The sequence below is a fragment of the Micropterus salmoides genome, unplaced genomic scaffold (assembly GCF_014851395.1).
Source record: "Micropterus salmoides isolate LMB-PRFRI ecotype aquatic unplaced genomic scaffold, ASM1485139v1 Ms_hic_scaffold_5, whole genome shotgun sequence".
NCBI classification, from domain to species: domain Eukaryota; kingdom Metazoa; phylum Chordata; class Actinopteri; order Centrarchiformes; family Centrarchidae; genus Micropterus; species Micropterus salmoides.
The window spans coordinates 23572531-23628524 of NW_024044237.1; the positions used below are offsets into that span (position 1 = coordinate 23572531).

General features: G+C 38.4%; 7 protein-coding genes across 11 annotated transcripts; 4 read left to right on the forward strand and 3 right to left on the reverse strand.

The window, feature by feature from the left end:
* Positions 1–958: 958 nt before the first annotated feature.
* Positions 959–10921, reverse strand: si:ch73-335m24.2 (protein eva-1 homolog C). 3 transcript variants are annotated; one of them, XM_038699705.1, is made up of 8 exons: positions 10777–10921; positions 5333–5538; positions 5094–5217; positions 3541–3693; positions 3139–3282; positions 2987–3058; positions 2819–2899; positions 959–1432 (listed from the first exon to the last, which is right to left on the reverse strand). In XM_038699705.1, exons 1-8 carry the CDS (start codon positions 10808–10810, stop codon positions 1047–1049), a joined length of 1200 nt encoding a protein of 399 aa, XP_038555633.1. In that variant the 5' UTR covers positions 10811–10921; the 3' UTR covers positions 959–1046. The 3 variants fall into 3 exon arrangements, with proteins under 3 accessions (XP_038555633.1, XP_038555632.1, XP_038555634.1); XM_038699704.1 differs by lacking the exon at positions 10777–10921 and adding an exon at positions 8228–8384; XM_038699706.1 differs by lacking the exons at positions 2819–2899; positions 10777–10921 and adding an exon at positions 8228–8384.
* Positions 10922–12190: 1269 nt separating this feature from the next.
* clic2 (chloride intracellular channel 2) lies at positions 12191–17736 on the forward strand. Its single transcript, XM_038699708.1, has 6 exons — positions 12191–12493; positions 14208–14317; positions 14882–15007; positions 15121–15221; positions 15862–16043; positions 17075–17736. Exons 1-6 carry the CDS (start codon positions 12440–12442, stop codon positions 17234–17236), a joined length of 735 nt encoding a protein of 244 aa, XP_038555636.1. The 5' UTR covers positions 12191–12439; the 3' UTR covers positions 17237–17736.
* Positions 17737–17869: 133 nt separating this feature from the next.
* Positions 17870–20679, reverse strand: urp1 (urotensin-related peptide 1). Its single transcript, XM_038699709.1, has 5 exons — positions 20315–20679; positions 19874–20002; positions 19750–19790; positions 19243–19348; positions 17870–18116 (listed from the first exon to the last, which is right to left on the reverse strand). Exons 1-5 carry the CDS (start codon positions 20415–20417, stop codon positions 18085–18087), a joined length of 411 nt encoding a protein of 136 aa, XP_038555637.1. The 5' UTR covers positions 20418–20679; the 3' UTR covers positions 17870–18084.
* Positions 20680–25367: 4688 nt separating this feature from the next.
* Positions 25368–28870, forward strand: c1galt1c1 (C1GALT1-specific chaperone 1). The gene is made up of 2 exons (XM_038699552.1): positions 25368–25515; positions 26730–28870. The coding sequence occupies exon 2, from the start codon at positions 26744–26746 to the stop codon at positions 27698–27700; it is 957 nt and encodes a 318-aa protein (XP_038555480.1). The 5' UTR covers positions 25368–25515; positions 26730–26743; the 3' UTR covers positions 27701–28870.
* A 9-nt stretch (positions 28871–28879) lies between these two features.
* mcts1 (MCTS1 re-initiation and release factor) lies at positions 28880–31503 on the reverse strand. The gene is made up of 6 exons (XM_038699553.1): positions 31334–31503; positions 29908–30060; positions 29702–29799; positions 29486–29619; positions 29247–29314; positions 28880–29149 (listed from the first exon to the last, which is right to left on the reverse strand). The coding sequence occupies exons 1-6, from the start codon at positions 31342–31344 to the stop codon at positions 29068–29070; spliced, it is 546 nt and encodes a 181-aa protein (XP_038555481.1). The 5' UTR covers positions 31345–31503; the 3' UTR covers positions 28880–29067.
* Positions 31504–33653: 2150 nt separating this feature from the next.
* On the forward strand, positions 33654–44666 carry cul4b (cullin 4B). Its single transcript, XM_038699728.1, has 20 exons — positions 33654–34598; positions 35855–35970; positions 36096–36199; positions 36348–36417; positions 37324–37397; positions 37484–37646; positions 37837–37926; positions 39463–39545; positions 39632–39699; positions 39878–39996; positions 40112–40304; positions 40411–40515; positions 40603–40713; positions 40815–40900; positions 41946–42053; positions 42156–42269; positions 42365–42470; positions 42592–42764; positions 42850–43002; positions 43475–44666. The coding sequence occupies exons 1-20, from the start codon at positions 34106–34108 to the stop codon at positions 43568–43570; spliced, it is 2625 nt and encodes an 874-aa protein (XP_038555656.1). The 5' UTR covers positions 33654–34105; the 3' UTR covers positions 43571–44666.
* Positions 44667–44906: 240 nt separating this feature from the next.
* Positions 44907–55709, forward strand: lamp2 (lysosomal-associated membrane protein 2). Of its 3 annotated transcripts, none has more exons than XM_038699731.1 (9): positions 44907–45065; positions 47351–47466; positions 47981–48191; positions 48299–48460; positions 48551–48750; positions 48838–48957; positions 49408–49462; positions 49554–49724; positions 54467–55709. In XM_038699731.1, the coding sequence occupies exons 1-9, from the start codon at positions 45020–45022 to the stop codon at positions 54607–54609; spliced, it is 1224 nt and encodes a 407-aa protein (XP_038555659.1). In that variant the 5' UTR covers positions 44907–45019; the 3' UTR covers positions 54610–55709. The 3 variants fall into 3 exon arrangements, with proteins under 3 accessions (XP_038555659.1, XP_038555658.1, XP_038555660.1); XM_038699730.1 differs by lacking the exon at positions 54467–55709 and adding an exon at positions 53398–54272; XM_038699732.1 differs by lacking the exon at positions 54467–55709 and adding an exon at positions 50250–53201 and having other exon boundaries at positions 44908–45065.
* Positions 55710–55994: the final 285 nt, after the last annotated feature.

Here is a 55994-nt window from a genome sequence, read left to right on the forward strand (position 1 = left end):
ATAACAATAATTATCGTTATATAATTTTTTTCAATAACAATATAACAAATGTTCAATAAATATTCAATAATTTTTGATTTTATTCACTTAAATCATACACAAATTAGTACTTAATTTTAAGATGTTTATTTTGTTGAGGAAAAAGGACTGAAAAATGCTTTCACTTAATTTTACTCATGCATATTTGTTGACAAAGCTTTTAAAGCTTTTATCATAATTGTTTTGAATGTTCTACCTCAGGATTGTGAAGTGATGCACTGTTTGGCCTCAAGCTTTTGTTATCTTCTGACCATAAAGAAGAGTTTAAACCACAATTAACCATCAGGTTTCTTCTACTTTCACTCAGGAGCAAAAATCTGCCTTTAAACTCAAAAGAAATAACGGTTTGATACATATCGTAATAATTATCGATATCGAAAGATGTGAAACCTTCGTCCAGCCCTATAATAGTATATAAAGTAGTTCCAATTACCACAACCTTAACAACTAAATCATTAAAATGCACATTAATGCAGCAGAAATGTTAATCCAAAAACATATATATATAATATATTATGTCTTGTGTTATAACAGATACTTTAAGTGCATTTCACTGATAATACTTTACTTAGGTAAACATTTCTATTTGCGACTGCCTTTCCTAAGGTCGTTTAAAAATATTACATTTTTATACTTTTGCACTTCTTCAATGTTTTCAATCTATTGTATTTCTACTGTTGTCTTTGTATCATTCTATTTAGTCTTTCTTTTATTAATAGTCCTATTTTCTGGTTTTATTTGTTTATTTGCCTTTTTATACTTTTTGTAAAGCACTGGCCTTTGTGTATGAAATGTGCTAAACAAATAAACTGTAAAAATGTATTTTTACAGTGTGATATTGCTACTTTTAATTAAATAAATTATCTGAATACTCTTTCCACCACTATTGGTCGTGAATGACAATACATAGAAAAGGAGGAACTGTCAAATTGTTTTAAAAGTAAAATAAATGTCTGTATGTGGACACTCAACAGAAGCTGTAGTTGCACTCATCCAGGTGACTTCTCTCAATTGTTGTAGGTTTTCATTTTGTGAATGGCATAAGGGCTGGAGTCTCGATGTGGCCAAATGTCTCCGTTGGGCAAATCTCTCGTCTGTTCCACCTCGCGTTCGACCATCTCTACTGTCAAAGTAGAAGGACTGAAGATGTCAGTAGTGCGGTAGGATTGTGTGAGTCGACAGAAGGACGACGTGTCTGAGATGTCATCGTCAAAGAGGTCCTCCATGAGCTCCTTGCGCTGTCTGCGAGACGCTTTAAGCTCATCGTTCAGCTCAGAAACCAGATCTTTAACATCCCTCACTAGTGTGGAGCGCAGACCAAACAGGCAGAGCAGGAAAACCAGACCAGCACAGATGCCAGAGACAAAGTAGAGAGCCACTCGCTCTGGGAGACCTGAAAGAATGTGCTCACATAAGATGCAGCAGATTCACAGTTGTCTGTCCAGTTAAACATCTTGGCCTTCTGCACCAAATTATCTCTTTAAGGACCCTACTGGTGTTATTACATGCGTCAACCAATTTTCTTGCTTACACTTTGCATTACTGTTGATAATTTAAAACATTTTTACATTGTTTAATGCGCTTTTACCTTCCCAAGCAGTCCTGTCAATACTACATGATAAAATCTACTTGCAGAGGTTTTAAACTTAATTAAAATACCATAAACTTTGATTCATTCACTGAACTCACCCTGCCTGTATCGGGACAGGCGTCTTTATGGGACAGGCCTTTAATTATTTTACCATGTAAATCTAAATGACTCATTGTTTCCGTGAAATGAACTGAACAATTTAATTATGGAGAATCTAACTGATGTAACGATCTGTAGCATGTCCACATTGACAAAAGTTTAAATATTTATATTGGTGTGCGCTAAGCAGCTTAGCTCAAGCAGGTGACTCGGTGGGTTTCAAGAGGCTTTATACATTCAGAGAACTTTTATAAAAATCAGAACGGGCTTGTATTTGACCCTTGGCTAAGCAACGTCCCGAATACATAGCTGACCAATCACAGCGCAGTATAGGACTCGCTCTAACTGAGGTCTGACACTGTCATGTCTGTGCTCAATTGACTCTAATGTAAAAGGAGTCGTTTATTATCATTAACAGACACGGGGAGAACATGCAAACTCCACACAGAAAGGCTGCGGAAACCGGGGTTTGAACCCGCGACTTTCTTGCTGTGAGGCGACATTGCACCACTGTACCGCCCCCACAAATGCACCATCCCGGGAAATTCAAAAAAAGAAAAGCAAGCTTTCAGCTGTTACCATTCATTGATGATGTAATCTTGACAAAACATTTAAACTGATTTAGACTGATTACCTGATATCTTAAGCAGCTTTCACATGTGCTAGTTCATTTTAATATACTATAATGAACTGGAAAGTGAACGAATGGCTAAAAATTATGATATTCTTTGGAAAATAGTCAGCAGTAGTGCAAAGTATTTATGCAAATTCTGCATCACTACATAGAAAAATGGAGGGGAGCCATTGTTATATTTTTAATATGCTCAGTTTAAGCTAAAGGAGCACAAATAGGCTTGGACGGGCAGCTACGACGTACTTTAAATGCAATGTGATTCAGCATTCAAATGTCTCCCATCAATTTTTCTATGTATTACTTCTGAAGCCCATTCTTCCACTGCGTTAATGTCAATTTTGTGCAACTAAAATGTGCTAAAACACCTGTATGGTCCATTAAATATGATCTAACCACAACGATATTACATTTACATGCAACCCTAGCCTGAGGTCTACAGGCACCAGTGCACATACCCAATATTTTTTCAATGATCTCCAGAGAGTTGGTTAAGAGCACATTTTGAGGCCTGTAGGTGGGGCCAGTGTACCATCCACCTGCAGGTGAAGAGGGGTCTGGGCTCAGACGCCAGTCAAAGACTGCTGCATGCAACAAAACCTGAGAATTTTCAATCTTACTCTCACCGTGTGTGTAGTCTGAGATCATGAAAGGATCTGTTGACCCTCGACCCACATCTTCCAGAAGATACCGAGGCACTGAAGAGAAAATGAGAGATTTTTACATGATGCAGCAAACCATGTCAGTCACAAGTAGTAACTTCCGGTTCGTCACGTACCACAAGTGAAGGACACTCGCAGGTGTTTCCTGGTGCCGGGAAAGCAGGGGTCCCCAAAGGTTTGAATATCAGCCAGTACTGAGCAGTTCGCTCTGCCATGACACCTGCGTGACACCTTCCTCAGAGCCGAAGGTGACAAACACTCTGGAATAAGTTCAATAAGTTTAGTAAAATTAATAACTGCAGTCAGTTTAATATTGTACCATTGTGCTCTGGTATCAACAATACAGTTGTGATTAAACGGTCTCACTGAAGATGTGCCAGTGAACAAATCATTTCTGTGCATAATTCATCTAATTAGTTTAATTAATGTGTGCAAATAGATAAATAGAGCACATCAGTTAATCTCCACTGTGTCTATACAACTGATGTTTGTTGACACTCAAGCGTCCTGTTTCGGACCCATGTCATTATGTGATCCAGGTTCCTGAGGACAGTAGGGACTCCCATGCAGCAGGTGTCCAAACGTGGCCGAGTAGATGGCGAGGACAGTTTCATTTTTACACATCAGCCTCAGACGCTCATTTTCACATACCAGCCTCGTGCTGTGGTGCTCTGAAAAACAGATGAGATGCACACAAACATAATACATAATTACAGAAAGGAGTATTTTGATGAACATCTAGTTTGTTCATGTTGAGCTCATCACTATGAATAACATATTTCATTGTCTTCCTTTAAGACAGTGATTTCATATGTGTCGGCAAATCAAATGACATCACGTGGGTGAATCCGTAATAGTTGAGATCATCTACTTTTTTACTGATTTTGTTTTAAAAAAATATGTCTTTGTGCTGAGCCCTGTGTGCAGAACAAATCTGTCCAAATGTAACTGTGGTCTCTATGCGCTGCATATTTCAAAGAAGAGATATTTATTTGACTATGTTCCAAGACCATGTGCTTTGTGTTTGATGGTTGGAGATGAAGCTGATGGCTTTCATCATAAACTCTTTCAAGCTTTGACAGTGAGAGAAACAGATTATTTAAACAATACTAAGGGTTTAATCCAAGCCATGTTAAAGACATTATTCAACAACAAAAAATATAAAATTACAGTTTGTTAAAATAACACTTGAATATTTATCAATGTTTTCTTTATTGTTTTGTATTTGCTCCCTTCTGTTAACTTACTTCATTAATGTAGTTGCATTATGTTTCTACATTATGTCTATATTAGGACTGACCCTGAATAGTCGAAGATTGATGCTTCGATGGGCGGAGCCTGATTTGACTCTCAATCTCACAGTCGAAGCTTCGCAGCAAAACAAGGATGATGTCATTTTCTATAGTCCTAGTCTATATACTTCCTTCGGGAGTAATTTTGGAATAAAAGAAGTCAAATTTATGTTATGTTGTGTGGTTTGTGTGTATTGTGGTATTCAGTGCATGCTTTCCAAATCAGTCAGTAAAAATAGGGATGATGTTAACTGTGATTGATCTCAATCAGGTTTTAAGTCACTACAAGTTGATTTTCATAGTTAAATGATCAAAAGTCGGCGGCTGCCTGAAAGATAGAAAAAGATGCATTCAATAAAACTATGGCAATTATTGTTCTAAAAAACATAATTGCCAAAGTTTGTGAATAAGTTGTTTTTCCAAAAAACTCCACTCATGGTCCACTCATTAGCCTATTCCAGAGCTTTCAACCATGTCACACTTCCTCCAATAGCAGATGAATTTGCCTCAATTTTCATAAAGAGACATTTGTTGTTGTTGTTGTTGTGTTCTGTTAAACTTATGAGTCAATAAGAACAAGAAGTCCCAAAAGTGCCATGAATGAAATTGTAACAGCCAGTGAACTTGCTTGTCAACAGCTCTCCATGACAGCAAATTGCATCTGTTGATGCGTGAAATGGTTGAAAGCCTGGGGGAAAAGCTAGTAGGATGACCTTGAGGTAAGATTTTTTTTGCCAGATCACTATTTGAGTGTCTACATAATAAGTATAGCACCATACCTGGTCTGCACTTATAGGAGACTAGAAGGTACTTGCTGGTGAGAGGACAGGGGTCCTGCCCAAACACTGGACTGAAGACAGGGATGTGACAGGACTGGTGATCCTGACACTCTGACAGTACTTTCTGCAAGGCAGGGAAAACATGTTGACTACTGCTGTGTGAGACATGAAAGCATTGGTGAGGGTGCTTTTATAAAACATACACTGTTTCACATTCATCTCACTGTAGCTTTATGTACCTCCATCGCAACTGGGGAAGTGCATTCTTTATCCTCCTCCACAGTTATGTTTGTGTTTGCAGAGGGGCATAAATGCTGATTAGGAACACGTCGTCCATAGAAAGCTGACAGAACCGTCACAGACGTCCTGGAGGGACACTCAATGATGAGCATGTCTCCATCACAAGCATGAGCCGTGTGGTTCTTCAGGATGGTGTGAAGATATACTAAAAAAGAACACAAGGTGATGCTAATTTCACTTTTATGGCCCGGATCAGACAGAACGCGTTCTATGCAGCGAGAGGCGCCGTTTTTTAATTGTAGCCTATTCACGTTTTTCCATTGTCCAATCGAATGAATGGAGAGACAGGCCCAATGTTGTGCTGACGGAAGTTTACAGTTGCTTGGATTGTCCGGAGACTGCAACAAACTGGCCCCAACTCATCCTAAAATACGCCTTAAACCGACCATCATTAAGACGAAGCTACTGGACCAACTGGTAGGCTTACCAGCAGTGTCTCCTCATTCTGAGGTATCATGTAGGCTATAGGCTACACACGGATCTCCCTTTCCCTGTCTCCTGCGTGTTAAAGCAGATGTTTTTAGCAACAAAGACACAGACCTGTGAGTTGTGATCAAGCTTCAGCTAATTTGAAAGTTATTAATTAGCGGCAAACCAAAGATTAGCCTAGGCTACAGATCGCTGGCGCCCATCTTTTGATTAGACTTACAGGACAGCTGATTCGGTGGTTGCCCAGCAACATAAAAAAAAGGCATTGCTGTGGGCCTCGCGTTTTTGAACCTGCAAAGCGCTTAAGTTAAGGACTACTAGCCAATCAGAAGCAGAGAAGGGCAGGTCAGTGAGAAGCCGGTCAACAGAGGGCTTCCGTTCAGCTGGAGCAAGAGTTTCATAGTGGTGAGTTATTAATCTATAACAAAAGTATTTTTCATCCACAACGTTTTAACTGAGCTCTGTCTCTACATCACAGTAACAACTTCATGTCCATTGACTGCCTGGAGGGTAGCTAGTGTTTGGAAGGGAGAGGAGAGGTGTGTGCTGCAGCATCCCTTGGCGAGCATTAGCCTATATGATGGGCATTTAGGGAAACGGATCGAAACGGCTGGACTACAAACAAGCTGTTTTCAGGCAGTCTACAGCAGAATTTTCTGTGGTGAGATGGGAACTCACTTTGGGGTAGACTTTGGGCTTTTCCACTTTGCAAACCTAGTACATGCACAAAAAAGGTATATAACTCAAAAAAGGAGAGGTAAAAAGCTAAAAAGCATAATACCGCCTCTTTAATGTCAGTTTCATCTCGTTTACAGTTTTTTTCAATTGCTAAGATGCAATGGTCACAACTGAAGACACTTTTTCAAAACTCTTCACACAGTCTGCAATATCAACATGCATCTTGGCCAAACAGTTAATCTGACCTCCAAAAGTCACTCAAACCACCAAACACTGGCAACAATTCTCATTTAGAAAGCATACAGTCTTACTCATAAAACAATGACCTGCAAAACACTTAAAACAGGGAGCATTACATAAATGAAGAACTTTTATCTTTGAAGCATGAGCAAATAAACTAGGTTTTCATTATACAATAACAATAACATATTTTCACTTTGACGGTACTGTAACAAGTATATGTAACAAGAATGCATCACAAATGCAGCAATATGCTTGAATATCCTAAATTTTTTCTTTTTCTATTTCCACAAGTGATATTGCCTGCCTTCTAAGATTTTCTACTTATTTCATTCTGGTCACTGCAGAAATGCAGTACATTTACCATCAATCTGTTTTGAATGTGTTTTTAACAATTTTGGACACAGTGTGTTAGCATTTGAAAAATGTGCTGCAGATATACAGTGTTCATGAATTTTGGAGAAAGGGGTCATTGAATGCATTTTGTGTGAATGCAATGAAAAATTATTCACAGTTTGGTCCACATACACTTCTGTTGTGCTGACTGTGTGAAGAGTTTTGACAATGTGACTTCAGTTTTGACCAACGCAAGTTAGCAATTGAAAAAAACTTTTTGACTTGTTTTATTTATCTAAGTAATAAAACAAGAGTTTTTAATTTGATTTATTACTATAGTAACAAGGCAATTATTTACCATTGTTAAGAAAGCAGACTGGCTAACTCAGTTATTATTACTACATAATAGAGAATTTAAAAACCCTTCATTGTCCATAATTGGTAAATCAACAGTGTGACTTACTAGATTTATTTTTTAGTCCTCTTTTGTCAACAGGGTGAGTCCCAGTTACTGGGTGTAGCTGTCCAAGACAGTATTTAGACTTTGACCACACATACAAACATACAAGACAACAGAACATGGACAGTGAAGTGAAGTCTCCCCTCCCATGTGTGCTTCCTGTACTTGGTTCCTTGTGTGTGTGTGTGTGTGTGTGTGTGTGTGTGTGTGTGTGTGTGTGTGTGTGTGTGTGTGTGAAGCTTGAGGAAGCAAATGAGAGGCAGTACCAGGCACTCGCTCACAATGACCTATTATTAGACCCCTCAGAGGCTGCAGCCACACACAAAGTGGAAATATCTGCTGAGGTCAGATAGAGACGTACACTGCAATGCTCACAATGGAGGTGTCGAGCCACCTTTGGCTTTGTCTGAACACATCACATCATCCATCACATTTTTTTCTAGGAGTCAAACAACTGAAATATAGTTGATTTAATGCTTTGGGAGTATCTTGTCCTATTCTGTGTGCAGATAAAAGTTCAGGACTGTGATTTTGGTCTTACAGCATGAGTTGCACCAGCTGTTTGAAAAGCAGGATGTGCAGAAAATAGTAGAGGATGCTTAATGTCTCTCTAGCCTCCTTTGCAAATCCTTCACATAAACAGTCAGCATTTTGACTTTCTGCTAAAAAAAAAAAAGCAAAAAGCACTTACGAGAGAAGTCAGGAGCAGAATGTGCGGTGGGTATCCTCAGAGCCAAAAGAAGAGGTAAGAAGAGGCAGAAGAACTCCATGGCACTCTCATTGTGCATATCCTGCTCGACATACCCTGGGACTTTGTTGTAATGAGTTGTTGTGCGATTGACTGACTGGGAGAGAGCCGTCAGTAGGTCAATGATGCCATTGTGTTTATAAGAAACAGCCACCCCCCTTTAGCAATAAACAAAGAGCTGACAACTAAGTGTTGCTTTGACTGAGTTTGAGATGATGTTATGTGTGTGGATACATGTACATTTGTTTTTATATTCCTAGTTTTGTGTAATGCTTACCTGGTAGACAGGTGTACAGGAAAATAAACACTGTCACCATTAAGTTTATTAAAAAAAAGGCAACATTGCAAAAAAAACCTGTCATGTGACTTCTGTTGGCTTTTGTAGGTTGTGGCTTGAACATAAGGACAAAGTTATTTAATTTTTATTTGCTTTATTTCAAATTGTTAGTCTATTTGTTAAGTACGGAGATCAGGAGCCACAGCCAGAAGGCTATTAGCTGAGCTTAGCTCAGCATAAAGAAGAAGGGGGAAACCAAATCTCAAAAGTTATTGAATAATTATAATAATTATATAATAGAGTGCCTAAGTCCTCACTTCCGCTTTATGGGACCCCTTATTTCAAAAAAATATGTATGGCAGTCAATGGCGTGAGACAAGTTATTTTTTAGCCCATGTGAATTACACAAATATCTTTGTCAATTTAAAATATAAATTAAGTTAACATTTAGTTTTGTGTGAAAACTGTTCAATGGACTACAGCTCTACATGTTAACATGGAACTGCTAGCTAACATTCACTAGCTAGGTAACTTAGCTATGTTCAACACAGAAATGTATCTCACCTGATGAGTTTAATCCAACGACTCCTGGTTCTTTCACCACATCATCTTCTAATGTATGTTTTTTGACATTAGCTTCAGTAATGTTAGCTTCAGTCAGTGAGAGATAAAGTTTTGACGACACATACACGACTTTTGGGTTTGTGGTCTTTGTAATTATGTATTTTCACGGTGTTATACTTCAGCAGTTTTACAACAAACAGTGATTACAATTCAAACGGGATCAAAAAAATTGCTGTCTCTTGCCATTGACTACCTTACATATTTTTTCTGAAATAGGGTCCCATGGTGGTCCACCAGAAGGGGAGGGACTTGGGATCTCTGGTAACATGTATCTCATTTGTGTAATCCATACACAAATAGTGTAGAATTTAAAAATGGCAATCTGCTTTTTTCAAGTCACAGTAGGCAAAGCACAGTTGTAACTGTCTGTTGAGGAAAATTACCTTTTTGTAATTTTAGGGGGAGTTATGTGCTGGAGGTATTTCTTAACAAACAGCAGATTGCCAGAGACGCCCTGTGAGCAGAGGTTTCTGTATATGTCTCAGGCACACTGACATCACACCTGGCAACCTGTGGTGACAAATCTCAAGGAAGCCACCGTGCTCAGCTGTTGTTCACTAAGAAATACTAATAGAGAGCAGAATCTGGTGCCTTAGCTAGTGTTGCACACTGTTCTCGTACAAACGTCACATCCTTTGAATTTCCCCAGCAAAACTGTCCCGAGTCCTTGACATAGAAACCAATCCACAGGCTGTCATAGGCAACCAGCTATTTCCCCCTGCTGTTAGTCTTTATGCTAAGCTAGACTAATCTCCTACCAGACACGAGAGTGATATTAGTCTTTTCGTATAAGAAAGAAAGCTAACGAAGCTCTGTGACCAAACACTTTGCTTTTATGATATATATATAAAAGACAGCCATATTGAATCCAACACAGAACTGCAGAGCAGAGGCTCCCTGGCATGTTAATATTTTGCTTACAGAATAAAATCTTTAACATCCTGACCTTGTGTGTGTGTGTGTGTGTGTATGTGTGTGGGTGTGTGTGTGTGTGTGTGTAGGTGTGTTTGTGTGTGTGTGTGTGGGTTGGACTGGGTTGTCAATAGTGAGTCCTGTTTATGGAGATAAAGCACTTTTTTCCAGGAGGTCACTTCCAGCTGCTTTGTGTGTCCACTGGAGATATGTGTATCTCTCTCTATGAGGTAGGTCTTTCCTATCTTTTTGTCTATGAAAGAGGAAGTGAAAGGTCACTGGTGAATTAACGCATTTCCACTGCTGCCAGTTATTTTTTCCAGGAAATCTCTCCTGTTGAATGTCCTATCTGCGTAGCCAGTTTACTGTAAATGCTGTGATTTTAACCTCAGTTTCCCTTTTACAAATGATTTATTTCTCAATCTGGTGTGATGGCTGTTGTCATACCAACCAAACACTGACAGAAAAACACATGTGAAGTCATACACCAGTACTGAGGACATTATCAGTGATTACAGCCACTTGTGATGGTGACTCAAAATGAACATCTGAATGGCACTCCAGTCATTTAGCACACACGAAACACTCCCTCCATGAGTAGTGGAGTGGACGTAACAGTGTGGGCTGATAATTTAAAATGGGAAGCCCATGTCTTAATCAGTAAGAGTGAAACACCCACCTTTTACTCCAGTAAAATTCCATTCACCTCCCATAGGAAGTGTCAACAAGGGGAGTAATTATTCCTTAAAACTGTCCACTCTGACTGTGTTGGAGGACTGGTCGTACCACCATGTGGAAAGGGAGATTAGGTTTCAGTTTGTCTTTTTAGACATTTAAAAGGAAAGAGGAGGATGCTTTTTTTTCAACAACTGTCTCTGCCTGTTAGATTTCCTGTGATGGTCGAGATTTGTTCATCACATTTCCAGGATCTGTTTGGAATTTAAATGAGACTGGTTTGTTTTAAATGGCACACAGCCAGTGAAACACAGTACTCGACCCAGAGCATTTTCTCCTTGTGATTGCGATGATTGCATAAACCCACACATGTTGTTCATCTTATTTTTTAGAGAAGTCTACACCACGGCATGGGGATTTTGTCATAAAATTTCACTTCCCCTATTTACTGCAAGTGATACATATTACAAGAAATGCCAATACTGAACTGAGCCCTCAGTCCTAAACTCTCTGAGGACTTGTGGTCATGAGCTGAAATTTAATCTGTCGCATTCATTAATGTATTTACCAAGACAGCTTTACTTATCATTATTAATTACCACTTAGAAAATGTATTGTATTCAATGGGGAAAATATCAAATGTCTTTAACTGTAAAGCACAAAGGTTTCTTCAATACTCCAAACTTTCTTCACACCTCAATTCATGCAACACACATCAGAAATCAAAAGTAAATCTCCTTCCTTTTTATGCCCAATACGATGAGGGGATTCCCTTCACCATGATGCATTTCTAAAAATACCCCTTTGTTTGAAAGCATGGTGACAACCCCACTTGACCTCTTCTGTTGGTACGATAAAATATAAAACATTATACAATTAGAAACATATATACTATACTCAGTGGTGGCAGGAATATTCAGAGATTTTGCTCTGAATATTTACTTAAGCCAAAGTAGCAATGCCACAATGTAAAAGTACTCTATTACAAGTAGTTGTCCTGCACTTAAACTTTTCCTTTTTTTACTAGGTAAAATATTTACGTATTATCAGTAAAATGTACCTGAAGGATGGCAAATTAAAGTCACCTTAATGCTATATTATTATTTTTTTCTGTTATTAGATTATTATTATTATTATTTATGTTTAAGCAGCATATTAATGTTGACGTTAACTAAAGGGTCAAGGTCAAGATAGAATTTTTTATCATTGTCTCCATATGGAGTACTCAGTATACAGGGAAACAAAGCTGCTTTTGTGATGAAATGAATTGTCTGAATTTGTGTGAGTCACATGGAGTTATCAGTTCCTGTGTATTGCAATATGCAGAGAATTCTATTTTAAGCTCTCCAGAATTTGGCTTAGGGTATATAAGAGTGTGTACCCCGCCCATCTCTCTGGATCCTCCCTCTCCCCTGACTTGTATGTTCAGAGCGATAGCCTCCAAGGAGCCCTCAAACAAACACAACCAGATGTGAAGTGCTACACTTACTTTCTCCTGACATCCACGACCACAAAAACACTTGAAACCAGAGTACCACTTGTTAAGGTTCAGTATTATCAGCTTTCTCTGTGTGGCTTGGTGGATTTTTGGGGTGCAAATAACCTTTAAGGAGAAGAGCAAATACTTGGACTTTAAAAAAAGTGAATTAAACTTTTTTTGGGACGACATGGCACTTCGGCAGAACTCAGACAAGGAGCCAAGCATCGAGTTGTTCATTAAGGTCAGTAATTCCTTTTCAAATTCAATAATTTCTTGCAAGAGAAGTATAGATGAAATAGGCTGCAACATGTGGGGGAATTCACTGTCAAAAGAATGTGCTTTGTATAATCCCACTCCGCATGCAATTTCTCCCAATTTGTTTGAGGAAAACATGTAGGCAAATGAAGGAGTCGCACAAGGATTTGCTGCTCATTTATCAGCATCAGTATGTTACTGTATGAGCAGCATCAATCAGAGGACAACTTACATTTTGGTGGGTGCCATCTACAGATACCGTGTGTTACAGATGCTGAGGTGTTTGTATCCCTGCTGAGGGTCACAGCACATTTTTATCATTGAACTCTGGCCACAGACAGCCAGTCTAGACCTTATCATAGCACACCCATCAGTAGCGGGGAGCATGAAGGGTGACTGGCCCCAAGCCTGAACCAGGCACACCCACTTCACTTACGTACACATTCAGATATAGTCCTCTATATCAATAAGTCACATAAACAACACATTTCTCACCTCACGTTGTTGCCTAATATCCAAACCATAAAATACATCAGAATCTTTGTATTCTGCCAGTGTTATACCTGTAAACAAATGTGTTGATGTTAATGGCACCTGTGCAGAGACACAGTGTCCTCTGATATGTGAAACAAGGTCAAGTAAAGCAAATAAAAAAATAACACAGACAGTAGAATATGTGATAAACAGCACATTAACTCTTATTGTAAATAAAACATTCAACATTCAATAACTTAAAGGAATAGTTTGACATTTTGGAGAATATATGCTCATTTCAGAGATCAATACCACTCTCATTACTGTACAGTAAATATAAAGCTACAGTAGTTGGTAAGCTTAGTTTAGCATAAAGACTGGAAACGAGGGGAAACAGCTAGCCTGGCTCTGCTAAAAGGTTAAAAAAAAATCACCTACCAGCAGCTAACAGCTCACAAATTCACCTATAAAATCTTGTTTGTTAAATCTTTACAAAACTTAGTATATAAAACCACAAGCTGTGTTTTTACTGGAGTCATGTGCAGGACCCTTCCTTTAGTTGGGCACAAGCAAGACTCAATGAAATCACTGCTCCCATCCAAGAAATAGTCTAGCACATAAGCCCCCATAATCTTTTTTAAAGTTAGGTTTTTATATAAATGAAACAAACAAGATCTGTAAGATGTGTTATTTAGTGAGCTTGGAGGTGTCGTAGGCACATTTAGTTACTTGTGGACAAAGTCAGGTTAGCTGTTTCCCCCACCAGTCTTTATGCTAAGCTAAGCTAACCAGCTGCTGGTGGTGGTAGCTACATATTTCCTGTACATACATGAAAGTGGTGTGGATCTTCTCATCTAACTCTCAGCAAGAAAGCCAATAAGCATATTTACTAAAATGTCAAACTAATTCCTTTAACAACAACACATTAGCTAAAAGCTGGTGCTCAGAAATACACTGGGCTTTAAACAGATGTGTGTTGTCGTCTTTGAGCTGGCTGAAGGTGGAGAAGAGCAAATGTTAGTGTCTGTTGTTTTCCTCTACAACACAATGCCTGCTTTTCCCCTCCATGGAAGAAACTGCCTTTCGACATCTCAGACACGCCTTTCACTTCCAAAATTATTTGTTTATCAGCAGAAGCGAGGAGAAGAGATATTGTGATTGCTTCACTAGCTTTTTTTGCAGCTCATGTGGTCATCAAATTAAAATTGTAATACTGTGTTTTTCAGGCTGGACATGATGGTGAAAACGTGGGGAACTGCCCCTTCTGTCAAAGGCTCTTCATGGTTTTGTGGCTGAAAGGAGTCAAGTTTACAGTGACCACTGTTGACATGAGGAAGTAAGCACCCCTCCCCTGGCACAAACACTTCCTGAGCATCTGGCCATGGGGACTTTCACACAGAACTCTATTAAGAAGCAAACGAGAGAGAAATTGAGAAGTTTCTTTCAGTAATCCAAACCATTTCTCCACGTGTTGCTCACTCTAACAGAGGTTGGAGGGAGGGGCCCGTGAAGCCAAAGTGTACAAAGAGCTCTGTGTCGCTTTCAAACACCTTCTTAAATTGAGGCTTTGTTGTGTGAATTTCTCAGGGTCATTACCGGTGAGCAAATAACACATGGAAATTATGAAAGGATCCTGATAATTGAATGATTCAGAACACACACTACGGGCCTCTTAAACAGCCAACCACTCCCAGCGCTGTGTGTTTTTCCGTAACCAGCAGCCAATGTTGAAGTCATTAATCCAGTGTGCCACATTTGATTCTGACAGCCTTGATAACCAACATGCTCTCAGTTTTGACGTGCTTGATAACAGTGTGATTCAATGAACTGAATCCATCTATAACTAATGTCTCCCCCTTCCCTGCCCTCTTCTCTCTCCATCTTTTTACGTCCTTTTCAGGAAGCCAGCTGAGCTCAAAGACCTGGCCCCCGGGACCAACCCTCCTTTCCTCCTCTACAATGGCACCCTCAAAACAGATTTCATCAAAATCGAGGAGTTTCTTGAGCAAACACTGGCCCCTCCTAGGTATTGTTGCACTCCATCATTAAACAAATATTAAGGAAGTGCGTTCATGATGACGGCTTATTTTCATCAAACAAGTTTACTCCCAGGCTTCTCCTTTCTTCTCTCCTCTGCAGGTATCCTCATCTCAGCCCGCTAAACAAAGAGTCCTTTGACGTGGGTGCTGACATTTTTGCAAAGTTCTCTGCTTTCATCAAGAACAGTCCAAATAACACCTGTGAGTTGGGGCTCATAATGGTTTCAATTATTCTCACCTTTAAGGATGTGACATGTTTGGAAATAGTAAAATAGATTCTTAATGTGTTATCACATTACTAATAAAGTACATTAACTTTGTTGTGCTTAAGTAAAGTTTTGAAGCACTACACAGTGACAATAATCCAATAATATAATAAAAACACTTTAAATGGTGCTATTCTGCATAACGAGTACTTTTATTTATTTAATTGATTGATTGATTGATTGATTTTTTTATTTAGAAGGGACCATGTGCAATTAATAACATAAATGTAAACATTTGATGCATTACACCAGAGTTAGCCTTAGGCTAATTTACATCTGCAGTCCCCAATAATAATAAGCTTATCATAGGTATCTACTAACAATGTATGTACTACATGTATGTATGCTATAACACTGGCCGCCCATTCAATTTGTCATAAATGAGAGCAATGGCTCCACCTGTGAATTCTCTAATATTTCCCTTTTGACATGTAGTTGAGTATAAGTATAAAGTAGCATAAATGGAAGCACTCACATCAAGTACAAGTACCTCAAAACTGTACTTAAATACAAAAGCTTACAGTCTACCTGTAGATTACATGCAAAATATCATATATCTGTGTTTCTGACTCCAGTTCAAGAGAAAAACCTGCTGAGGGAGTTCAAGCGCCTAGATATCTACCTGAACTCCCCCCTCCCTGAGGAGATTGACCATAACTCCAGAGAAACCGTCACCGTCTCCAAGAGGAAGTTCCTGGACGGCGACCGTCTCACTTTAGCTGACTGCAACCTGCTGCCCAAACTGCATGTTATCAGGGTGAGACACTGCATCATTTTTGTTTCCATTTTCGGGTAGTCTCTGGTATAGCAGAAGTAGATTTAATCTTAGTATGATGAGTGAAATGCATGTTTGGGTGTGTGAAGGCAGTGGTGGAAAGTAATTGAATACATATACTATAACCATTTTATGCTACTTTTGTTTCAGGGAACTATTGCACCTTTACTGCATTTGATTGACAGATGTCTTTTACATGTTACCTTTCACATTAAAATATGATTATATAAGATAATGAAATACAATGCATTATTAAAGATAAAAATGGTGGATCCTAACCTAACAGTTTGTGGTTTGGGCCCCATGTCATATTTCAGATGATTTGTTAGCAGTTCCCCTCTAATTTCCCATCTAAACCTCTCAGATGGTTTCATTTAAATAATAATTAAATTAAAGAAAACGCAAAAAATATTTTGTGTTTTTCTTCTTTGCTTTTCCATTAAACAAGTTACAACTCTTCAGATTTATCTTGTAACCCATTGGAGGGGCACCTAGGTTGTGAACCACTAGACTGATCTACTTAACTGTAAATAAAAGTACATAAAAACCGACATACCTCCACCCTGAGTAGTTGCAACAGTAAAAATGCTGCTGATGCATCAGGATTAGCAATCTAATGATGTCATGTATAAAGTGTCTCAATCAATTTTCTGCAGAACAAGTAGTTTTGATACTTGATGACTAGCTGATAATACTTTTGTATTTGCTGTATTTTTACAGTTTACTTGAGCTGTACGCAACTGCTTCAAAGAGAAATATTGTTATTGTTTTATTTATATGATAGTTATATTTACTAGTTACTTCACAAATTTTAGAAACCTATAACATATGATGTATTATTCTTAAGTACCATAAACAGTATAACATTCTTTTACCTCACTTGTAACAGAGCATTTTTACATTGTTGTGTTGGTACTTAAGTAAATGATCTGAGCACTTCTTTCACCTAGTGATCTTTATGTAGCCGGTTTCTCAAAATGCTTAAATTTAATCTCCCTTTCCATTTATTTCAGGTTGCTGCCAAAAAGTACTGCAACTTTGAAATCCCCGCCCAGTTCACAGGCGTGTGGCGATACCTTCAAAACGCCTATGAGAGAGAGGAGTTCAAACAGACGTGTCCAGCCGACATTGAAATTGAGAAGGCTTATCTTAGCGTGGCCAACCAGAGGAAATGAACCTGTGATTCTCTGTAATTTAAGTCCTGTTTTCACCCATTGTAACCATGCATGTAAAGATGGTGATCTGTAGAGGGCGCTACAACCTACAATAATAAACTGTGGCAATGAATCACTATTCCACATGAAACACTTTGACCTGTTGTTGCAGTAAGACTAAAGCTAAAAGTTTTATTGGTTGTATGTACTGACTATTTATCCATAGTCACTCACAGACCAATGGTGTGTTTATGCCACACTTAAAAGGCCAAATGTGCAATTGCCTGTTGATGTAATTAAGCAGAGTTTTTGTTTATAGTGTAAATATAGATATTTTTCCATGCTTTGATCAAAACACCCTCATTAAAATATATACAATTGTATAAGTGTGTCAGAAGTCTTCATGAACAGTTCATTTTTATGCAAAACATGAAATACACTTCTGTATCTTATCCTGTACGAATACCTTTTAATATGATTAAATTGTCTCACTGTCACACTATTAAAAAATATCAAATTCATCTGTCAGGTTTTCTTTCATTGTAGTGTGGTTTGTGTGTGTGCTAATAATGCTCCCTTGTAGAAATGAACAAAGAAATAATCCTGAATTTCATCGTCCTTCTTTACAACTCATATAGTACATTAAAAACTTACATCACAACCAAAAGCACATCACAGAAAAGGCATTTCTGATATTTAAGTTTATTTTCAGCCACATAAAATGTTAAAGCTTCAAAAATAGATTTTCTGTTGTTCCATTTTGGATGATGAATATACTGTTTGGGGGGGGAAATGCCGTTGAAGAGTGAAGACGTTTCAAGCCAGGCTGCGAAATGAGATCAAACCAAACGTCCTGCCGCCGCAGGGTTCTAGTTGGTGACACAGTATTTCCAGAAACATGCTGTCAGGACAACAGAGAGAAATATTAAGAACGAAGCTGAAGACAACTCAAGTCAAGTTTGGTTAGTTCTAATCCACATTCTCAAGTCCAAACACATTTTACACATATTACATTTGAAATTTACTTTTAAAATTTACCTAATTGTCAGCCTGTTTCTCCATATTGTTTTCTAGTGGTACTTCTGTATGTTATGCATAACGAAGACTATATTATTAAGAGTAAGTGTTTCCAAATTGAGGGATAGAAAGTGTTAGATGTTGAACAGATTGTAAAATCCTTTAAAGGAAATTTGTGATTTTGGATTTTAGAAATAAAATGTACTTCACCTGAAGTACATAATTATTATTTATTATCTACCCCTGTAACATATCATCAAGTAGCATTTTAGTGTACTGCTTGTACTTTACTTGTACTATATTTGGTAACAATTTACTAAAAAAAAAAACACAATATAATGTGCTTGTAAGCAGATTTAACTGTTTATTAATATGTTTATCAACAACTGTAACTCCTTAAGTGGAGGCTGGTGTATAAACAGATGACAAAATAATGGATGACAATATAGTAAAACACATTTGGAATAAAATATGTCTTCAAAACAATGCATGTTTGAATTCTGTGCTGTTAAGCGTATTGTTTGTAACTTAAGCGTATAAGTCTTTTACCCTTTATATGTGGTGGTGGTACAGCGGATAAGACACATGCCTTTGGTGTGAGAGATCCGGGTTCAAGTCCACTGTGGCACCAATGTGTCCCTAAACAAGACACTTAACCCCTAGTTGCTCCAGAGGTGTGCAACCTCTGACATATATAGCAATTGTAAGTCACTTTGGATAAAAGCGTCAGCTAAATGAATAAATGCAGAACACATTAAACAATTTATTTTATATGAAAAGTAGTTACTATTTCTTTTCACTTCAGTGGAGTTACGTACCAGTCCATTTCTGTATACTTCTACTAGTAGCAGAGTATTATACTGCTCTGCTAACTGTTTAGGTGTGAGTAATCTGTCATGCTTTAAATGGCACAAGCCTTAGTCAAACACTCTTCTGATTAGATCATTGCATTATAATAAAGCACTCGTCAAAGACTGTAACAGCAGGTGCGGCTTGTCGTTGTCACTCACCCCTTTTGTTTGTTTTTGGCAAATTCTGCTCTGATCTGAGAAAACCCTGAGAGCGAAGCTTGTCAGCCGCTGCAAGCTTCAAGACGGCTTCTTTGAGGTCCTCAACCTAAAAACACAACGAAAGCAGATGCAGATAATATGTTGTAAATTCATCTGTGGATTTTAAGGTATTACTTTTAAAGCACTCCATCGTCTGGCTCCAGCATATGTTTGTGAGCTTCTGTGCCCATATGCAACAAAACTACTGCTACTAATCCCACAGATCTAGACTTAAAACTAAAGGAGTTGCATTTATTGTCAGAGCCCCCAAACTCTAAAACAGCCTTCCTGTTAAAACAAATCTTGCTCTCAGTTCTCTGTGACTTCCTTTAAATATCTAGTAAAAGCTAATTTCTGTATTATATGATCTTTCTGTGTCATTTTACCTTTTACTTCTTTGAATTTTTTCAATTTTGAATTCACTTTGAACTTCAAATGGATTTTAATACGGTAGATTATCATCCTTACCATGTTTGCAAACTTATCTTGTTGTGCTGAATCTTTAGTCCCTTAAAAACAGAAAAAAACAAGGTGAAAAAACTATTTTGTTGACAATATATGTGACTGATTTAACATGATACTTGTGTTTTACCTTTATTCCAAGAGTCTCTGCCGCCATTGTGCTGCATCAGTAGAGGATACAAATTATTGACCTCTCTCTGCTCCCCCTCAGCAGCGTTGGCTCCACCTTCCACCTCTGACACTAATTTCTGAATGAAATCTTTTGAGATAAAACAACTTTCTCAAATCATCCTGTCATTATGACCTTAATAACCCTGCTGTATATTAAGTGGAAAGATTCTTCATTTCAAAAAGAGGATATTAAAATATTTCATTTAACTCGAAGAATATGAACAGAGTTTGGTTGAATATGAACAGAGTTTGGTTGAATTACTGTTATGTTGTCTGGCACAGGTTGAATACACTGTGTCCATCATTAAGGTGCAAGGTGCTCTTGACAGAAAGTCAAATTTGCCTATAAAGTAATTAAACAATTTCAGCTAAACTGAAGAAAACGTCCAAAATGTCTCACCTGCCTGTGGCTCCAGGTCGGTTTCAGGGTACAGCGGTAGAGCATGTGTCCGCCTTGCAGAACAAATCACAGCGGCAAGGTAAAACAGAGCTACAGAAATCATGGTGCCTTTATCTTTAGATGGCCAGTTCTGGACTATACCTCTGCTCGGCAAGGAACTTCACTTTTATATCCTCAGAGGCCATCCATCACAATCGGATCAATACATTATCATCACACCCAGTCTCCTTCTTAATGGTTTTGACGCGATGGATCAGGTGCCATAGACACAATTTAGGGGACCCTGTCAATTCAGCCGAAGCCTATCTGTGCTTGTACAGAGAGGCCTAACAAATGTTTACTCTCCAGGAGTAATCAGCGGCTGCCCAGCAAAGCTCCAATGGTTTATGTCTGACACCATTTCTGTGAGATGGGCTGTTCAAATATATCGTCGCTCATGTCTGCGATCACACGAACACAGCTGCTGGAACTATGTCACTGTATACGGGTTTCTACGTCATTTTGTGTTGAATGAAATTTGTGAAGCACTTGATTGCGATTGTCTTCGGGGCCAAAAATGTCAAATTGTTGTGGTAAATATGAAAACATTTTGTTATATGCTTGTGTGAAAACCAAAGTTTATTGGGTCAACTGTAAAGTGGCATGGTGCATCTTCTTTCTTCTGTACTGACAATTGTTAGTTTACTTTTGTAATTCTCCAAATTTTGTGCATTTTGACCAAGATTGGGGGTGGGTTGCGGGGAAGATGTTGGAGGGATTAGTGAAGGGGTAGCAGGTTATGTTAAGATGAAAAAAGGTTCAAATGTGAACTTTAGATTGCTCTGTATCTGTATATTTCATGTTGCATTTGTTATCAATAATAAAAATCTTTTAAAAGGCTGTTGGAAAAGACACATGTGAAAAAGGGTTAGGGTTAGAGTCAAAAAAATTAATGTAAAGGAAAACAAATTCAAGATAACCAAGATAACCAAGAGTCAATTGCCTTGCTAGCAGCTCAGGCTAGATTTAGTAGGCACAGCAGTGCTTTGGGAGAAATGCTAACACGTCCAAGTTTAGCTTGTTAGCATGCATTTGCTAATTAGCAGTAAACAAGGCTAATGTTTGATTGATTTAGCCTATATCTTTATTTTGAACATGCAAATAAAATTTAAAAAATAATCAGAGAAACATAAAATAAAAAACAAATGAACAACGTAAACACAAAGTAAAACTCCATACTTTGCAGTACTTCTCTTCTAAAACCTCTATTTACATGTGCAAAAAGGAGGTAGGAAGAAGTAAAACTTATGTATTCCTACCCCTTTATACCCTTACTACCATATTTAAGGAAATAACTACAAAATAATAAGTCTACAGAGATAATAAATCTATAATCAATGAAAATATATATTCTATTCACATAAAGATATTACACATATACAACAATATTTATACATACCACAAATTATTCAATATAAGCCCAGGTTATTACTAGCACTGTGTTTCTCTGTCTCTCTGGAATATAATTTCTTTGAACATCTTTTTAAAATGGAATATTTTGGACATTGCTTTAATTCATTATTTAGTTTATTCCACAAATTAACACCACTGACAGATAAACAGAAACTTTTCCAAGTAGTTCGAAAACTGGGAGTCTTAATTTGGTAATGTCATTAGTGTGCACGCATTTGGTCATAAACCAAACTATTGACCAAGGTGAAAAGTAAAGTGATCAGCCAAGTTTTTGCAATTAACCCTGAGGGGGAAGTGAATGTCAATCATAGCAATCTAATCAACAGCTGCTTGCTCTTTTGACTGAAAACCACAAATGTCCACCTCATAGTAGCGCTATAGAGAAAAAGTCAGGAGATCACCGAAGTCATTAGGCCACATCATTTGGGCACCATAATATCTGAAACAAATTTTATGGTACAGAATAGCAGGCTTTTAACTTAAGACACAAGTGCAAATGTGCAATGTCCTGTACAGGACATGCACCGAAGACAACTGCCAGACTAGGCAAGGATATACAGAGGTCAAATAATCCTGATGGCTCCAGGACAGATTTTCTCTTTACCTGATGAAGAGCCAGTTCAGTAAGCTTGAACCATTGCACTACTACAATTAAGAAGAACTTTTAAATTGAATATGCAAATAACTGTGCTAAGAGTCCTTTGGGAAACACTGGAGTGTGAACATTAAAGCTTAAAATGTAAAAGGAAACTCAGGAGTAATTGTCTCCAAAAATATCAAAGATCAAAACAAGTTAAGAATTTTCGGCTGCTCGAAAAGGCTTTGTGCCGCAGGGCTTTTTGTCAAACTGAAAGGTCACTAATGTTCTTCAGATGAGTGGCATCAGGTGATTTATACACTTGTCTCCACATCTCTGAAATGGCTGTTGAAAACAACAACATTTGATACATTTGGCTGCAGAGCAGTCAATGACCAGATGTAAAAGCACAGCAGAGTCTAGCTTTAAGATCAAGCAGTGACTTTAAAACTGACATATCAGACACATTACTCATTTGGAAAAGGAAAGAAACAATAACTATCAATGTCATGCTTTAATTATGGTCATGGAAATTTTAAGGTAATTAGTCCTGCATTTAAAATCCCTGTTTAAGTAGATAAGTATCATCAGAAAAAAATGCTTAAAATAACTAAAACTTCGCCTGTTAAATTTCTCAATTGTTAATAATGAATTGTTAAAAACATATAAAGTAAGCAGCTTTTTATTGTTGTAGCTGGTCAAGGTGGAGCTTATCTACTTTACTTTACTCAATCAGGTAGTTTAGACCAGTGGTTTCCATCCTGCGGATCGGGTCCCTCCAAAGTGTCACAAGATTAATCTGAGCTGTACAGTTAAATCCAGTTTGACAAGTACAAGCTATTTCCTTGAACAAATGTTCCTGAAGTACATATTTAAAAGCAAGAAGAAGTTTTATTTATTTTTTTATTTTTTCTTTACCTTTTCTTTTTTACAACACTTTATTGAAGAACATGTACAAAGCAAGTTTTAACTGTTAGCTGCTGCCCAAGTATAATTTTAAACTATTTTTGAAATGTAAAGTTTAGTAGAAATTCTTTGCATAATGCTTAAGTAGATAAAGTATTTTCTCAAAATGAAATTAAAATGAATAAATTGATTAAAGCTAATATAAGAGGTTGAGTGACCAGTGAATTTTGCCATTTTATTTTAAACTATTAATTGTTCATCGACTAACCAATTATTCAACTAATTGTTTCAGTTCTAGTTACATTAGAATTTTCCCCACAATTGCAACAGATGCCCACTTTGAGCAGAGTGCTTGTAATATTATTTACAGAGACCCAACAATTCCCACCATGAGCAAGCACTTGGCAACAAAGGAAAAACTTCTTTTTAAGAGGCAGAAACCTCGAGCAGAACAATTGCTCAGGGTGGGCGGCCATCTGCCTCGACCGGTTGAGGACGAGGGAGAGAGAGATTGAATGGCCTTGATTCATTATCTTGTTATGTCATATTGAAATGTAAACTTTTTTATTTTGCTGCAAACTGCTTTGGCAACATTGTTTAACTGAAACATTCATGCCAATAAAGCACATTGAACTTGAACTTGAACTTGAGAGAAAGAGAGACTACACAGCATACAGAAAATGAATAATGGTACTGTTGATTATAGTACTAATAATTTCGCCGGCTAGCGAACCAGGACAACAATAGCAATGCTACTATGCAAGCAATCCCGGTGTGAGGGGTTTTATGCAGAGAATGTGGGATATATGGATGCTTCGAAACCCAACATTGAAACTGACAAAGAAACAACTCCTAGATCATTGTTCTAACATGGAAGAGTGGCTCCAGCAGATTCCAGGTACAACATCATAAGTCTCTGTCCAGAAGAATGCAGTCCTAGGAACAGCTAAGATACTGCGCAGAACCCTCAAACTCCCAGGCCTGTGGTAGAGGACCCAAGATTGAGGATGACACATACCAACCCAGGAGTGATATATATCTATATATACCCCACAGTTCAAAACAGCCTCAAATATCTCAAAAGCAGATCTTGTCACAACAAAAATACACAATCACCATCCAATCAACAATTTCAAAAAATTGACTGCTAATATTATGGAACCCCAAAGTGATCAACATTACATAAATAGAAACCCCATTTATGAAATAATCAATATGGATATATAAAGTGTAAAATATAATAAATAAATCAAATATTATATGAAATAAAAGTGTTGCTGGGAAAAATGCCATTAAAAAAATGTGGAAAAGGGCATTTTTAATTAAAAATGATAGACTTAAATGAGGTACACAGTAGCTTATTTATCATTTATGTTATCATTTATCATTTTTAAGTAAGCAGGTGTCACATTAGTGTATTTTAACAGCTTAATTAAGTTTTAATGTACTGGTTTTGATAGTGGGCTGTTACTTTATATAGGTAAAAGGGTATATGTTTTTGATTGTATTGTGTCGTTTTATGTTTGTAGGCTACTGTCGGACTTGCTTTCCTGCTGCCTTTCTTGGCCAGGGCTGCCTTGAAAAATAAATTTTATTTCAATGGGTCTTTCCCCCTGGTTAAAAAAATAATACTATCATAAGGTTGTATAATGAAAAGAAATTTTATAGTCCTTCATGCAACACACATAAAACAGATTATTAATTAAAATATGGTAACATGTAAAATAAGTAAAATAAAATAAAACAATGTATATAGTCATTTATATATGCACACCCAGAACATTCTTCATGATAATATAAAATATATTTTATCACAGAAAAAGTATGACATTTTGGAAACAGTGTCCATTTTGAGAGTGTTTGAGTACCAAGCATTCTCCATGTAAACACCATAGACTCATCTTGCCATCTTGACAAATAAATGAACCCCAATTAAAAAGGAATGATAAAGCAACATTACATTAAAGTTTAATACTTTTAAAGGCATCTCGTAATGTATTGATTTGACGTTATTTATTTATATTATCATTAATTTATGTAATAATATAAAACTTGAATGAAAGGAGCTACACGGGACCTCCGCCTCGGAGTCACGTGATCTCAGAAAGCGGAAGTCCGTGAGTGTTAAACACTAGTGTGTGTTGGGGCTGTGCACGTATCTAACCTAGTTGTTTAACTGTCCTAGCCGAGCAAACAGGAAAGGAGAGAGTTGAAATACAAGCGAAAGCAGGAGCACCACCTGGCACGACAACATTAACCTAACTAGGTACAGTAAACTCTCTTTATTTGTTATATTTAACGTTATGTTGCTAAGAAGATTTAGCCGAGTTAGTCGTGTAACGTTAGTGTAACAGAAGCAATAAGATAATGTAACGAATAGCCACAGTATAAATGGGAAGCTAACAGTTAGCTAGCAGTTGGTAGTTACTGTTTGCTTTAACTCCTATAACACACATCAGCATGTTCATGTTCATGTTCATGCTAGCTTTTCAGAATCGCTAAAATGTAAACTTAAGAGGTTCAAACAGACAGATGCTCATAATGTTTAATCGAAACGCTCAACCGTTTAATACTTTTACTCAACTCGGACCTTAACTGCTTTATCATTATTGTTCTTTATCAAGCCAGCAAACATTGTACCGCAGTGATTGTTTAACATCTAGCTCCATGGAAGATGAACTCGTTATGTAATGGATAGCTTTAAATTACATTTGGGCTGCCACTGATGACTAGAAAAACACCTCCAGCCAGTCAGTAATGAGCACACTGCGCAAGGCTGCACAACCAGTCCTTAATTATGTATTTACTCTGTAGTAAACTGGTAGCTGGCGTTAGACCTTGAAAAGAGATTAATATGATCTCTGTTCCTACTTTTTGATAGTTGTCTTGGTGACACTTTTTGTACAATGTGAAGTATGTGAAGTGAATTGTTTTCTGATTTATGTTGCAAGGAGACCATTACAGTGAATCTAAACTGGTCTAAACATGAAGTAAAGGAACCGTTTATGGTGGTTTCAGTATGTCTAAGATAATAAAAAACAATTGGTCTTATTTGGACAAACAGAGCCATCTGTAATGTAGGGTGGTGATATCGCAGTGGATAACACACATGCCTTTGGTGTGAGAGACCCAGGTTTGATTCCACACTGTGACATATCTACCAATGTGTCCCTGAGCAAGACACTTAACCCCTAGTTGTTCCAGAGGCACGCGACCTCTGACATATATAGCAATTGTAAGTCGCTTTGCATAAAAGTGTCAGCTAAATGAGTAAAAATTTAATGTTTCGTCAGAACTTAAATTCATCTGTTTGTTTTTAGTAGAGATTTGACCAACTGCTTAATTTTTCACATTTTGCGCCTTCTAACGTAGAACAGAAACCGGGTAAGGACTACAACTAACAAGGTATTTTGTATATGGATTCTGCAGATTTATTGAATAATGTTGATTATATTTTTATTTGTTTTGTCTCTTGTCCAGTGTCTGCTGCCATAATGTTGTCTGAAGGAGGCTCTTTCATGAAGGGGGTGGTCATGGGAGGTCTCTTCTGCTTGGTGCTGTCGCTCCTGGGTAGTTTCAGCCCTGACACGGAGCCCAGGGCAGAGGACCATCATCATCATCATCACGTCAAGGCCCCGGATAACAATGAGCTGAAGCACCTCTCTGACAGTCAGGTGCAGGAGTTGACTAATCAAGTCCGGGTCTCTTGCGTCATCATGGTCCAGCCCAAGGTCCTTTTATACTGGGCCACTGCCATCGACACCTGGAGCAAACACTGTGACAAGGCCGTGTTTTATACCTCTGAGAGCTCTAAGGCGCTTGAGGCAATAGACCTGAATGAAAAAGATGACTGGGCAAGGTTACGTAAAGCTCTGAAGCATGCTTATGAGAATGCCGGTGACCTGCGCTGGTTCTTTGTGGCACAGCCCACCACGTTTGCCATCATCGAAAACCTCAAATACCTGGTGCTCACAAAGGATCCCAGCGAGCCCTTCTACCTGGGCAACGCTTTGAAGTCAGGCGAGCTTGAGTATGTGGCGTACGATAGTGGCATTGTTCTAAGCTATGAAGCCCTGAGAAGGCTTGTGAATGTGTTCCAGGATGAAGGCAAATGTCCTGAAAGAGGACGTGCCCTGTGGAAGCTGAGCGAGGACAAGCAGCTGGCAGTGTGTCTCAAATATACCGGTGTCTTTGCAGAAAATGGAGAAGATTCACATGGAAAGAGCGTGTTTAACAGTAAGAGCGTAGACGGCCTGATAACAGACAGCATGAGGGACAACCCCACTAATGTATTGGAGGGCTGTTGCTCCAACATGGCAGTCACATTCAACGGGATGTCACCGAATCAAATGCAGGTTATGATGTTTGGAGTTTACAGACTTCGTCCTTTCGGCCACGATTTTCATGACTCGTTAGTATTTTACCCTCCTGAAGGTTCAGACAATGACTAGAGACTCATTACTTCAAGCTGAATGTGGCATTTTAAATGTTTTGCTTCCATGATGGCAAACCTAACTTTGGGGAGATGGTTTTCTTATGCTGTTTGTAAAACTGGATTCTTTGTGGGAATAACACTTTTATGTATATTTGTACCTTTTGCACTTGGCACAATCAGCGCCCCATTCCTTTGTGTTGTAGGTAATCAGAGCCGATGGGTGTGCTCTTCTTTTGAATGAAGATCGCTGGGAAATTAAGACAGACAAGATTCTCTGGAAGTTTTCGTTATTGTAATATTATGTATCTTGTATGTTTGTCTTTTTGTAGTCTTAAACCTGCGTTAGGTGATGCTGTTTTCTGGAAATGTCAAGTTCTTGAAATTATTTAACTGTTCAAAGCTCTCGACCATCTTAACCACATACAACTTTTTTTTCCTGATCTCTGAGAATACATCACCCAACTGATTTAAAGATTGTATAATTATTGAGTCAAACATACAATGTACAGCTCGGCTCCAAATGAAGTGCATCTCCACATATGAAGAATTGGCCTTCACAGCTGAATGGAAAATAATATACCTCAATGTTGTTTTATGGGTATATTAAATAAATAAGTATATTTCTTTTAAAAACTGAGGAAAAAAAAAACTCAAAGAAGAACATAGTCAGTGTAAACTGATTGTAACCTTCATGAAGGTAATTAGTTTTGCAGGGCTGTTATTTTTAGCTAGATGAACTAAAGCTGATGATACACGGGGCAACTTTTTGAGCAATGTTGCTGGCCAATCTTGCTAGTGGCAAGTCCGACTATGTTACGGATAACGGCGGTACAGGGCGGAGTAGTGGGGGAAGGGGATTACGGTAGTATTCTTTATTCATTACCATTGACGACAACGTTGCCCTGCACGATTGCTCTAAAAGTTGCTCTGTGTATCATCAGCTTTAATAAATTGGCAACTGAATGTAAATTCAACACCTTGAATTTCACCAGGTTTCATCTGAGAGCACAGTGTCGAGCTTTTTTCACTGAGGAGCTGAACAACAGGTCTGACAGTTATAAACCTATGCCAACCTGCCACTCCTTTGTTCATTATTTGAATATCGACACACATCCTGTACTGTTGAATAAACTGGTTACTCCGCATCATACTACATGAAAACCAGGTAATAAAGTTTATCAAAATATTAAAGGTGTAAGGCAAGATCTTTCTTTTATTTGTGCATAATGGCAACTGATTCAAAGCCTCCAGCAGGTTAGTCCGTAGGTGTAAACTGTTGATTGGCAGGTCATGCCTTGCTGTCAAGAGCTCCACACTTTCTGGGTGGTGGGGGGGACAGGTGCAGGGGTAGTGCGGGGGAGAGCGTTGCAGGGGTTGATGTCATCACTTATACGTCTTCATGTGCCACAATCCATCATTCAGATAATGAACGTTTTCAATTCCAATTCCCTTGTTGACTTTTTCTCTGTCAAAAGACAAAGACGGATCAGGTATCAAAGAGTGGCAACAGAACAGAAATGTATGTTTCTGTAAAAAGTTGAAGGTGTGGAAAAAAATCTTACATGTTTTCCGCAGACATCTTCATAACACCAACACAAAGTGCATGCTGTTTTCCCTCTGCCATTATGGCCTGTATCAACATGTTAAAGACAAACTCGTAGGCAAGTGATTCAAAATGTGGAAAGAGACTAAAATTTTAATATACTTTTTCATAATATTTAACTCTATGGCATAGGACAGTTTCACTAACATATCGTGTGGAAATCACTTTCCATGTGCAGCACCGTGTATAAAAGGATACAACTACCGTGTCAGCTCCAGCTGGATACAGTTTAGCGCCTGGTGACGTCAGCCCGGGACACATGATGTTTGCTCCGCTGAGGACAAATTTTATGGCCCCTTTGTCTACTTGCTGGTGTGGAAGAATGAAAGGATCTATTTAAAAGAAAAGGGAATTTCTTATCAGTGTGAGGAAATCTAAACGCATCATCAAGCAGTTGGCAATGGGAGATCTTACATTTATGCAACAGTCTGAGGGTTGGATAGAACGGTCCTTCTCTCTGTCTGAAGAAGAGCAGTTCTCCATTCACTGTCAGGATTTCAATGTGTTCATGGCTGTGGGAGGAACAATATACATATAAAAACTGAAGAAGAAAAGCAACTATACTGAAAACAGATTGCATGAGAGAACCTTGCTGAGAAACATGAAATGATAAGTCGTACCATCTCACTATTTTGACAGGGTCCTTTTTTGGCATTATGTGATTGAGCCATGACTCGATGTCGGGAAACTGTTCCAACAGCTGATTTTTTATCCCTTTAATCACAGATGTTTTCAGCTGTATACAGTTCGACACATTTTCCTTCTCATCAAATCTGAAACAGAAAACAGAACATGCTTTTTGTATGGTAACTTAGATCTTTTATTTATTTATTTTTACAACAAAGTAATTCTATTCAGGGCTGAACGATTTGGGAAACATATCTAATTGCGAATATTTTGATCAATATTGCAATTGCGATATGATTAGCGATACTGGGGGTAATGATCAGTTTTACATCTTTCTCACTTTCATTAAACATTAACATATTAAAATGAATTGTTTACCAAACAAAGATGTTTTCTTAAGTCTCTAGAATATGATGTGTAGGCAACGACATCTCCGCAATATTTAATTTAAAAATTATATTTTGACACATCACTTTTTAACAAAAATTGCGCCTCCAAATTGCAATATTGATGAAATTTTGAATAATTGTTTAGTCCTAATTCTATTTTAGTACTTTTAAATTTCATCAAAAGCGCTTTGAGTGGTCGAAAAGACTAGAAAGGCGCTATACAAGTACGCAACACTTACACTCACTCACTTAAATTGACAGGTGAATGAATGGATACACTATGGCCTTAAATATATTAAACTCACAGTACTTATTCCACAATGGAGCACAGTTTTTTTCACAATGTGTTAAATATTGGCAGTAAACATAGTTGGTTTATCCAGAATGTTTTTAAAAAAAAAAAAACAATATCAATAAATACCCACAATTTGCAAATATATTGAAAAGAGAATCAAATTTCAGTCTCAGAGGTGACAGCATGCATTTATTTCCATCAAAAACATAGATACATAAGTATATATAATTATGCACCTTTTACATGTCTTTCGGGCAATCCTATGAATTTTTGCGTAAATATAATCAAAGAAATTTCAATAACGTTACACCCTGAAAAGGAAGATAAACCTTTGTAGACAAAACAAGGTGCCTATTGATATTGGGATAATAAATTCAAATACATGTTTCTAATTTTCAGTGAAGTGAAAACATGCTAAGCTAGTGTGAGATGTGCCTGGATGTTCCCAATTGTCTAAAGATACTGAGATTAGATTTTTGGATTTAAGGCATAAGCGTCTTGTTTGGAAACGTGAATGAATTATCTTCACACACAGCACTGATACATACATATACGGCCACAGGCCTGATTTAAGCTATAGTAACAGAGGATCTCACAAGATATCATAACTCGTGTCTGCTTGTCTCATTCAATGAGCCTACAACAAACTCGGAACACACGATTGCTAATCAGTTAGCGTTAGCCACCTAGCTGTAGTTAGCTACCGTGACAACATGGAAATAGTCAGCAACGTACTTTTTGAACATCCTCGATGGTCACTGTGACAGCGTTCCTCAGTTGTGACAAAGCGTGTACTTACTGTGCTAGATCGGATATAGTAAACCCAGTAAATAACAAAATATAAGTAATCTATCAAGTACTGCACGTCTGTTTCGCAGGGGAGGGCCAGTGGTATAGGCGTTGCGTCATTTTACGACAGTTGTTTACGTTACACTGCAGATAGTCGAATTTGGTTTTGATAAGAGCTTCCGTCCTCTCCTGTGGCTTTGATGTCCGCTTCGAGCTTCAAATAACCTTTTTATATCTATCATTTTGTGTTAACAAATATATAATAAATATAGTATATATTATATATATAGTATGCGTCCTTATGTCACGACTTGAGGGACAGCGAGTGACTCAGCAAACTGTGCATTGCATGTTAAATTTTGTTCATTCTTGTTTGTAGTTTACATTCTATCTGAATTTGTTACTTTTGTTGTTGTAACTTAATTGCTAAACTGAATTATCATGATTGCAGTCATTCATTCTTTGTGTTATATTCAAATGTAAACTTGTGATTTTGCTGCAAACTGCTTTGGCAACATTGTTTAAGTTAAACATGCATGCCAATAAAGCACATCGAACTGAACTAAACTGAATTTATATAGATGTGGAGAGTAAAAGCAACAGTAATGTCAGTAGTAGGAGTACTGGGGGCTGTGACCCCCAAACTGGATTCCAGGTACAACATCTGAAAACTCTGTCCAGAAGAGTGCAGTCCTTTGAACAGCTAAGATACTGCGCAGAACCCTCAAACTCCCAGGACGCTGGTGGAGGACCCCAGCTTGAGGATGACACATACCACCCCAAAACATGTGAGAGGGGGATTTCTTTTTTTTAAAGATATAAATATAGATTGAAGAATTATTGTGAACCAGTTCAGTTGTGATGAAGAAGTTATAAGAAGAAATGCCAACACTAAATCTGAAGGATAACATTTCCCTTTTATTTTTCTGTCTTCCCCCCAGTGCCTGTAGGTTTTTCCTGTTAGGTCATCTTTAGCTGGCCTTAACCAAAAACAACAAATCTATCTGATGTTTAAAGTCCAATGCTACATCATATTGGAATCTATTACTAGCCATGAGTTATACTCTGTAGTATAATCTGTGGAGCCAGTAAGTTCTTGTAAACATTCTTGTAAGACTCAACCTTGTAAGATTCCCAGAGACACCGATATCTGCTAGCCTGACGCCTGAGCTACTGTCTTTACCTCAATTCAACAAGAAGGTGCCCCTCTAAAGTGCAGAATCATGGAGGTCAATGAACTTGAAAGCAAGACAATTTGTTTGTAACTATCTGTATACACTATGACGTACCTCGGAGTGCACATGGACAATAAACTGGACAAAAATATTCAAGCCCTCTTTAGGAAGGGCCAGAGCTGTCTCTTTAACCTCTGCTGGACAATGCTGAGGATGTTTTATGAGTCTGTTGTGGTCAGTGCTATCCTGTTTGCTGTTGCATGCTGGGGAAGCAGGTTGAGGGTAGAGAACGCTAACAGACTCAACACACTGATCTGGAAGGCCAGTAACATTGTGCGTGTGAAGCTGGACTCTCTGTAGGTGGTTTCAGAGAGGAGGATGCTGTCTAAGCTACATGTCATCTTGGACAATGTGTCCCATCCACTCCATGATGTACTGTTCAAACACAAGAGCACTTTCAGTGATAGACCCATCCCTCCTAGATGCACCACAGAGCACCACAGGAAGTCATTCTGTCCTGTGGCCATCAAACTCTTTAACTCTCAGAGTGTCAAACTCTTAATCAGTAACAATATCTGACAAATGTTTCTCTGTAATAAATACTCAATGTGCAATTTTATGTGCTTCAATATCTTGCTTACTCTGTCCTAATATTGTAGTATTTAAGGATATCCATTCCACATCAACTCTACCACTACTCATTATTAATATTAGTATTTAATAGTATTTATCATGTCACTAAACTCTTTATATTTATATGTAAATTTGTATCCATTCAATTTGACCATTTCTGGTAATTCTGTAAAATACTGTACATCACACTTTATATTTTTATATTTGTATATTTCACTATATTTCCTAGTTACCTATAACTTTATATTATTATTCCTATTCTTTAATATCTTGATACGCAAAGTGAGCAACTGTTACAAAGAGTTTCCCCTCGGGGATCAATAAAATATTTCTGACTCTTGAACTTCAGAGTTCTTGGCGTTGGTGTGGCGCCATCTTGTGTCCAGAACAGTTACAGCGCTGCTAGTCGCTATAAAAAAAACACGCTTGTGCAAAAAGTACTTTTGGACAAAGTACTTCCGGTGGGGTCACCGACTAGCATTTATGAGCGAAATTTTCCCCGTGTTTACCAGCGGATGTTTTCCTATCATGTGAGCCTTATTTTTGCCGTAGCTTAATTTCTCTTGTAAATAATCTTCTTTAACGGCCGCCTCACTTCTCTCGCTGAACGGCTGTAACGCTACAACAACGCGGTCAGACCAAGCGAGGCAAAAAGAGGAAGCAATAGCCAACCATCTTTCTTCTTCTGCCAGCAATAACAAGACACAAGAGACACGGATAGATTCAAGTGGAGCTGTGTAGTTTGCAAATTATTTTCTGTTTTATACTGGATAAAGGATTTGTTTTTTGGTGTAACACCTCTCCGTGTTAAGATAGATAAAAGCTACCGGACACTGAGCTCATCCCCCTGGAAGCCTGGAAGTTTCGGATCAGAAGACTGGCTATTAAGTATTAGTATTCCCGTTTTTTCATGTTTCCAACAGGTTTATCTTCCCCTAATCCCCCACCACCGCCAACTCAGGAGGCTAGACCAGCAGCTAACGTTACTGATGTCAAAAACGAGAGCGGCAACATCACATCTACGAAGAAGAGGAAAATAAACGGCTCGGAGAGGGAAGACACTACTGGCACGATCTCTTCTTCGCCTCCCAAGACCCTGAATTCCTCCTCCTCCTCTTCTTCTTCCTCCTCCTCCTGCTCTCCCACTCCGCTGCACATTCAGAAGAAGTTGAGGTTTGAGGATTCAGTGGATTTCATTGGACTGGATGTGAAAATGGCTGAGGAGGCTGCTGCTGCCGCCGCCGCTGTTGCTGCTTCTTGCTCCAATAACAAAAGCAAAGCCGTGTTCCTGTCCGGTGGCGTGGGACACCATGCAAACGGACTGACGAAAACCGCAGGCTCCGGCACCTTCTCCAACAGTAAACCCGGGGCAGCCAAGAAACTAGTCATCAAGAACTTCAAAGGTAGCAGATAACACTCGTGGACAACGTGATCCAAGCTCTCAAAATCATTCACTGACAGTAGTATACAACTTAAACTCAAGTGCTTACCAGTCCCCAAGGCGCTGTGGTTGTCCAGAATTGTAAAATTGTGATATGAGACTAGATCTCGTCTGGGTTTTAGTATTGTCTTGCTCCTAAAGGCTGCATTACAGCTAAAATCATATGAACCTATGTGTGTTAACAATTAAGAAATGTGTCAGACGTGATAAACCATGTCAAATTTCCCAGAATGATACATGTCATCTTGGTTTCACTGCTGTGTCAATATGTTCAGTTCAGTCAGAAGAAATTAATGTATATATGAAAAGAAAGATATTTGTTTAGTCAAACAAGTTAAAAGTCTTATTAGGAATTGCTGACAAGAATAGAAAAAGACTAAGCCTTGGTGATACTTTCATTAGATTTTTTTCTGAAATTTGATAACATTTTTTATTAAAATTTTTAAAACTAGTTATTAAAATTGTTTGACACATACAAATAATTGGCCCTGGTGTATTGCGCAACAGCAGAACTCAGGCCATCGCTTTGAAGAGTTTGATTATTTTAGCCTATCCTTGAATAATATCCAGATTCATATTGTTGTAAAGATTTCATCCGTATTTACATTTTTTGTTGTGTGTGTGGATCAGATAAATTTTAAGTCAAGATCTCGTTTTTTTTTTCAAGAGAGACCTGAAAACAAGAAACATTCATAGTCAAGACAACCAACACACAACAGTTTAAAAATCAAACAAACAAGAAATCAAGAAGCAAATAGATTTAATCAAGAAATAAAGGAGTAAAAAAAAATTAGATCTCTTATTCTCTCTCTAGTATTTAAAAGATGTATAATACCTGCCAAGCGTTAGTGTGAACATATAGAATATCATGTTGAGTAGTTATTTCATTGTGCACCGCAGTTACAAGAGAGAAGAGATATGAATACCATGAGTTGGTTACCTCAATTGTCAGTAATGAACATATTACCGAGCTCTGATGATATCTTCGTATTACAGTAACCAAAATCTCCTGACTAATAACACAGTTCAGGAACCAGATATTAGATTTTTTTCCTCATCACTATCGCTTGGCTGTACTTTTAAATAGAAACAAATACAGTTGTAAAAGTAGCTCTGGTGACAGTGCCTAGCCCCTTGAGGTCTGCTGTTTGCCATTCTGGGCCTGCTAAATGTTACGGTGTTATCAGAACAGTTTGTGTTTTTGTTTTGATCACACAGAAAAACCCAAATTGCCTGAGAACTACACACAGGAGACGTGGCAGAAACTAAAGGAAGCCGTCGAGGCCATACAGAACAGCACTTCAATCAAGTACAATCTAGAGGAGCTCTACCAGGTATCACTACAGACCTGCTGGCCTCTCAGAGGAAGGCTCACTGTATTCATGCCCCTTACGGAAATAGAAACAGCCTTCTCTCCAAATTATTTTTGTGACACCTTGTTTTTTTTTTGTCCCCGCAGGCTGTTGAGAACCTGTGCTCCCATAAGATATCTGCCAAGCTTTACAAACAGCTGAGGGCCGTGTGTGAAGACCACATCAAGGCACAAATTGATCAGTTCAGAGAATATCCTTTTACGCTCTCAGTTCATCTTCAATTTCTGTCACTGGATCTTTCCACTTGTTAATTGTACATAGCCTAGTGTTAATAATGCAGTCATATTGCATTTAAGCTCTTGAATGAAAGTGCACTTTTTCCTTAACCTTGTTCATACGGATGCCCTGGACAGTGTGCTTTTCCTAAAGAAAATTGACAAGTGCTGGCAGGATCACTGCAGACAAATGGTATGTTTTACAACTGGACTAATTAAGTTGGTACTTGTCCTATCCCTCGAACTTATGTTAATATATTCCTTTTTACGTTTAAAGGGGTATTACACTGATTTAGTGTTCTGCAAAGTTGGGGGACTTTTCAGAGACATTTTTAAAAAGGATGCTAACACTCAAAGCAGCAGAGGCTGAGTTATTCTCACTGTTAGTCCCTCGTATGGTTCAAGCAATAGTGTCCCTCATTAGTCCTTCCTGCCTGGTAAATAAAAAGCTTCGCAAATATCGCCAGCTTGGATATTTGACGAGCCAGTTAGATAGGTTGTGCGATGCATTATACATTACATTATACAGTGATACCCCTGTCATGGATAGAAAATGTAATATCACATTGTCAAGTGTCTCTGCTGTTAAAACTTTAGCTGAGAGCAGCTCTACCAGTGTACTATAATAAAAAAGAGAGAGAGTTAGAAATTAATGTAGGAAGTGACATGTGTAAATATCTCAAAAAACTCAAAACAAATACTATTTTTAACAGAAAGTCCGTATTTTGGATTGTAGTTTAACCCATCAGCGTGTCACTGGGGACCTGGGGAGATAATGGCGTTATACGTGAAATCCTATATAAGTCTCAAACTCCTAAACCCCCAGCTCGAAACACAGGCCTGCTGTTAAAAGAATGTAAGCTACAAACTCCTTCCAAGATCAAGGTTGTTTCATCAGGCTTTAGAAAGCTCCTTCACAACCAAAGAACATAATACACAACAGTTTTCACAGCCTGGAAAGGACTGTGCGATGAGTAAACTGATCTCCATGTCTAAAGTTGCCCCTTTTAATTTGAATCAGATGAGCAAATGGTTAAAAAAGAATCACAATGTTGTAAGTGCTTATTTCTAATTGTGAATGTTTGCCATTGTTCCACAGATCATGATTAGGAGTATATTTTTGTTTTTGGACCGCACCTACGTTTTACAAAATTCAATGCTTCCATCAATCTGGTGAGTGATCTCTGACATCAACTGTCATCAGCATGAGGCTGATTTTCTGTTGAAGTGTGTGTTGAACAGGCTGCTCTGGTCTGCAGGGACATGGGTCTGGAGCTGTTCAGGTTCTACATCATCAGTGATCTGAAGGTCCAGAGTAAAACCATTGACGGGATTCTGCTGCTCATTGAGAGGGAGCGAAACGGGGAGGCGATAGATCGCAGTCTACTGAGGAGCCTGCTGAGCATGCTCTCTGACCTGCAGGTAACTGACCGTTTTCATTATTTTAATTATCAATATATAAGTGGAAAATGTAAATCTGTAAGCCTGGATCACCTGACTGTCATCTTGTGCCACAAAAAAAAAAAGATTATCTGCACAGGGGTGTGATAAGTTGTCAGTTTCCTGTTGATAAAGGGCTTTAATGAAGCTGTCTTCTCTCCGTCCCTGACAGATTTATCAAGACTCCTTTGAGCAGCGCTTTTTGGAGGAAACTAATCGACTGTACGCTGCAGAGGGACAGAGGCTGATGCAGGAGAGAGAGGTGATTCATGCGACCCTGTTTGTTGGTTCTGATTTCAGTGAATAACTGGCCAAATATAAACAATCTGATTACACTGTTTATGTCCCGGGTATTCACACATCTAAAACACTGAATGGCAACATCAGGCCTTGATTTTAGACTTTCAGATAAAACCACACACAACAAGAGCTAGGAGAATAAATAGTGCGTTGTGAGCAAAGGTTTTATTTTATCTCCGCATTCTGTTTAAGACAACAAGTACAGCAGCTGTGTTTACTTGCTGACATGTTGGATTGAGACATTTGCACTCTGTATTGTCTCAGCTCAGAGTTTGATGTTTTGCCATAGATTGTCAGAATAAATTAAAGTAAAATGGTTATTTATTTTTGAGGCTTAAGGGATTTACTTAAAAAAAACTTACATGAATAAATTTTAGACTTTACTATATGTACAAGCAAGAAATAACTGTTAAAGTAAATGGCTTATTAAATCTTGATGCTAATATTTAAAACTATTATTGTCAACTCATTTAGAGATTAGTTTAGGGTAGGAAATAAGGCTAGCTGAGGTTAGTATCATCTTTGAAACGTTCTTCAAAAACACCTCATTTACATATAATTCTTGTCCTACAAAGCTGTAATAACCACTTAACCACCACAGTCCTGCTATAAATCCTGCTATAAATCCTACCTTTTATGACAGTTCAGATTTTTAACAGAACTGTTTTAGAGAGATGTTGAATTAATTTATCCACATTTATATCAATGAGTTTAGGCTAAATAACAGAAACAGCACCACAAACTTCTTCTTCTAAAATTACCATACAGTGGAATCAACACATGTTGTATTATACTGCATCAGGTAGGTAGGTAGGTATAGTTAGAGTGAAATTGAGTTTTGTAACTGCCTTCTGCTACATATCAGACAATATACATTAATACAGAATCAATTATGAAAAATGGTAAACAGAAATAACTATCATCACTGGAGCAGTCTGATAGCTTGGGGGGAAAAGCTGCTCTGCAGTCTGGTGGTGTGGCAGCAGAAACTTCTATATCTCTTCCCCGAAGGCAGCAGGGTGGGTACTGTCCTTCAGTATCGTTTGGGCCCTGCGCAGGCACCTCACCTCACCGATATCACTGATGCTCAGGAGACAGGTACCAATGATCCTCTGAGCCGTTTTAATCACCCGCTGCAGAGCCGTCCGGTCCTGGGCCGTGCTCCTCCCATGCCAGTTTGTGATGTTTCCAGTCAGGATGCTTTCTATTGCTCCTCTGTTAAACCTGACAAGAACTTGGCTTGGGAATTTGGCCTTCTTCAGTTTTAGCTACGTATACCTAATAAACTGGCAACTGAGTGTATACTGTTAATCTAATTTGTGACCTTGGGGAGTTTGGTGTTGCTAACCCTGAACCTTAATGTATTGGAGAAAAGCAGTATGTTAAGGCACATATGAAATTTTGTTTTGGGTGTTAGAGGCTGTATCCTTAAAGTAGTTAACACTATATTGTATAAATTTTAAATAACCCTCCCTTTTTTTTTTTTTTTTTTTTGTAGGTACCTGAATATCTCCATCATGTCAACAAACGCTTGGAGGAGGAGGCTGACAGAGTCATCACATATCTAGATCAGAGCACACAGTGAGTGTTGAACTGTAGTATTCAGTTTGCAAGTTAACACTGACAAAGATTCATTTGTAATCTGAGTGTTTGTTTTCCCTGCTCAGAAAACCACTCATTGCTACTGTGGAGAAGCAGTTGCTGGGTGAACATCTCACGGCAACTCTGCAAAAAGGTACACAAAGAGTAAATACTTGATATAAACATATACATCAGTAGCATTACAGCAGTTAAGTGAATGTGTAGGATGTGTATGATTTTAAACTATCTGGCATGTCTGACTACATACTGGGTCTTGAAAGTATAAAAGCAGAGTTCTGACCTTTTGACTTTCTGTTGTTGGAAACTTCCAGGGTTGACTCACCTGCTGGATGAGAACAGAATTCAGGATCTGTCTCTTCTCTATCAGCTGTTCAGTCGAGTGCGAGGTGGTGTTCAGGTCCTCCTGCAACACTGGATAGAGTACATAAAGGTACGACTGCAGTTATAGTTATAAAGGTCTTAATATTATGTGCAACAAAGACGCTGAGCTGTTGTTGGTAACCGTTCTCCATTGTTTCCCGGTGTCTTGGAAATCCACTTTCTAGGCTTTTGGAAGCACAATAGTAATCAATCCTGAAAAAGACAAAACAATGGTGCAAGAGTTACTGGACTTCAAAGACAAGGTGGATCACGTCATCGACATCTGCTTCATGAAAAACGAGAAGTTCGTCAACGCTATGAAGGAGGCTTTTGAAACGTTCATCAACAAACGGCCAAATAAACCTGCAGAGCTCATAGGTCAGTAACTAAGCATTTTCCCCATTCTTAACTGCTGCACCGTCACTAACTAAGCATACAGTCGTGCTCTTCACGAAATAACATGTACTATAAATATGCTTGTCAGCAAAACACGTGGATTCAAAGCTAAGGGCAGGAAACAAAGAGGCAACCGATGAAGAACTGGAGAAGATGCTGGATAAGATCATGATTATCTTTAGATTCATCTATGGTAATATTTACTATCACATTGGTTTCAGTTCAGGATTTGTCTCCCCTCTGTGTGTTGTCCTGAATGTAATAATAAGTGTCATTACAGGAAAAGATGTTTTTGAGGCCTTTTACAAAAAGGATCTGGCCAAGAGGTTGCTAGTTGGAAAAAGTGCCTCTGTGGATGCTGAGAAATCGATGTTGTCGAAGCTGAAACATGGTCAGTCACTTCTTAATACACTCAAGGCAAAATAAATTGCAGGAAGGGAATCTTGACCTTGAATGCACATTTGACTTGTGACCTTTTTGGTGTTTGCACAGAATGTGGAGCAGCATTCACCAGCAAACTGGAGGGGATGTTCAAGGATATGGAGCTCTCTAAAGACATCATGGTGCAGTTCAAACAGGTGAGAACCCCAACAGTGATTTCAGTCAGTGTGAGTTTTACACTTTACTCTTATGATAGTGAGATTATGTATAGGGCAGTTTTCACACAGACATTAGCATGCTTTGGGCAATTGGGTACTTGCTATTAGAGCTCCAATTTAACTTTATTTTCATTACCCACATAATCTGCTGGTTCTTTTCTTCATTTAATAGCTTAAACGTTGCACCTGTATGTATTTCAGAAAATGTTGGAAAATTGTGGGGTGGGGGTTGTTAGCGGGATATATTATTATTAGTTATACTTTTCTTTCAGTTCTCTTTCCCCCTCCAACACACACACACACACACACACCCACCTCTGGTCTCTTACTGCAAACTCACCGGCTTGCCCCACCTCTTTCTGTTTCTCACTCCCTGTATGTGTCTGCTCTGCTGATTTTTCTCCATCAACAGTACAGTTTATAAAATCGCAGAAAAGACACAGAACTCATCTTTTGGATTTTTCCACTCGCTAGTGACATACCCTATGGAAACGATCAAAACCAACGTGGTACCGAAAGACATGCACTAGTGTGCTCACTGTTCACTGGTGCTTTACCTAGTCCATGCATGTAAAATGTCCACCGCATCAGCGTCTACCCAGCGTACCAGATAACAAATTGGGTTGCCAAATATATCTGGGCGGCCCACCCAAGTAAAGTCTATATGTGGGGAAACACTACAATTAATCAGTCAATGGTGTTTCAGCTCTTCCTCTAAGCTCCTGGTAGATTACTGTAACAGGAATAGCATGTTTCTCCTGATTGACTTGCATTCGTCTCAGCAAAAGATAAAGTGATTGTCAGCTTGATAAGTTTCCAGCGTTTTAAATTCCTTTCTCAAGTTATTGTAATCAACTGTGTAGTATTTTGGAATCCAGTAAGCCTTCAAACGCATGGATTTGTTATTCAGACTGGGCGTCGTGGCTCATATTTCATCATCCTGCTGGCACCTGAAAAGGCATGCCCTCACCACCACCAGTGTGGTGTGCAGGTGGATATCACGTCTCATTTTGTGTTTCTGTAGTATATGCAGTGCCAGAACATTCCTGGCAACATAGAGCTGACGGTGAACATCCTCACGATGGGTTACTGGCCGACCTATGTCCCGATGGAAGTGCATCTGCCTCCAGAGGTTAGTGTTGAGCAGATGTTGAAATTTTCAGAATTTGCTGTTTTTTTTTAACCTTCCGTGCAGTAAGTGTGTTGCTTTGAAACACCTCTTATCTTTTTCTAGATGGTGCGACTGCAAGAGATCTTTAAGACATTCTACCTGGGCAAACACAGTGGCAGGAAGCTGCAGTGGCAATCAACACTTGGCCATTGTGTCTTAAAAGCTGAATTTAAAGAGGTAGAGAACACATTTCTAACAGTACTCAGGTGTGTTTTGCTCACTCTATAAATTAGCTAAATGTGAATTGATCTCTTTGATTTCTCTTACAAAAGGGCCGGAAGGAGCTGCAGGTGTCACTTTTCCAAACACTTGTGTTACTGATGTTTAACGAAGGAGAGGAGTTCACCCTGGAGGAGATTAAACTGGCAACAGGAATAGGTCTGTATGATCACATCAAAATTTGGTTGGCAGCACTTTGATGAAGAAACAAGGATTGTCAAGTACTCATTATGCAGCACAGCTGATCTAAAACAATGCTTGCGTGTCTGTTGGTTGACAGAGGACAGTGAACTGCGTCGTACACTGCAGTCACTTGCTTGTGGGAAAGCACGTGTCCTCACCAAAATCCCAAAAAGCAAAGACGTGGAGGATGGGGACAAGTTTTCTTGCAATGACGAATTCAAACACAAACTCTTCAGGATCAAAATAAACCAGATCCAGATGAAAGAAACGGTATTAGTATTATCTTGCAGTAGTCTCCTCACTTCAAGGCCTTCAAGGTGTTGGTGAATTATTTTAACTAATTCTTTTCTCCCAGGTGGAGGAACAAGCCAGCACCACAGAAAGGGTCTTTCAGGATCGTCAGTATCAGATTGATGCCGCCATCGTGCGGATTATGAAGATGAGGAAGACTCTGAGCCATAATCTTCTGATGTCTGAGGTGTACAACCAGCTCAAGTTCCCTGTCAAGGTGATTAGCAAGGCACTGAATTGCTGTATTAACATGATTTATATAGGGCATGAGTGTTAAATTGTCTATTACTGTTTCACCCTCAAAATCTGTCCATCCATTTTCTGTTGTCCATTGTCCCTGTGCAGAGTCACAGTAGTTGTTTTGTTATTGTTCATTTAAAACTGTTTATTTAAAACTGCTTCGGTTTCAAAATTCATGAATTTTCATTATGTATCAGATTTATTTGTATACCATATTAATTGGAGAAGAGAGTATTATTGCCCATCAGCTACTGGATTTCTTAGGGCAATATTGATCGTGGGTGTGTGTATTTAGATACTAAAAGAATATGCACTCTGACATATCTTTGAATAATGCGGCTTATATAAATCAGCTTTTCGCTGTGATTACCTCACACCTCAAAGTTTAAAAATATCCAGAAATGCTTGCATGTGCCTCGTGTGTTAACCTCTGCCATCTTCCCTTTCAGCCTGCTGACTTGAAGAAAAGGATAGAGTCTCTTATTGACAGGGACTATATGGAGCGTGACAAGGAGAACCCCAACCAGTACAACTATGTGGCTTAGAGAAGGAAAAAAGTGACAGAGGAAAAAGAGATGCAGGTGGTCCAGTCAGGCTGAGGTGATTCTCTAAATCTTTTGCTCCAGTGGACGTTAACATTATCATCTTCAACCCAGCGACCGACAAGTGAATGGATACAGCTCCACAGGATTTTTGTCAGGGGTCTTGTGATCCTGTGGACTGCATGCCCATTGAAAAGAGAATATTGTCCATGTTTCTCAGTGCCTCTGAGAGAGTTGAGCTACTGTGGACAGACAAAGAAGACACACAAATGTTGTTCCGTTTGCTCTTTTTTTAAATGGAGAGGAAAAATATTTATTTTCAAACTTAGATTCTTCTTTGTTCATAGTTTGATTCAATATGTTGTTTATTATCAAGTCACTTTTTTCTGTGTTCACTCAGTATCCCAAGCAAATGCTGACACTTAACAATGCTCTAAATGTATCACGTGTTAAAGAGAAAAAAAGGATCCAAAAAATTAAATTGATGCTTGTTTCTTCAGTCAATGTCAAATGTGGGACTATTGGACTTACATTTACACTAGGGAACTGACAAGTTGGGGAATATCTGTGTTATCCTGCAGCAGAGTTTTAAATTTTTTAAGGCCATGTAGCCCTCTGATAAAGCTGTGATCATGAACACACAAAGAGTTCAAAGCAGAGTTTGTGCCAAAAAAAGGAGCACTTCTTTTGTTATAGGGTGTATTCAAGCTGCTAAAACAGTTCAGTTGTACAAGTATATGCATTTAAGTTTTTTTCGTTTGTTCTGTCTATGTTTTTGTACATACTTCACAAAAGTGGCATTTTAAATGATCTCATCTGACAGTCAACTGCTTTTTAGGTTGGGTTTTTTTTTTTTGTTAACCCTTAGTAAGTATACTAAAAGCACAACATCAGAGCCCCATCTTCCCCAGTATCATAGCCCATACATACACTATATTTTTTTTGTATGTCTACCTGTGGGGCTTGCAGGCCTTGCTGAAAAGTGGGGGGAATGGGAGTGGATTGCCTCATCATGAGGAAATATATGATTAGACATGCCATTGTTTGTATGAGTCTGTTAGATTTATTGCTTCAGATTAAAATAACTGTTTCAATCGGGTTTTCATTTTATTAATGATTGATTCCCAGAGACATTTCACTGTCTTGTATGAAAACAGCCAATTAGGAAGCATTTTTGTCTGAAGCCAGTAAGTTAAACATTCACTTTCTCTGCGAGCCTTGAAAATGCATACAGTACAATAGCTAACTCAATATAAGGAGGAGAAAGATTTAAAAGCTAGACTGTTGGTCCACACCTCTTCTTGTTTGACACACTGGTCCCTGTCATATGACTTCCGATTTCCTGGTACAGTCGGCGGCGGTAGAGCTACATCCCAAACAGCTGACTGAGCGTCCCTATCGAGGTGTTTCATCTTCTCTTCGGTGGCTGATACTCCAAACTACTGGGCGATCATGAACCGACACGCTGCATTTGTTTTACTCCTCGCCTTTGGAATCGGTATGTATCATCAGCGTAGTTAGTCTTTAAATCGACTGCAGAAACAGAAAATAAATGATATGTGATTCTGCGAAGAGACGTGATTAAACTTGTGGGACACTCTGGGCCTGGTGCTTCTGGTCTCAGGCTAAACGCCGCCCAGGAAAACATATTGAAGTGAAACTTCGTCGTTTTAAATTGTATTTAATTTGTAGACAAAAGGGTGAATTGACAGCACAGGCCTTAAAACGAAACCACTATCGCCTGTTAATTCGCGGAGCAGTCTATAGTCGTGATGTTTAGCTAATTAATTTAGCATGAGTGCTAATTGTTACCTACGTCAGACTGGAACAGCGCGTAACGTTAGTCTCCGCTTGCAGCTCAAGAAACTAAAATTTTCCACTCAACTGCTGTTAATCTTCAACCAAACTATGCCCTAAAACTAACTGTCAAACCAGCTTTAACGTTATATACTGCCAATCCGTAATGTGTTGACCAGTCAACAGTAGCTAGCCAACTTAGCCGTTAGCTTACTGGTTGGATAACACTTGGTGTGATGCTAAACTTTGAGTTGATAAAATTTTAGACCGTCTGAGTCATATCTGCGGCTAAATAACGTTAGCCATAGACAGCAAAGTTAAGAGAGTAAAGATTGTGTATAACCCCCGTTGACACAACATAAAACGCACTAGTATTAACGTTAAGCTAACTGGCTAAAATAGTTAGCATTAGCTACGTTTTTTTTCTTCTTCAGTTTACAGTAAGTTAGCGCGTGACAGTACAAGTAGAACAGTTCGGCTGACGTTGTGTGATTTAGCAAACTAACGTTAGCTTACTAACTGACAGCGGTTGGTTACATAACTGTGAACACAGTAACGTTATGACTCCAGAGCAACCGGTATTATAAAGCAAACAGCCATCACTGTAAACAAGATATCTTTTAATTTCAGAGAGCGTTTTAAATTAGGAATCAACTAAATCCATTTGTTGATACTAGTGTTACATTTACTTGATGCGATGTGATTTAGCAAGCGTTACTAGTTTTATGTGAGTAGACAATTTGGTTCGAAAAGAAATTCATATGGTTGCATGCCAACCTGTCCTCCACTGTTAGCCATGAGAGACTGGCATGCGCACTGTATGTGTGCATGTACGTGCGGTAGTTGATATGAAAGTTTACCTTCATTGCTGACAGAGACAGTGTACGCCAAGTTTTGTGCCCGGTTAGGAATTTCAGCTATGTTGCCACTGCACATGTTTTTAACATTAATTATCACATACTGTATTTTGACAGGCGTTGCTAGAAATGGGCTTTTTTTTGCAAGAACAACTGAAAATAATTTTTAAAGAGTGTACTTTCGTTTTCAAATGTTTTATTGTTGTCCACTATAGTCAACCTGGTGTCATATAACTATTGCATATGTAATAAATATTTCATAAAAACCATTATGTGACAGGTAGTAGTATATTTTTTTAGCAGTAGTTGTGTGGGATGTTATAAATTCACATCCTGAAATTGACTTTTGTACATTAAATTAGGTGCCTGAAATTATGGACTTGTGTCAACATTAGTTCTATTTAGAGTTCACAAAATTACAATATGAAGTTGTATTACAACTTGCACCAGCACGTACCTTGAGATCCTCGGGCAGAGGGCTGCTGTCTGTTCCAGAGTCTCGACTGAAAACTAAAGGGGACAGAGCGTTTGCTGTCAGGGCCCCGAGGCTCTGGAACAGCCTGCCCGAGGAAATCAGGTCGGCTGAGTCAGTGAACTCTTAAGTCCCTTCTTAAAACATACTTTTATAGGAGAGCCTTTCCCGATCTTATTTGACTTCATTTTATCCCTTTTATTGTATTTTACTAATTTTATATTAATCTGTATTTTAGTCTTTTCAATGTTTTCATGCTCTTATCTTGTTTTTTTGTATTATTCTTTACACTTGTTAAGGCACTTTGTAACTTGTTTTTGAAAAGTGCTCTACAAATAAGGATTATTATTATTATTATATTATTATTAGTGCATGGCATTGGCTGTGGAGTTCATCCAATGTCAGCTGGAGGATGGTGGTGGTTTGCCTAAAAATGTCTGGGTTCTTAGTCTCAATTTCTGTTATATAATAAGCTCTTATCTAAATCTAATCGTACCTTTATATTGGAACAGACAGACATATGAAGTGTCCATAAAATTCCATATTTGTTTCTATATTTTTAGTGAAGAGAGTAAACTATTCCAATTTCCAAATTCCAACTGGATGAATTATTAATTATAATATAGAAAATAGAGTAATTATTGTTTTTCTTTTCAGTCTTCCAGCTGTCACATTGCACTGAGGTGAATGTTACAGGGAAAGATGGCAAGTTATGCCTCTATGCCAATCTAATGGTCAACTTCACCGTCTCATATGAAATAACTGGCAATAAGGTGAGTGTCTGGTCTTAGTCACATGAACCACAAGATGTTCTGCTATGTCCAACTGAGTTTGGTGTATTTAGTCAGGCTACACAGTGTCCTTATCAGACAACATTTGTGGAGGGAAGCATATGTTGTCATGCAGATTGCGATTGTAATGTCTCCTCTTTTCACTAGTGAGTTGAAGTGTGATGGAGAGCAGCTCCCAGAAAAGTATATAATTTGAAAAAATCCTCTAATCTGTATTTATTATTCTTTGAGCTGCCTACCAGACCATCAGTTGCCTACCAGTTCCTGGCCTATTAGAATAATGTTAATGCCATGTTTATAAATACAGTGTTTTAGTTTGTTAGTTTGGCAGATGCTTAGAAACAACATATTGTTTTTTTTTTTAAGAGTTAGATATTTTTGTGTGTGTCATATTAAGTGTCATTGTAACTAAAACTGTAAATTGTTTTCCTTGGTCAAGTCTGCTTATAAACAATTGAATATCACACTAAGATAAGGTTACACTTTTCTCTTTTAGAGTGCAATAGTCGAATTTGAACTTCCTAATAACACCACAACAACTGGAAGTGAATGTGATGCTAAAAGCTCAACGTTGAAGCTTAATTTCGGAGGAGGACACTCCTGGAGTGTGAACTTCACCACCAATGGAGCCATGTACCAAGCAGACTCTATCATCTTTTCCTACAACCTCAGTGATGCGACCGTCTTCCCTAAATCTGCATTGAATGGTAACTTGTACACCTCACAGTGCAAACAAAAACTCCACAGTTGGCTGAAAAGGCCCTGTACTCATGCTGAAGTGTTTTTATTTTATTTATTTTTTTGTTTCTTTTAGACACCATAACTGTTATCGCGAAGCCTCACATTACAGATGTAGGCATGGATACTTGCTACTCCTGCAATAGTAAAGAGATGATTGAAGGTGATTCTGTCAATCAGACGCTCTGGAACGTGCTCATACAGGCTTTTGTCAGCAACGGCACCAAGAGTGCAAATAGTAAGTGCAGATGCAGTGTCACATGTCATCTTGCCTGTAATATTTCTGCCCTATTTACATTGCTTTTCTTTTTCTTTACTCCGTTCACAGTTACCACTTGTGCTGCTGATTTACCCACAACCCCTACTACCACCGCCACAACTACTTCCCCTGCCCCTCCTCCTACCACCACCCCGACACCCACCCTCCCCACACCCACCACTGGAAAGTACAGTGTTAAGCCTGATGAAAACAGCACAGTCTGTCTGTTAGCCACCTTTGGTCTGCGGATTGGTGTAATGCAAGGAAAGGTAAGTTCATAAACACAGATATGTATTTTGTAAACTTGTTACTATAGTCTTTGCTGATTTGATTTCCTTCTCTTCCTCCTGGCATAGAAATATCAGGAAATAAACCTTGAGCCTAATGGGACCAAATCCTCTGGATCATGTGGAGTCAACAGTAGTGAGCTGGTGTTGGTGTCTAACTCAATGACCATCATGTTCACTTTCGCCAATGTAAGTCCTCAGCAGTATGTTATATCCATTTAATAAACCTGTCTGGTGACATTTTCTCAGTTCTTGAAGGACCCATGAAACGGCTCTAAGATTATGATGATAATAAATTCAAAAGTCAATTTTGCAGTCATGCTACTAGAGTAGCAGAAGCTGGACATCGTATCTTGTTGTGCAATGTGTGCAACTGTGACACAGAATTTCTCCCTTTTTTTCTTTGACTTGATCTCAGTGAATAGAATATCTTTGGCTTTTGGACTGATAAAATAAGACATTTGGACTTTTTTTTTTTTTTTTTATATTTTCTGATGTTTTATAGACCAAACGATTAATTAAATAATAATCGGTCTGTGTTAGTGAGAAAGCTGCTAGAATAGGTTCTTTGTAAGATTTCATTTGTTCACAATAAATTCTTTTGATTCATATTTTCTGTTTCTAAATTTGTTTTTTCAGGACACAAAGAAATTCCGCCTGCAGGCTCTGAACGTCACTGGAAGCACAAGCTCTGGTAATTAGAAGTATCATATCCCACACAGACCAGGCACCACGCTGAGAAGCAAGCCAATGTTGTTCCTTTTTATATCTGTGTTTCTTTCAAGGTATCGCGTTTTCGGAGGGGAACACCAACCTGAGTCTGTGGGAGGCAGCTGTCGGCAGCTCTTACATGTGTAACAAGGAGCAGAACTACACCATCACCAGCTTTCTCACCCTCTACACCTTCAACCTACAAGTCCAGCCCTTTGGAGTCAAGAAGGGTATTTTCAGTACAGGTATGTTTTTCTGTAACGTCGCTCAAAGCAGACCCTGCTGAGGGAAGTGGCTGACTCTAGATGTCTACATGTTTGTACTAGGACTGGGCATTTGAAAATTGGTACGGACAGTAAAGGTTATTTTTTCATAATATTGACAGAATTTGACATATTTAAATATGTCAAATGCAGTTAAACGTTTGAGCACCCATGGAACACAACACAGGAAAATTGTATTTATTAAGGTGTAAATTTATCCCTTTGAGCAAACCAGATGTAAAAATTAAAACGGAGTGACATTTGGTTTTTGGATTTCAGAAATCCAGTCAGCAAACCCTATAGTTAAATATTCTGGGCTTTTCTCTGCTTAAAATTAAGCAATGTTTGTTCAAGATCCCTCATCACAAGTCATTTAAACAAATGTTTTTTAACGATGGCACATAATCTTAATCTGCTGTTCTGCTGCTTCCCCCGTGTCTCTCAGGATGTGTTGTTAATCAGAAAATCACTGTTTCACCTGTTGACTGACTCTCTTTTTATCTGCAGCCCATGAATGTTCATTGGATGACACCAGCATCTTAATCCCAATCATTGTTGGCGCTGCTCTGGCTGGCTTGATTCTCATTGTAGTGATCGCTTATGTGATTGGTCGAAGAAAGACTTATGTTGGATATCAGACCCTTTAAATCCAGTTTGCAATCATTACTGAAATATCACGGGGTTCCCAAGCCTGGTCCCTGGGTGTCTTGTATATGTTTAATTGGCAATTCAACAGTCAAAATCTGAAATTGAGATGTAGTTTTACAAAAATACATTTTATTATCTGCTGGGATTGACAATGAGATGTGAAATACACAGATCATTTTTGAAATGCAGTTGCTTGAAGGGTCTTTAATGATACTATAATAAGATAGTAAAATCCATGTGAAGAGGGTTTGGTGTTTTTTCTCAAGGACCAGCCTTGTCTACCCCCCCACTCCCACCCCAGTTTTTGTGTTTCTTTTTTGTTGTTTTCTGGATGTCTTTCCATTTGTGTTTTGTTAATGAGCAAGTGCAACATCCACACAACTTAAAAAAACAAATCATATATACAGATACAGCAGGACTTCTGCATTTATAGAAGCTGATGTGCGACAGTTGGAATATGTTGCTGCGGGATCCTGCACTTGCTCTGCAGTCATTCCCCTTTTGTTTTCTTTTGTCATTATTTACTCTTTGTGCACATTTTGTTTTTTACTCCTTTTAATGGTTTGACTTTTCATCCCCATAATTATTCACATCAAGACATAGAAAAACGATAAATTTCACAGCATGTCCTTCACAAATCAAAGCAAGATGTACAAGCAGCTTACTTTCTTTGTCATCAGAAATTCATTAATAAGGATGAAAGTCTACTCCATTTGGAAAGCTGTCTGTGGAAAATAAGCTTTAGCCCGTGTTTGCCCCTGTAGAGCAGGAGAAACATTGGAATTATTGTCCTAATCATGTGGCTCCAGTCATGTTAAGAATGTGAACTCAAAGTGTTTGTTGTTTGAACATTAATAGACCTTTTTCATGGAAGACATTTCGACACGTCAAGCAGTAGAAGGACAGGTGGAACTAATGACACTAACAATGGTTCATTTACATGTAAGTGAAAAGATCCTGGAACTGACAAAAGTACATGAGATGAAGCTATTGTTAGTGTTGTTTATTACACCTGTGCTTTTCTTTCTATACCATGTCAAAATGTCTGCTGTCTAAAAGGTTTTGAAAATAAACGTCAATGGTTTATTTCTCACAATACTTTTTGGCATTAGGTTTAGAAAAGGGAGAGTTTTGTTGTGTGGATATTCACTTTCAGCACAGACAATTCTGAAAGGAGAATATTTACGTATAAATGCACTAAAGCACTCTTTATATATTTGCATTATGCTGAGACTGTCGTCATATTATCTGACCTGTGTAGAGAGGCCTGGGCTTGGCCTGAGCTCTGAGGGCTGCAGCTGGATCGGGGGACGTTAACGTTCCCGAAAACTTAGTTTCAATTTTGAATATTTAAAGTTAAAAAATCATGAAGCGTTTGACTCTGGAGATTTTGTGAAATAAGCTTATTTGCTTTCTTGCAGAGTTGGATAAGAAGATTGATAGTACTCATGTCTATCTGTTAAATATAAAGTTAAAGCCAAGAGACAGTTAGCTTAGCATAAAGACTGGAAACGAGGAGGAAAAACTAGTTTAAACGATCACTTAGCATGTTTTATTTTGTTTGTTTATTCCCTGAAAAAAGGAAATGTAACAGCGTGTGGTGGTGTATGGATTAAACAAATCAAATATAACGTGTTAATTACTGATCTTTAGTTGTGCTGGTCAGTGGATTTTTGTTACCATTGGACAGAGCTAGCTGTTTTCCCCTATTATGCTATAATCGTCTGCGGGCTGTAGCTTCATATTTTGCTTGCAGACACAAGTAATTCTCTGCAAGAAAGCAAAAAATGTTATTTCCCAAAATGTTAAACCTACTTTTTTCTTTTAGTTCAGCTTAGCTGCTCTACCAGAGCCTTGTGGGTATGGTTTGATAAATTTTGTTCAACAATGCTGGCAAAGGCAAACAACGGCACATCTGTTGTCTGATTTTGATTTAAAAAATTGCTAAATCCACCGACGTATTTGATAAAATCTAATTTAAAATAGACAAAATTGTTGACAGAAAATTTTGTTTTCATGTAGGACCCTTGTTGCTCACAGAAAGAACCTGAAAGTAGGTTTCCAGGAGCATTTTAAGTCGGGGAGTTAGTGCAGGTGGCAGGGATGCGGTATCGGGGATGGATGCAAGCCCCAGAATGTGTAATGATAGAAAGCCACAGTGATACATGGTAGTAGCTGTGTATTGTTGTATAACTGCAGCAGAGAGGTGTGTACTGTACGCCTTGTTCCTACTCTTCAGGACTGGAACAATGCCGGCAGTAAACAACACTGAAAATGAGAATAGAAATATTTGCATTTTGAAATTGCTTATAAAACTCTGCTTTCCCGGGACGTTGTACATTTGTATGAATAATGGCTCTTTTGCTTGTGACTGTTGCTTTCCTGTGTATTTCGGCTTTGTATGAACTCGGTTGCCTTAATTATAAAGATGGTTTTGCAGCACTGGTGTAAATGTTCGATTTCTCATGCTTCACCTCCTGTGTTCTCAGTAAATCTAAGCGGTTCATCCTCATTATCATGACAGCTGTGCCTTCCTTAATTATAAACTTCTGTTTTGTACCTTTTTGTTAACTTGGTATGATTTGGCTCCATATTTATTTTCCTTTCACCAGTTGAGAACATTACACGCACATGTTCAGCAAAGGGAATTTGTGCTGCCAGACCATCTTGTTAAAGATCAATTGATGTGTGCTATGCGGATACAAATCACAGCTGTTAGCTATAAACAATGATCAAACTGTGTGTCAGACTTAAGTTCAGCTTTTTAGTGTTTTAAGATTTATGGAAATAAAAATGTGTTGCTGCCCTGGACACTTGAGTAAATGTTGATTCATTTGTAAAACTATTACTGTTCATGCTTTAAATACTTGGGACTACTTCAGTTAGCAGGCTACTTCTTTCTTTCAGCCGTTCATGCATTAACCGTGATTTTATTTTTTTTAAATTTTCAATTCTTCTGTACAGCCTATAAGACATTCACCTCTCTGCTCTCTTCACTCTTGTCTAGCCGAGGAATGCCAGGCTGATGCAGAGAGCTTCCTTGTTCCCATAGCAGTCGGAGTTGCCCTGCTTGCTCTCATTCTTATCGTTCTTCTGGCCTATTTCATCGGGAGAAAGCGAAACATGGCAACCGGATACGAGTCTTTCTAGTTAAAATAGCCTCATTTAGATCTTAATGAAAGGGTAGTCTGTGAATCGCTGCCTTTGCCTAATTGTGAAAAAAATATTTTACTGCCTGACTGTATTCGTAAAGGAATAGTTAGACATTTGCTCATTTGATTTCTTGCCGAGAGTTGGATGAGAAGATTGATATCACTCCCATGTCTGTACGGTTCATATGAAACTACAGCCCAGGAGCCGTGATTTTGGCCCCCATGTAAAGCCACATGTTGCCTTTATACTTTGTTTTGTTGTCCAGATTAAACAAACAAGATATAAAGAGTTAATGTGAGAGCTTTAGAGGTGCTGTTAGGCAGATTGTGTTTACGCTTGAGAGAGCCAGGGCTAGCTGTTTCTCTCTGTTTCCAGTCTGCTAGGCTAACTGGTTGCCGGAACGGACAGACACTGGAGTGCCATTGATCTTCTTATATGACTCAGCAGTTTGCATATTTCCCAAATGTTGCACTCAGGGTGCAAAATTAACTTTTTTGTCCACCAGCCAAATGGCTAGTAAATGTTTAAAGTGTACCAGCCACTCAATACGTTGTTTTGGGCTGGTGAGTGAAGTAGCAGATGGCTGGTGCTAATTTTGCACCCTGGTTGTACTACTCCTTTTCAGAATTTCCATTCATCATTCTACCTAAAATTAATGTTCATCTAGAATAACAAGTAATAACCACTTGAGTGATATCTTTTTTGTGCCTTTTTAATGACCCTTTCCTCTAATTTACACTACATATATAGTGCAGATTCCACTTTTTGGAGGTTCTTATCTCCTTTATTGCTGCCCTGCCCTCCTTCTGTAACCCTTTATGGACTATAAATATCATAAATCTCTGTCCGAGTCGTGTTTTCTGCTGACTAAACCACTAACCTGCTGTCCGTCTCCTCTCTGTCTCTCTCTTTCTGTCTGTCAGCTGAGGAATGCTTCCTGGACTCTGATTTGAGCTTTTTGGTGCCCATTGCAGTGGGTGTGGCGCTCAGCTTCCTAATCATCCTTGTGCTTATCTCTTACCTGATTGGCCGGAGGAAGAGTCGCACTGGCTACCAATCTGTATAATCCATCCCAGCTGCTCTGCCTCTCACAGCCTTTTAACCTCTTAAAAACACCTTCCTGAGCACTTTGCCGCCCGTCAGTGCATCAAAAGCATCCCAAATTTCTGCTTTTTTTTTTCTGTCTCCCTAAAAAAACAATAACTGTTAGCTTTTTAGCTTATTTCCTCGCACACAGTTTAAAATTTATCCCAGCAACCACCCCAATTGTTTCCTATGTTTAGCTTTGATGCCAACAACTAAATCAAGTACCAAAACATGTATGATCAATATTGCATTGTTTGATTGTATAATGCATGTTTTAAAAATTAAATTTATGGCTGTGAATAGCCGTCCACCTGCTCCCCAGAGAGCCCTCTCCCTCCTCCAAACCCCCAGAGAGGCTTTTTTCCTCTCGGTTTCTGTGCTGTACAATAGTATATGTGTAAATTACTCTCTTGTATAGAATTAATGACATTGATTTTTGATGACGTGAATGTACGAGCAAGCTAATAGAAATACTGTTGTCATAGTTTTCGTATTTCTTTATCCATCATGTAACATACACTAACTGCTAAATTAAATTTGGCCTGTTGCACATATAGTTACTTAATTGTAGCCTGATGAAAGGGACACTAACTTATCATGACACTTTACCACCATTGGGACCAGTTTTTTTATTGTTATTGTTTGGAAACCTGTGCTAGGTTTTTATGCTTCTGTCACTCATGTTAGGCAGATGTGTTTTCTTGAAATGTACACTTCTGTTGAAAGATTTACATTAAAGTATTTAGTGAATTAATTATAATGTTGGTCCATTATAATCCTGTTAAAAAAAAGGATATTTTGCCTAATGAGTATTGAGTCTCAGACCTGGTTTAAATCTGAACCTACATTAGTCTCCAGAATCAAACTTGGTTAAATTTACAACAATTTAGTTGTATTTTATTTATATGCTCCTTAGTTCTGTACATTCGGTCACTCCCCTCTGACAGTTTTCGTGCCTTTCTGTTGTGCACCTGAGTTGCTTGCTTGAAGCTTGTCTCCATCTGATGAAGAATGTGATGTGATAAGCTTGTTTAACACAAGTGGGGAATAAATTAAATAAAGTTTCGTTCTTGTTTTGTATCACTGTCATCCTTCTGAACAGTTTGTTGTTCTACTTTTAGTGTGAAGCTGCACATAACAAGAGTGCGTGAGTCTGAATTTAAAGGTTAATGGTTCACACTGCCGTTTGACTTTGATCAACAACATACTTTTTATAACCTGTAATGGTACACAGAGGAGGCATGACTCTCACTCCAGCTATTATTGGCATTTAGGCAGTAATAGTTTACCCAGTTTACCCAGAGGTCACCAGTGGATGTAGGCTTAACTTACTACTGACTACTGATGTCTTCAGCAATGAACAGT

Coding starts and splice junctions, on each gene's coding strand:
- si:ch73-335m24.2 (XM_038699704.1), bottom strand. CDS start 8,324: ATGCACAATGAGAGTGCCATGGAGTTCTTCTGCCTCTTCTTACCTCTT. Junction 3,694..5,093: donor CTCCTATAAGTGCAGACCAG/GTATGGTGCTAT, acceptor TCTGTTTTTCAG/AGCACCACAGCACGAGGCTG. Junction 3,059..3,138: donor GCGAGTGTCCTTCACTTGTG/GTACGTGACGAA, acceptor TTTTCTCTTCAG/TGCCTCGGTATCTTCTGGAA.
- clic2 (XM_038699708.1), top strand. CDS start 12,440: ATGGCACTTCGGCAGAACTCAGACAAGGAGCCAAGCATCGAGTTGTTC. Junction 14,318..14,881: donor ACCACTGTTGACATGAGGAA/GTAAGCACCCCT, acceptor CGTCCTTTTCAG/GAAGCCAGCTGAGCTCAAAG. Junction 15,222..15,861: donor GAACAGTCCAAATAACACCT/GTGAGTTGGGGC, acceptor TTCTGACTCCAG/TTCAAGAGAAAAACCTGCTG.
- urp1 (XM_038699709.1), bottom strand. CDS start 20,417: ATGATTTCTGTAGCTCTGTTTTACCTTGCCGCTGTGATTTGTTCTGCA. Junction 20,003..20,314: donor CGACCTGGAGCCACAGGCAG/GTGAGACATTTT, acceptor TTATCTCAAAAG/ATTTCATTCAGAAATTAGTG. Junction 19,791..19,873: donor CAGAGACTCTTGGAATAAAG/GTAAAACACAAG, acceptor TCTGTTTTTAAG/GGACTAAAGATTCAGCACAA.
- c1galt1c1 (XM_038699552.1), top strand. CDS start 26,744: ATGTTGTCTGAAGGAGGCTCTTTCATGAAGGGGGTGGTCATGGGAGGT.
- mcts1 (XM_038699553.1), bottom strand. Junction 29,800..29,907: donor CCTGTCAAAATAGTGAGATG/GTACGACTTATC, acceptor TTCCTCCCACAG/CCATGAACACATTGAAATCC. Junction 29,315..29,485: donor CTGGAGCTGACACGGTAGTT/GTATCCTTTTAT, acceptor ATGTTGATACAG/GCCATAATGGCAGAGGGAAA.
- cul4b (XM_038699728.1), top strand. CDS start 34,106: ATGTTTCCAACAGGTTTATCTTCCCCTAATCCCCCACCACCGCCAACT. Junction 37,398..37,483: donor TCAATGCTTCCATCAATCTG/GTGAGTGATCTC, acceptor TCTGGTCTGCAG/GGACATGGGTCTGGAGCTGT. Junction 39,700..39,877: donor CACGGCAACTCTGCAAAAAG/GTACACAAAGAG, acceptor GGAAACTTCCAG/GGTTGACTCACCTGCTGGAT.
- lamp2 (XM_038699731.1), top strand. CDS start 45,020: ATGAACCGACACGCTGCATTTGTTTTACTCCTCGCCTTTGGAATCG. Junction 48,958..49,407: donor TCATGTTCACTTTCGCCAAT/GTAAGTCCTCAG, acceptor TTGTTTTTTCAG/GACACAAAGAAATTCCGCCT. Junction 49,463..49,553: donor CACTGGAAGCACAAGCTCTG/GTAATTAGAAGT, acceptor GTTTCTTTCAAG/GTATCGCGTTTTCGGAGGGG.